Source organism: Lutra lutra, chromosome 5 (genome assembly GCF_902655055.1).
Source record: "Lutra lutra chromosome 5, mLutLut1.2, whole genome shotgun sequence".
Taxonomy (NCBI): domain Eukaryota; kingdom Metazoa; phylum Chordata; class Mammalia; order Carnivora; family Mustelidae; genus Lutra; species Lutra lutra.
In genome coordinates this window covers 104934527-105006615 of record NC_062282.1, presented here as the reverse complement: position 1 = coordinate 105006615, position 72089 = coordinate 104934527, and the positions used below count along the sequence as shown (strand labels likewise).

General features: G+C 39.8%; 1 long non-coding RNA gene across 2 annotated transcripts; it reads left to right on the top strand.

Annotated features, from left to right (window-relative positions):
- Positions 1–36176: 36176 nt before the first annotated feature.
- LOC125100783 (uncharacterized) lies at positions 36177–68460 on the top strand. Of its 2 annotated transcripts, none has more exons than XR_007127651.1 (3): positions 36177–36426; positions 42123–42257; positions 68283–68460. It is a non-coding gene; the product is annotated as an uncharacterized LOC125100783 (long non-coding RNA). The 2 variants fall into 2 exon arrangements; XR_007127652.1 differs by lacking the exon at positions 36177–36426 and adding an exon at positions 36657–36886.
- Positions 68461–72089: the final 3629 nt, after the last annotated feature.

Here is a 72089-nt window from a genome sequence, read left to right as displayed (position 1 = left end):
AAGGCACTGACACCTTATAGCACAATTATTCCTATAAATTCATCAGTGACAGGTCTCCTGGCTTGTATAATACTTGCATATTATTTATGAACAATTGTTTCTCTAAACTCATGTTACTGATACTGTTTTTTTTTTTTTAAGATTCTATTTATTTATTTACTTGACAGAGATCACAAGTAGGCAAAGAGGCAGGCAGAGAGAGAGGAGGAAGCAGGCTCCCTGCTGAGCAGAGAGCCCCAGGCAGGGCTTGATCCCAGAACCCTGGGATCATGACCTGAGTTGAAGGCAGAGGCTTTAACCCACTGAGCCACCCAGGCGCCCCTTCTGATACTGTTTTAAGTTATTAAAATTAATCTTAAAAGAAATCATGTAATTTAGGAATTAATGTTTCATGTATCTCAGAAAGAAACCAGTATTGCTCTGTGGGCTCCAAACTTATATTTTGAAAATTCTAAATGAAATAATATTTGGGTGATGTTTTAAAATGCATGTTCTTTGGATTAGTTAAAAGGGGCTGAGATATTTGGCTGCTATAAAACTTAAAAATGAAGGGTATGTCTCCTCCACCATTATAGTTTTCCTTTTTGCATTGACTCCTCTTTCTTCTTCAAATCCTCAATACTATTTGCTTATAGAAAATATGCATAAGCCTGGCAGGAGATCTTTTGAACAAAAATATAACAGCATTATGCAACTTACCTGTTTCTGAGGAAAATCTTTGTTCTTTGAGGAAATAGTTTTAAAAGGCTTCTTTTTCATTTTATGATCACAATGTTACATAGTAATGTTGGGGATCATAATAATAATGGCTGACATGAGTTGATGGTCCTGTTCGGGAAGCTTTAGGTAAATCACTTCAAGCAGTCCTCAGAAGCAGCCTGTTGTGTCTGTACCGTTGTCACCCTTCTTGACAGCTGAGGACATGAGCCTAAAGGAATCAGTCTCTCACCAGAGATCACACAGTGATAGATGAAACAGAGAATTAAACTCCAGCAGTTTGTCTCCAGAGCCTGCCCTTCAAGCACATCATTATTCTACAAAATGCTCTTACATAAAGAAAAGCTCTGACCTTTATATATTTTAACTTTTAAACTTTGCAGATTAGCTTAACGTATCTCCTCTAGATGCAGTGTTACTCTATAAATCAGTTGTGAAAGACTGGTTGTTCATAGTCACTGTCACATAAATGATTACAATTGGAACTGTAACATTAAAAAATGAATTCCTCGAGATCCAGATAGTTCTCTATCCTCATTTTTAGCTCAAGCAGTCTATGTTTAAAAATTCTAGCTACTGGGGGTGGGGGTCACCTGGGTGACTCAGTGGTTAAGCATCTGCCTTTGGCTCAGGTCATTGTTTCAGGGTTGTGAGATCAAGCCCTGTGTCAGCGTCCCTGCTCAGCCAAGAGTCTGCTTCTCTCTCCTCAATGCTGCTCTCTCACTCCTTTTCTCTCAAATAAATAGTAAAATCTTTAAAAAAAAAGAATTCTAGCTACTGGGGCACTTGGGTGACTCAGTCAGTTAAGTGTCTGCCTTTGGCTCAGGTCATGATCCCGGGATCCTGGGATTGAGCCCCGCATCAAACTCTCTGCTCAGGGGGGAGCTTGCTTCTCCCTCTTTTTCTGCCCCTACTGCCCACCTGTGAATGTGTGCTCTCTCTCATATAAATAAATAAATAAAGTCTTTAAAAAAATCTTGCTATTATATCAGTAAATATGGGCAAAGACATAAGGATGCTGCCAAAGATGGGGGATTTTTTTTTTAAAGGTTTTGTTTATTTTTTTAACAGAGATCACAAGTAGGCAGAGAGGCAGGCAGAGAGGTGGGGGGCGGTGGGAAGCAGGCTCCCTGCCGAGCAGAGAGCCCGATTCGGGGCTCGATCCCAGGACCCTGGGATCATGACCTAAGCTGAAAGCAGAGGCTTTAACCCACTGAGCTACCCAGGTGCCCCAAGAATGGGGGATTTCAACTGTATCAATGAATGAGTTTTAAAATAAGTTATTTTGTCCATACTTAGTTAAATAAAGCATATAGGCTGGTGTATGATAGTCTTTTATTTTTTTTTATTTTTTTTTTAAAGATTTTATTTATTTATTTGACAGAGAGAAATCACAAGTAGGCAGAGAGGCAGGCAGAGAGAGAGGAGGAAGCAGGCTCCCTGCTGAGCAGAAAGCCCGATGTGGGGCTCGAACCCAGGACCTGGGATCATGACCTGAGCCGAAGGCAGTGGCATAACCCACTGAGCCACCCAGGCGCCCCTATGATAGTCTTTTAAATTCTTATCAGAAGAGTTCATTAAGATTTAAAAATATTTATATTGATAAACAATAACACACAGTAATAATATCACATTAATTATTATAGTGGCAACATTTGTAAAAAAATAAAACATTTTATTACTAATATTTTTACCAAGATTACATCCCATATTTTCAAAATTCATAAATTAACCAATTTTTACTGAAGGGCTACCAGGTGTACCAGGCATTGTGCTAGGTTCTCAGGATTCAGAGCAAGAAAGATAGATATGATCTTCTCTTTGGAGTTTATGTTCTAGATATGGATAACCCTGTTCTTGATCATTGGAAAAATATGTTATGAGAGAAGTTGAAGAGCATTAGAAATGAAGAATTGCTCCTGACTTAAAGGTTTGTTTGTTTGTTTTTTAAGATTTTATTTATTTATTTGTCAGAGAGAGGAGGGTGAGAGAACACACAAGCAAGGATAGCAGCAGGCAGAGGAAGAAGCAGGTTCCCCAGTGAGCAAGGAGCCCAATGTGTAATTCAATCCCAGGAGCCTGGGATCATGAACTGAGCTGAAGGCAGACATCTGAACAACTGAGCAACCCAGGCATCCCTAAATAAGTGTTCTCTTGGGCACCTGGGTGGCTCAGTGGGTTAGGCCTCTGCCTTTGGCTCAGGTCATGATCTCAGGGTCTTGGGATCGAGTCCCACATGGGGCTCTCCGCTCAGCGGAGAACCTGCTTCCTCCTCTATCTCTCTCTCTGCCTGCCTCTCTGCCTACTTGTGATCTCTCTCTGTGAAATAAATAAATAAAATCTTAAAAAAAAATAAGTGTTCTCTTTGATATTAAAATCCGCACAGCATTTCCTAGAAATACAGGGTTAAGTTCTTTGATACCTCTTTTTCTAGATGACAACTTCATTTCCTGTCCAAAGATTCCTAACTCCTACTCATTTTTTATAGTTTTCTCCTAAGGATTCTTCTGGTGGATAGTTGAGCCATCTGTTACTTTAGACCTGTTTTTCCTTACTCTGTCTCTTAGCTGAGACTCTCATCAAACCAAACATTTGGATTATATTTCCTTTTTATTATTGACTTGAAACTGACATAATATAAAATTGACCATTTTAAAGTGAGCAATTCAGTGTCATTTAGTACATTTACAATGTTGTACAATCACTACCTCTCTAGTTCCAAAACATATTCATTTCCCCAAAAGATAACCAACATCCATTAAGCAGTTACTTCCCTTTTCTCATCTTTCCAGTCCCTGGTAACCACCAATCTGGTTTCTTTCTCTGTGGATTAACCTATTCTGGATATTTCATGTAATTGTAATCGTAAAATATGTGACTTTTCATGTCTGGCTACTTTTATTTAGCATAATGTTATTTAGGTTATTCCATGATGTAGCACACATTAGTATTTCATTCCTTTTATGGCTGAATAATATTCCATTATATGCATATGCCATAATTTGTTTATCCATTCATCCACTGATGGACCCTTGGGTTGTTTCTACCTTTTGGCTATTATGAATACTGCTTTTATGCACATTCAGGTGTAAGTATTTGTTTGAGATATCTGTTTTCAATTCCTTTGGGACATGTTGTTTTTTGAATAAATTTTTTATTTTTGATACATTGAGATTTAAAGAAAAGCTACAAAGACAATACAGAGAGTTCCCACCATCCCCTTTCCCCAATAGTAACATCTTACATACTGATGGTACATTTGCCAAAACTAAGAAACCAACATTAGTACAACATTATTTTTAAACTCCAGACTGTATTTAGATTTCACTAGCTTTTCTAATAATGTCCCTTTTTCATTCCAGGATCCCTTCCAGGATTCCACATTGTGTTAAGTGATCATGTCTCCTTAGTTTCCTCTGGTGTATAACAGTCTCTCGGTCTTCCCTTGTTTTTCAACCTTGAGAGTTTTGAAGGGTACTGGTTAGCTATTTTGTAGAATGTTCTTCAGTTTGGGTGTGTCTGATTTTTTTTTTTTATCATGATTAGACTAGAGTTTGGAGACAGAATGCCATAGAAGAGAAATTTCTATCACATCACATCACAAAGTATATGCTATCACCATGACTAACACTGGAGATGTTAACCTCAATCACTTGGCTGAGGTGGTGTTTGCCAGGCTTCTCCACTGTAAAGTCCCTCCCCAACACTTTCCATGCTCTATTCTTTGGAAACAAGTCACTAAGTCCAGCCCACACTCCTAGGGAGGAATATCCATATAAATTATTTGGAATTCTTCTGTAAGGAAATTTGTCTCTCCCATTTACTTATTTTTTCAATCATTTATTTATGTCAATATGGGTTCATAGATAATTTATCTTGTAGTTAATATCCTTTTGAGGTCTTGTCACCAATACCTGTAAGAAAAGTGAGAAATGCAGAGTGAGTGCAGTTTAGAGTGCTTTGAAGGCAAGAAGATCTTGGGCTTGATATGGAATATTTCACAGAACAAGATGTAAAATTGTCACAGCATGGGAGGTTTGAAGATGGTATTTGCTGAGTAGGGATAGAATACATTTTGCTGTTAGCTTTTTATTGGAGGCTAAATCTAAACTTTTTAGAGGGCTTGTTTGATCAGGACCTATGTTTTCTGATTACTTGTTCCATGCTCCTGTATTATGCCATCAAATCTTTGCATGTGGTCATATTTGTAGCTATTAATATGCTTGTGAATAAATAAAGTGATTCCACATAAAATATCCCCACTCAACTGACACTGACATTCTAAAAAAAGTACTTGTATTTTCTATAGGTGTCTCTTACCCAGGATTTAGATATGGAGATACGTTGACCAGGTAGTATCACTTAGTCCTGCTATTGATGAAGACATGGAGACCTGTGGCTGTAGAGGCTCTCCCTAGATCATGGATAATCATTGGCAAAGCTACAGGTTGTAGATGGACATACAGCCATGAAAAAAATCCATGAAAGCTTGTCTTGGGTTATGCAATAAGCTAATGGTGGAACTGAGGGAAATAACAATATTGGCTAATTGTCTGCCCTGTATCAAAATTATTTTTAGTGTTTGGTTAATATTTATGTTTCTGATTCCTTTTTCTCTGCTATTTTCATTGAAGAATTATACTACCATTATTATTTTCAAAACTTAAGATGCCTAGTGAAACATGAAGTTACTCACTTCTCACAAATCAGTAACCCCAGGATGCTTGGGTGGCTCAGACAGTTAGCAGTCTGCCTTCAACTTGGGTCATGATCCTGGGGTGCTGGGATGGAGCCCCATGTTGGGCTCTCTGCTCAGTAGGTAGCCTGCTTTCCCTCTCCCTCTGCCACTCTCCCTGCTTGTGCACGTTCTCTCTCTCGCTCGCTCTTTTAAATAAATAAATAAAATCTTATATAAAAAAAGAAATCAATAACCACATAAGAGGAAAACTCATTTTCAGAGTTCTGTTTTCACTTACTAGAGAACATATGCTACTAATGTCTATACAAAGACATTTCACTACATAATTGTTTAGTGTACAGACTCAGTCTCATTATTTAACAGCCCCACTTTGCATATTGAACACCTTATAGGTATAACGAAGTACTGCTTTTCACCTTTTAACATTGTCTTAAAGTACAGTTGAAAATCTGTGGTAAAACATTATTATTTAGCTATTATAAATGCTGCATATGGATAACATTTAGGGTACTTTTATTTCCATCAATATTTCAGGCTAGATGAACTGAAAGCCTTCCTGCCACAAACATTGAGAAATTCTGATTAAATATATTCTAAAAAATCCTTTTGAATAAATATCACAGGAAAGAAAGGGAAAATACCTAAGGACCCAAAACAAAAGAATAAATGGAGTACTGAGTTTCTGAGCCAGCACAGTAGCTGCCCTAAGATCTATTCTGGCACTCCAGTTTCTTTGGTGTTAACACCGCAGAGACAGGAGGAGAAGTCTCCTATATGAGGCCGTAGTTAGAACTGACATCTCTACATAAGTCAAGGACCCTCCAAGAACAAATACACTACAAAAAGAAACTGTCCATCAACAAAGGAAAACTTGCCTATCTCAGCCGTTATTCTAGATGAGAAAAAAAATCTCCCCTGGGATAGATTTGCTCCTTGTGCAGGTTCAGGGCTTAATTTACATTAAGTGCATTAAAGGGACCCCCAGGAATTAACATGAAAGTAGTCTGGACAAACAAAGAAACAGACTTTTAACTACAGCAAAGAAACTGATGGGAGGTTACAAAGGAGAGAGGGATGGGAAGGTTGAGTAAAACAGGTGATGAGGATTAAGGAGTACTGGGTGATAAAAACAAACAAAACAAAACAAACAAAAAACCCCCCAAACTTAAAAAAAAAAAAAAAAGTAGTCTGGAGTTGGTGATATTTGTGGGAAAACTGGCAGAAGCCAAAGTAAAAATCTTTTGAAAGACCATCATTCCACCCTTCAAAACTTCTCAGAGAAAACCTGCTGGAGAGGACCTCATAATTCAAAATTATATATGAAAATCAACAAGTAGTACAATGGTAGGATTAGATGCTCAAGAGTGATAATAAAAAGACCTATTAAAAAGTGTCAAATGAGTTTGTTTAAAATATTAAAGACTTAAAAATAATTGATGAAAGGAATTGAAGATGACAGAAACAAATGGAAAATATTCCATGCTCATGCACTGGGAGAACAAACATTACAAAAATGTCCATAGTATCCAAAACAATCTACAGATTTAGTGTAATCCCTATAAAAAGGCCAATAACATTTTTCACAGAACTAGAACAAATAATCTTACAATTTATATGGAACTACAAAAGACCCTGAAGAGTCAAAGCAGTTCTGAAAAAGAACAAAACTGGAAGTGTCACAATCCCAGATTTCAAGATATACTACAAAGCTTTAGTAATCAAGACAGTATGGTACATGTGCAAAAATAGACACACAGTTCAATAGAACAGAATCAAGAACCCAGAAATAAACCCACAATTACAGGGCCAATTGCTCTTCAACAAGGGGGTGAGATTATGCAGCGGGAAAAAGACAGTGTCTTCAACAAATGGTGTTGGGAAAACTGGACAGCTACATGCAAAAGAATGAAACTGGACCACTGTCTTATACCATACTCAGAAATGAACTCAAAATGGATTAAGGGCCTAAATGTGAGATCTGAAACCATAAAAATCCTAGAAGAAAACACAGGCAGTGATTTCTCTGCCTTTGGCCATAGCCATAGCAACATTTTCCTAGATAGGTCTCCTGAGGCAGGGGAAACAAAAGCAAAAATAAACTGTTGGGACTACATCACATTTAAAAGCTTCTGCACAGCAAAGGAACAATCGACAAAACAAAAAGACAACCTGCCAAACAGGAGAAGATATTTCCAAATGATATATCAGATCAAGAATTAGTATCCAAAATCTGTGAAGAACTTAAACAGCTCAACACACACACACACACACACACACACACACACACACACACACACAAATAATCCAATTAAAAATGGGCAGAAGAGAGGTGCCTGGCTGGTTCAGTCAGTAGAGCATGTGGCTCTTGATCTCAGGATTGTAAGTTCAAGCCCCATGTTGCGTGTAGAGATCACTTAAAAACAAAAAAATCCTAAAAAAAAAAAAAAAAGAAAAGAAAAAAAGAAAGCAAGAAAGAAAGGGCAGAGACATGAATAAACGTTTCTCCAGAGAAGACACCCAGATGACCAACAGACACATGAAAAGATGCTCAAATCCACTCATCCCCAGGGGAATGCAAATCAAAACCACAATGAGATATCACCGCACACCTATCAGAAGGGCTAAAATCAAAAACACAAGAGACAACAAGTGTTGGCGAGAATGTGGGGAAACAGGAACCCTCGTGCACTATTGGTGGGAATACAAACTCCTATAGCCACTGTGGAAAATAGAATGGAGGTTTCTCAAAAAATTCAAAATAGAACTACCATATGGTCCAGTAATTTCACTACTGTGTATTTACACAAAGAATACAAAAACACTAATTCAAAAACATATATGCACCGCTATGATTATTGCAACATTATTTGCAATAATAGCCAATATATGGAAGCAACCCATGTGTCCATCAATTGACGAATGGATAAGAATGGATAGAGAAGAAGTGGTATATATACACACACACAGTGGAATATTACTGAGCCATAGAAAAGGATGAAATCTTGCCATGTGCAACAACATGGATGGATCTAGAGAGTATACTGCTAAGGGAAATAATTCAGTCAGAGAAAGACAAATACCATATGATTTCACTCATATGTGAAACTTAAGGAACAAAGAAAAAAAGATAATCAAACAAACAAAGAAAAAGACTCTTAACTATAGAGAACAAACTGGTGTTTACCAGAGGGGAGGTGGGTTGGAGGATGGGTGAAATAGGTGAAGGGCATTAAGAGTACATTCATCTTGATGAGTACTGAGTAATGTATAGAATTGTTGAATCACTCTACTGTATACCTAAAACTAATGTAACACTGTATGTTAAGTGTACTGGAATTTTTAAAAATATTGATGACATGAAGGATGGAATAGAAATAAGAAAAGAGCAAGACAACATGAAAATAGAAAAGAAAATTTTGAAAAAATCTGAACTTTAGTAATGAAAAATGTAACTTTTGAAATTATGTATTCAATGAACAGGCAATATAGCAGATTAGATAAATTGAAAAGACATGTGAACTGAAAAATATCTGGAATGCAGCATGAAGAGATTAAAAAAAGGTAGATAATATTTTTAAAGACTTAAAGACATGGAGTTTAGAAAAGTAAAAAATGTATTTAGTAGGATTTTCCTAAGGAGACAATAAAGCAACTGGAGAAGAGAAAATATTTGAAAGGATTATGGTAATAATTTTACAGATTTATTTTATTTTTTTTTAAGATTTTATTTATTTATTTGACAGAGAGAGATCACAAGTAGACAGAAAGGCAGGCAGAGAGAGAGAGAGAGAGAGAGGGAAGCAGGCTCCCTGCTGAGCAGAGAGCCCGATGCGGGACTCGATCCCAGGATCCTGAGATCATGACCTGAGCCGAAGGCAGTGGCTTAACCCACTGAGCCACCCAGGTGCCCTAATTTTACAGATTTAATAAAAGATATACAGTTTGAGATTAAAGATGTACACTACATCTCAAACAGGAGGTGTAAAAAAAAATTTGCATCTTAACACATTGTTATAAAACTGCAAATTACCAAAGTCAAAAAGAAAAATCTCCAATGCATTCAGAGGAAAAAAGAGAAATAATCTAAAAAGAAACTACATTTTGACTGTCACTGACTTCTTTACAACAATAAGACCCATGAGACAATGAATAATCTTCCAAGTGCCAAGACAAACCAACTGCTAATCAAGAGCTGTGTATACAATAAATTATCATGGGGGGGGGATGAAAATGTGTTCAAAGGAGTACAGACCTTCAGTGAAAGATGAAATTGAATTCAGAAAGAACTGGGAAGGACAGAACAGGAAACAAATATCTGAGGGAGTCTAAAAAACAACTGACATAAAACAACAACAACAACAGTTATTTATTGACGGTATGAAAATATGATGAATCTAAAATATTGGAAATAAGTATATGGAAGGCAGGAGGGGTTTGTTCAGAGTCAGAATGCTCTAAGTTCCTTGATTGGTTAAGGAGGCAGGGTAGACATTAACTAACTTTAGATTCTGTTAACTGTGCATGTCAGTTTTTTAAGAATAACAACTATTGGGTGGCTGGGTTGGTTAAACATCTTCCTTAGGCTTAGGTCATGATCCCACGGTTGTGGGATTGAGCCCAGGGTAGGACTCCCTGTTCAGTGAGAAGCCTGCTTCTCCCTCTTCCTCTGCCCCCCCACCCATGCTCTCACTCTCTCTAATCAATCAATCAATCAATCAATATCTTTTAAAAATTTAAAAATTAAAAAAAAGTGGACTTTTTTATTTTGTTAGCTATCCCTATTAACTGAAAACCAAAACCTCTCCAGAATGACTACTGAAGCTGATACAACTTCCAAACTAAGAGATGTATAGGAGTAGGGGCAAGAGGGCAGAAAGGTAATAAAGAATATTACTAATATCAGTCTAGTAGAATTTAGGGAAGGAAAGAAAAATGAAAGGGAAGAAAAAAACAGGGTAAAAGAAAAGCACAGAATAATACGGTAAAAATAATTCCAAATATGTAAGTAATAACATTAAATATATGTAATTCAACTAAATTTGCCAAATTATGAACTAAATTTTTTAAAAATTTAGTTATGTTTCCTATAAGAGACAAATGTAATTATTATACATGTAAATTATTACAGGTTGAGTGCTAAAAGAAAAGAAAAATGAAGTTGGTAACTTCATTGTCACTGAACAAAATAGACCTCAAGGCAAAAAGTAAGATTAGGAAGAAGACATGGATGGACAGTGCCTGGAGACAGACATTTGAAGAGCTGTCACATGATATGGAAGAGAAAGTCTACATCTGAAGCATGCTCAGATTATTCTGTAGGGGTCAGAAAGACAGAACCTATAGGTGGAAATTATAGGGTGGCAGGTGCATTAGAAGGGATTTTCTTTTTCTTTATTTAGAAGATTTTAGTTATTTATTTGAGAGAGAAAGAGAGACAGAGACATAGCATGAGTAGAGGGAAGGAGGCAGAGGGAGAGGGAGAAGCAGCAGACCCCCTGCTGAGCAGGGAGCTAGATGCAGGGCATCAACCCAGGACCCTGAGATCATGACTTGAGCCAAAGGCAGATGCTGAACTCACTGAGCCTGGGCACCCCTGTAAGGGATTTTCTATTAGCTCTCTGAAATGAAATGTACTTGCCACTGAAGGTATTTAGGCCAAGGTGGTGGGGAAATTGTGGAGGGGATGCATGGGCTGAGCTAGACTGTTTCAAAAACCTATGTATTGGAATTACCTGGATAGCTCTTTAAAAACACATCTCCCATGACCTCTTCACAGATTTAATGAGCTGGTTTTATACCCTAGGAATGTGCCCTTTTGAAATGCTCCCCAGATGATTCTAATGCAGCAAACTCAGAACTGGTCCATGGAAGAGCATTTAGGAACCACTGGCCAGATGACCTCTGAAGTTCCCGCTGACTGTCGCATTTGATAATTTAATAATGTCTTCGTAGACATTTACCTATGAACAGGAGAGATGACTAGAAAAGTAGAGAGGCAGAATTACTGTTTCCAGAGTACAGAAGAATAACAGAGGCTAGAAATTTCTGTGAAATTAGGTGTAAGTCCATGAACAGTCCATGTGCCTTCTCCACTGTTCCCAGGCTTTTCAGCGTTGATGAAGATGATGAAAATGAATGTATTTTCTATTCAGAAATGGCCCAACAGGCCCAACATGGCTCACTGTTTATATCTCTAGCACCCTCATATTTCGTGTTAAGTAGAGACATTTACAAGTCTAGAACCCACGGCTATACTTTTCATATGCACACGAATTGCCTGGAGATCTTGGTGAAATGCAGATTCTGAAAAAGCTCATCTGGGGTGGAGCCCAAGATAGTACATTTCTAACAAAGACCTCTGTCTTCTCCCCTTACTACAAGGCATTCAGGAACCTTCTCTTTCTTTAGACAAGAAAGAGACGCTCTTCTGGTTTTCCAAAGACCCCATTCTTTAGGGCAAATTATCATTCTGTCTTGTATCTGTGGGAATTAGTAAGGGGAAGAGGTGGCTGAAAGGGACCCTAATGCCCTTAGACTAGACAACAGGGTGTGGGAGTCAGGCAAAGGTTCCCAGTGGAGAATGGTGACCTCGCAAAAGCTTACACTTCTCTTTCCACACCCAGAACCAGATAGCAGTGATGGAATAAAGATGGCTGTGGCCTGTCAGGAGACCAGAATTTTAGTCACAGAGTAGATTTCTGTGTTTTATTTTGTAGGGCTTGTTTTTATTCTCTAACTTTTGGGCCCTTCGTAAGTCACTTACTTCATTTTCCTGAGACTGTTTTGTCTCTGGGATATACTAACTAGAGCTCTCAGGTGCTTTATAATTTGTTTTCTTAACTTAGGTAAAATCCCCATAACACAAAACTTTCGAGTGATCAATTTGGTGGTATTCTGTACTTCAACAATGTTGTGCACCCACCACCTCCATGAAGAACCCAAACATTTTTATCTTCCACAAAGAAAACCCACACCCATTAAACAGCTGCTCCCTATTCCCACCCCACCTTAGCAACTTGCATTAACAAATCTCTTTTTTTGTCTATATGGTTTGACCTGTTCTGGATATTTTATATAATGGAATCATTGCAATAATGTGTCCTTTTACGTGTGGCTTCTTTCACTTAGCGTAATGTTTTCTAGGTCCATCCACGATGGGGTGGGTATCAATACTTCATCCCTTTTGACAGAGGAAGAATATTCCATTGGCTGCATATGTCATGTTTTGTTTATCTCTTCATCCGTTGACGGTCATTAGGATTGTTCCCCGGTGAACAGTGCTGCTATGAACAAGTATCGAGTATTTGAGTAAAAATAACTTATTATTTTTAAATGTACCATCCCATTTGGTTTTCAGATTGGGTTGGAAAGAGTTAAGTATGTTACTGAAAATAAGCTCCAAGTGGATTGCTAAGGGTTCATGGGTAGTAAGGTACCCAGGAACTCAAATCTTCTGAGGGGGAAGTCCAGGGCCCTTCCCAGTATTACCACCGCACGCTCAGCTGTCTTGAGAGTCAAAAAGAAGAAGGGGTGTAAAAGTGATTGGTGGGCTGTAAAGCTCTCTGTGTGTAAGTTGGTGGCGGGACTTGATATTCAATACGCCAACTGATGCTACAGAACCAGTTTCCCACTCAGGAGGTCAGTGCATGCTGTCTCTCGTCTGACCAGGGAGATATTTTAGAATTGCAAAAGGTATAACAGAGTGGTTGGACACCAGCAAAGGAGTTTGACAAGGCTGTCACATCTGTTCAATATTTCTACTGAAATAATCATGGGTATTGCTGTTGATGGTTACCATAGTGGTATTAAGGTTGGCAGAAGGAGATGATGTAATCTCAAGCGTGCTGATGACACCCTGGCTGCTGAGTCTGTGGTTTCTGCCCTAAGAAAGCTGGTGCCTTCGACGAGGGATGATTTAGACACTCATAATGGCAGCTGAAAAGCAGAATATTTAAGCAGCGGTGCAAACTGGGAGTGAGCAAGAAAAGCAAGTGAAGGGTGATGCTACCCGTAGTTTATGATAGGTAGTGAGAGCCATAGCCCTCTGGCTTGTAAAAGAGAACGCCTTGTCAGCATTCATGAGGATGAGGTCCGCAGCATAAAATGTCTGCCGGGAGCGAGTCGGCTTCACATTATCTCACCCCGGGTCCTTTCTTGGTTCTCATTTAGTCCTGGGGTCTGATTAGTATGAAATAGCTGCAAGTGGAGCCTCAATTTACAGACTTTTACCAAAAGAGGAGACGAAGATCAACACAGAAATGCGGCTACTGTCAAGCTGAGTTAAACCCAGAGTGATGACGACAATATCTTCGTGAAGGAGAAGAATGACAGCAGGCTGAGAGAAAGCATCATCTGTTTCCAGAATCCCGGAACATTTCCTTCTGAAATAACTCATTCTGTGTGTCTTGATTTCCTGACAAGTAAATCTTGAAGAACAGAACTGGCATTTATCAGGGCAAGCACTAGTATGGGGGGGTCTCTGGAAGGATTTGTGACAGGGTTTGTAAAAACTGCGTTTTTGAAGAATTCATTGCTGTGTGAGAATCTTCTTTGAAAATCAAAACCAAAACATATGTTTAGACCACATATGTTTTTATGATTATGAAAATAACACATATTCATTGTGAAAACTGACAAATATGGAAAAGAGGAAAAAGTCATGTACATTTTCATACTGGGAAATAGTGAACATTTTGCCATTTCTTCTTCCGATATTTTATCTATGTTTATTTTTCATATAATTAGGATCCTACTTTATGTTTAATTGGTTTCCTGCTTTTCCAAAAATTACTTATCTGCACATATATTTCTAGATCCTTCTCTGGATCCAAGGGTCATACCAGGGGTTGGGTTTCCTATAGAGTAGCTAAGTATTTTCAGGTAGAGCAGAGGAAAATCAAGGCCTAAAATTATCTATCCTTTCTAGACAGAAAATGACTCCGATTTGAGCAGCCCACTCTTGGAGACATGGTTCAAAGCTGCTGATTTTCTCTGAATACTCAGCATGGAGGAGAGCCTGTGCCAAATTTCAGATTTCTTTTCCTTTTTTTTTTTTTTTAAGATTTTATTTATTTATTTGACAGAGGGCACAAACAGGGGGAGCAGCAGAGGCAGAGGGAGAAGCAGGCTCCCCACTGAGCAGGGAGCCTGACATGAGGCTCAATCCCTGGACCCCAGGTCATGACCTGAGCCAAAGGCAGACACTTAACTGACCGAACCACCCGGGTAACCCCAGATTTCAGATTTCTTTGGAAACTTTAATCTGAAATCCTGTTTCTGCTTTGCAAATTTATACGTAAGGTTGCCATAGGAAGACAACAAGGTGAATATTCTTTTTAAAAAAGATTTTATTTATCTATTTGACAGAGAAAGACACAGCAAGGCAGGGAACACAAGCAGGGGGAGTGGGAGAGGGGGAAGCAGGCTTCTTGCTGAGCAGGGAGCCTGATGCAAGGCTCAATCCCAGAACCCTGAGATCATAACCTGAGCCAAAGCCAAACACTTAACGACTGAACTACCCAGGCGCCCAACAAGGTAAATATTCTTATAGTGTGATGGAAAATTAAGGCCCAGGGGCGCCTGGGTGGCTCAGTGGGTTAAGCCTCTGCCTTCGGCTCAGGTCATGATCTCAGGGTCCTGGGATGGAGCCCCGCATCAGGCTCTCTGCTCAGCAGGGAGCCTGCTTCCCCCTCCCACCCACCTCTCTGCCTGTCTCTGCCTAATTGTGATCTCTGTCCATTAAATAAATAAATAAAATCTTAAAAAAAAATGAAAAGAAAATGGGTGGTGGGGCAAAAAACAAACTAGCTTTAGGCTATGGCAGATCTAGAATTTACTCTGGAATGCCCTTTCCCTTTCTTTCTGCTTGTCCAGTCCCCACTAGCTTCCAAGACCAATGTGAACCCCATCTCCTCCTGTAAAGGCTTTTCCAGGCAATCTCCCTTTTACTCAGCTCTGATTTTACTGACATTTTAGACCTCACAATCTGGCCCTTCGATCATGGACTGGCTTAAGGTACTTCACAAACCTTAGCGATTCCCATGTGCCATTAGTAAGCCCTGTGGTAGGCTAGAGATTGCCACACATTCTCCTCCCATCGAGAGTTGGGGTCCATGTTCTCTCCCCAGGAATTGGGTGGGCTCTGTGACTCCAGGACCAAGATGAGGATAGGTCGGTTTCCCAGCCCATGCTTTAAGAAACTGGTAGCCTCAAAAAAAAAAAAAAGAAAGAAAAGAAAGAAAGAAAGAAAGAAAGAAAGAAAGAAAGAAAGAAAGAAAGAAAGAAAGAAAGAAACTGGTAGCCTCTACCGCCTGTCTCTTGGAATCTTTGTTCTGAGGAAAGCCAAACACTGTGTAAGAAATTTGACTTTCCCAGAGACTACCTTGTGTGGAAAGAGAGTGATGCTTTTCAGCCCCCAGGTTCCACCCATTTCAGGGGAAGTGTCAATCATTCCAGTGAAAGCACCATATTGGACATTCTAGCCCCAGGTTATGCCACATGGAGAAGAATGGAAGCCCCAGACATATGGAGGTAGTTGAACTGTCCCACCCATATTCAAACTTTTTTTCTCTTTTGTCCACGATCTGTTTACATTTCTTTTTTCTTTTTAAAATTTTAATTCTAATATAGTTAACATATGGTATTATATTAGTTTCAGGTGTATAATATAATAATTGAACAAAATTCTACACATTATTCAGTGCTCATAATTAAGTGTATTCTTAATGCCCTTCACCTATTTCACCCATCCTCCAACCCACCTCCCCTCTGGTAAACACCAGTTTGTTCTCTATAGTTAAGAGTCTTTTTCTTTGTTTGTTTGATTATCTCTTTTTTTCTTTGTTCCTTAAGTTTCACATATGAGTGAAATCATATGGTATTTGTCTTTCTCTGACTGAATTATTTCCCTTAGCAGTATACTCTCTAGATCCATCCATGTTGTTGCACATGGCAAGATTTCATCCTTTTCTATGGCTCAGTAATATTCCACTGTGTGTGTGTATATATACCACTTCTTCTCTATCCATTCTTATCCATTCGTCAATTGATGGACACATGGGTTGCTTCCATATATTGGCTATTATTGCAAATAATGTTGCAATAATCATAGCGGTGCATATATGTTTTTGAATTAGTGTTTTTGTATTCTTTGTGTAAATACACAGTAGTGAAATTACTGGACCATATGGTAGTTCTATTTTGAATTTTTTTGAGAAACCTCCATTCTATTTTCCACAGTGGCTATAGGAGTTTGTATTCCCACCAATAGTGCACGAGGGTTCCTTTTCTCCCACATTCTCGCCAACACTTGTGGTTTCCTGTGTTTTTGATTTTAGCCCTTCTGATAGGTGTGCGGTGATATCTCATTGTGATTTTGATTTGCATTCCCCTGGGGATGAGTGGATTTGAGCATCTTTTCATGTGTCTGTTGGTCATCTGGGTGTCTTCTCTGGAGAAATGTTTATTCATGTCTTCTGCCTTTTTTTTTTCTTTTTCTTTTTCTTTTTTTTTTCCCAAAGATTTTATTTATTTATTTGACAGAGAGAGATCACAAGTAGGCCGAGAGGCAGGCAGAGAGGGAGAGAGGAGGAAGCAGGCTCCCCGCCAAGCACAGAGCCCGATGTGGGACTCGATCCCAGGGCCCTGAGATCATGACCTGAGCTGAAGGCAGAGGCTTAACCCACTGAGCCACCCAGGCGCCCTCCTTTTTTTTTTTTTTTTTAGGATTTTTTAATCTTTAACTGATCTCTACATGCAACATGGGGCTTGAATTTACAATCCTGAGATTAAGAGCCACATGCTTTACTGACTGAACCAGCCAGGCACCTCTCTTCTGCCCATTTTTATTTTTTATTTTTTTATTTTTTTAAAGATTTTATTTATTTATTTGACAGAGAGAAATCACAAGTAAGCAGAGAGGCAGGCAGAGAGAGAGGAGGAAGCAGGCTCCCTGCTGAGCAGAAAGCCCGATGTGGGGCTCGAACCCAGGACCTGGGATCATGACCTGAGCCTAAGGCAGCGGCTCAACCCACTGAGCCACCCAGGCGCCCCCCATTTTTTTTTTTTTAAAGATTTTATTTATTTATAGACGCAGGCAGAGAGAGAGAGGAGGAAGCAGGCCTCCCGCCGAGCAGAGAGCTTTATGCGGGGCTCGATCCCAGGACCCCAGGATCATGACCAGAGCTGAAGGCGGGGCTTTAACCCATTGAGCCACCCAGGCACCCCTCTTCTGCCCATTTTTAATTGGATTATTTGTGTGTGTGTGTGTGTGTGTGTGTGTGTGTGTGTGTTGAGCTGTTTTAAGTTCTTCACATATTTTGGATACTAATTCTTGAACAGATATATCATTTGGAAATATCTTCTCCTGTTTGGCAGGTTGTCTTTTAGTTTTGTCGACTGTTCCTTTGCTGTGCAGAAGCTTTTAAATGTGATGTAGTCCCAACAGTTTATTTTTGCTTTTGTTTCCCTTGCCTCAGGAGACCTATCTAGGAAAATGTTGCTATGGCTATGCCAAAGGCAGAGAAATCACTGCCTGTGTTCTCTTCTAGGATTTTTATGGTTTCAGGTCTCACATTTAGGCCCTTAATCCATTTTGAGTTCATTTCTGAGTATGGTATAAGACAGTGGTCCAGTTTCATTCTTTTGCATGTAGCTGTCCAGTTTTCCCAACACCATTTGTTGAAGACACTGTCTTTTTCCCGCTGCATAATCTCACCCCCTTGTTGAAGAGCAATTAACCCTATAGTTGTGGGTTTATTTCTGGGTTCTTGATTCTGTTCTATTGACCTGTGTGTCTATTTTTGCACATGTACCATACTGTCTTGATTACTAAAACTTTGTAGTATATCTTGAAATCTGGGATTGTGATACCTCCAGTTTTGTTCTTTTTCAAGATTGCTTTGGCTGTTTGAAGACTTTTGTGGTTCCATACCCCATCTTCAAACATTTAAGCCACCCAGCGTGGAACAGAATGTATCACTCAGTTGAGTCCTGACCCATATAATTATGAGATAGAATAATATTGTCTTTATTCACAGGATTTTGTGGTAATTTATTATTCAGTAATAGATAACCACAACAGATTTCTTGGAGCAAGGGGCTGGAACTTTTATCAGTGATTCCTCCTAAGCTTTGCTATGCATTTCATATCACCTAAGAATCTTGTCAAAACACAAGTTTTGGATCATTAGGTCTGGGGTAGTGGCCTGAGATTCTGCATGTCTAACAAGCTCCCAAGTGAGGACAGTTCTGCTATTCTACCACTCATACTTAGAGTAGAAAAGTGTACTGAGGAGCAAAGTGTACCAGGCAGGGCATATTTGAGGTTCATTTGTACAATTTTAAAAAGGGCTTTAATTTGTGGATTGATCAGTTGAATAGCTTAATAAGTTGAAAACCATCTGCTATAAGTCATTGACTTATTATAGAATTTCTCAGTGTGGTCTCTGGGTCTAAGCATTCATATCACCTGAATTTGTTAAATGCTACAGAGTCAGAATGGGAGGGACAAGAATCACCATATTGAGCAAGATCTCTAGATGATTTGTAAGCACTTTCAAATTTGAGAACTGGTTAACTAGAGAAAGGACTAAATTAAGAGAAGAACTGGGTTTTAGTTCTGACATTGGGCCCTAACTAATGGCAAGCAAAGCACCTCACATTTCTGGGTTTCAGTTTCTGCATCTATAACATGGGGGACAGATTGATGAACTAGAATGTTTTGTGTCTGATATAGTATGTATCCTACAATTCCTATACCAAGCTAACTCCATCTCTCTTGTCCTCTCTGTATACAGAAGCTTGGAAAGCACACACTTAGCCCCAAAGAGTATGACTGTCTACAGTATTATCGTCTTTCTTTCTTTTTTTTTTTTTTTTTTAAGTAGGTTCCACACCCAGCACAGAGCCCAGTGTGGGGCCTGAACTCACAACTGTGAGATCAAGACCCTAGCAAGATCAAGAGCTGGATGCCTAGCAGACTGTGGCACAGGCAACCCCGACAGTATTCTCATCTTTGCCACTGTCTCTCTTGGGTCACAGAGCAATAGGTATGATTAGGAAACACAGAACGCAAGAAGTGTCATTTCATCTTAAAATATTTTTAAAGCAAATACTGGTGTCAAGGCTGATGCCTACTCAGAATAACGCATATCTGTGTTGGATATAGTAATTAAACTTAAATCATTTTTTAAATTATATGTTTTAAATGGCAATTGTGCAGCTTTTAAGGTTTCCTCTTGCCTTGAGCACCATTGGGTAAACGTGTTCATGATTGAATTAGCAGACCTTTGATTTTAAAAAGACTTTTCAGTGATCTTTTATGGTAGATTAAAAAGCAATTTACTAATTTACAGTTCATAGGAATTCTGTGCCCTCTTTGAGTTTTGTAAATTAGTTCTGTGCTAATAAATGTGACTAACTCCAAATGTTTCATTTTGAGACAGCTGGTGTCAGACACAACCCTAAACTCACAATTACATAATCAGTAAAAGTGTATTTTGTGAGCTTCTTCCTTGTGGCCAGCATAAGTTCCTCTTAGGAATTCCTTAATTTGTAGCTGTCTACTTGGAGTCTTTATTTGGGTAAGGGAGTTTTACCCAACAGGGCTGGGAAATATCACCTTAATTGTTTGCTCATCTTTTCTTCTGTCTCTTCTCTTTATTTATAGTGAGTAGTCACAGTTGCAAGTCAATTGGAAGATGGGGTTATTTAACCCAGGGCTCTTCCTCCTGGACATGGCTCTTCCAACAACTAAGACCCTGCTGTGTGTTCCAAAGAGTACATCATCATCATCATCATCATAGTTCAAACAGGTAGAGTGCTACATGCCAGTTGTCAGCTTATTATTTTTTTTGAAAGATTTTATTTATTCATTTGACAGAGAGAAACTGAGAGCTGGAACACAAGCAGGTGTAGTGGGAGAGGGAGAAGCAGGCTTCTCGCTGAGCAGGGAGCTCCCTGCAGGGCTTGACCCCTGGAACCCAGGATCATGACCTGAGCAGAAGGCAGCCGCTTAACGACTGAGCTACCGAGGTGCCCATTAGCTTATTTAATCATCGCAACAATGCTATGAAATCCACACCATTTAAAAAACGATTTTATTTATTTATTTGTCAGGCGGGGGGGAGGGGGGGACAAACAGGTGGAGGGAGCAGACAGAAGGGGAAGCAGGCTTCTTACTGGGCAGGGAGCCAGATGTGGAACTCAGGGTCTCAGGACCCTGGGACTATGACCTGAGCCAAAGGCAAACACTTAACCAACTGAGCCATCCAGTCATCCCTGAAGTTCACAATATTAATAACACTTGGATTTTACAGTTGAAGAAATGGAGACAGAGATTAAATAACTTTCCTAAGGTCCCAGAAGTAGTAAATGGAGGGGCTGAGATTTGAACTCAAGGAGTCTGGCTCCAGACTTCATGCTAATAACCAATATACCCCACTTGTGGAAAATGGACTCTTTCTACACAAACCCTCTCAGTTTTAGTTTGTGACTACTTTTCCAAAAGGAATCACCTATTATTTGAACTGGGGATAGGTATAAGAAATCTGCAGAAAAAGCTTTTACAGCTCGCACACACAGAAGAAATATCCAACAACTTGTGGTTTTCCCCCCTTTTTCCTTTCAAATTCAACTTCCAACTTTATCTCAGCCTTTGACAAGTTAACTCAAATCTGTCTCAAGTGAAACTGAAAGGTTCAAGCCACTGATGGAGAGACAGCTGAGCGTTTTCCTTGGTAAGGTTCCTCGGAATGAGAGTAGCTTGTTTTGAGCTGGTGAAAGGCACTTTGTTCTCTGATAGCCTTTCCTTCTTCCTTCCTTTCTTTCAAAGATTCTCTCTCTCTCTCTCTCTCTCTCACTCTCACTCTCTCTCTCTATTTAGAGGGCATGGACCTGTGAGGAGGGGGAAGGGGCAGAGGGAGGGAAAGAGAGATCCGAAACAAACTTTGTACTGAGTGCAGAGCCTGGTGTGGGGCTCAATCCTGGGACCCTGAGAGCATCACTTGAGCCGAAATCAAGAGTCAAGGGCTCAACGGACTGAGCCACCCAGGCACTCCTTTGCTAGAGGAAGATGACTTATGAAAAAGTGGTGCTCATGAATTGCCTCTCTATGGGGGCAGAGCTGAGGATTGGGCCATGATGAAATTTTTTTCCTGGCTTTCTTGGGATTTTGCCAATGTGGCAGGAATTTGAATCATACTAGGGAAGTAGGAGAAGGGGCTGGCCTGTAATAGTTCAAAGAAAAGGCACTGGAAGGGTAGAGGAATGAAGCCACACAGTACAAATGTGGACACCAGTACTTCATGTGACAAGTGAATCCAGACACTATCCAAGATGTTCATTCAGAACCTTTTGCAAAAATTATGATTCTTTTACATTAGGAAAAAATATAGAGCCAGATGGTCTTACTTAAACATTAATGCTCCCCTGTTCTAGGCCTTCTTGTACTGGGCATGTTTATTAAAAGAGGAATTGTTTGTTCCAAAGGCAGTTGCTTCATAATTGCTGAGTCAGAATTAGTAGAAGTTTCTAGAAATTGAGGTTCAGATTTCATAGCCTGTTGCCATTCCTGAGATTTCTAGTCTACTTTCTTCTCTACGTTTACATTTCTCTCTTATCCTTCTCCTCCACAATATGGCAGATTGGGAGGCAATTCACCTCTGCCTCTTCTATGACAGTTGAGCAGCCCAGTGGATTGGGGTAGGCTGGTGAGGCATTGGACATAAAGCCAGCAACTTTAGGTAATGGAGCAGTTCAGCAGGTAGGAGACCTTCTTCTTAAAGATGTTAGGATCCCATAGCATGAGAGCTCCACCAACATGTCACTTAGACCTCCAGTACCACCCTTACTATCACCATCCTTAGTTCCTAGCCAATCCCAGGTGCCCAAACCCTGTCGGGAGGTTAGAATTTAGGGCTGGGGAGTCAGAGTCTGGCCTTCTTTGAACTGTTCTTAGACTAAAAGATATTGGCCATAATATATCACCAGATGCAGGACTGGGTGGGGGAGTGGGAGGAGAGGGTGCAAGGCAGGGAGATGACTGCCTTAGCACTGATAAAAATAATACACTTTAACATTTGCCAGAATTCAAAAAAGGGAGTCAAAACTTGGATTTGCCTCCTTCATCAGTTTTGAGATTATTATTATATTTCTACCCCAACATCCTTCTATCATTTCCAGAGAGAAAAAAATTGAAATGACTCCTCTTCTTCATGAATGAAACTTCTTTCTTTCCCTGTTTCATTTAAAGGTCAACTGTACTTCTACCCAAACTGTGCATTGCTCAATCCTTTGCCCCTTCTTCCCTTCTTCCCCATTTTGGTATTCTCTCCTCTCTGGCTTCTCCTCCTCCCTGGCCAGTCTGGCCCTGCCCTCCCCTTGACCCTGGAACTCCCCAACCCCCTCTCTTTGTCCCCCTTTCAGTCCTTATTTTCACAGATTAACATATTATAGGTATTAACTGGCAACCACCCTGAAGGGAGATGAAGCAGTGAGAGGGAAAGAAGTATTACTGCCAAGTTTTGACTAATTCCTGCTGCCAAGATTGTGGCATTTGCCACGGCTGTGAAATTGCAATAAACAAGGGGCCGCGCTTATATTTCTAATCTTTCCTCTGTTGGTGCTGAAGACACGAACTGAATGGTGAACACCAGGCCATCACCTTCTAAATGTATTACAGATTCTTTTGAAAGAGAATTGAGGGAAGCTCACATTGGGCTGGGGGTGGGTGCAGGACCGGAAGGGAAGTTCCTAGTAATAGAGCTGAAAAAGAGTAATTTATTTTATTAAAAGAAATTTAACATCCCAGTAATTCAGTAATGAGCTGGCCTGAAAAGTGAGGTATTAATTTTCTAAGAATTAACCTGAAGTATATATCTGCATTTATATATCCCTCACATAAGCATATCCCTCATAACTATAGAAGAGGGTGTTTTTAAAAAACACCCTTTGGGGGCACCTGGGTGGCTCAGTTGGTTAAGCGTGTGCCTTTGGTTCAGGTCATGATTCTAGGGTCCTGGGATTGAATCCCACATCAGGCTCTCTGCTCAGTGGAGAGCCTGCTTTTCCCTCTCCCTCTACCACTCACTCTTGCTTGTTCTCTCTCTCTCTGGTGCTCTCTCTCAAATAAATAAATAAATAAAATCTTTGTTGTTGTTGTTGTTAAGAATTTATTTGAGAGAGAGACTGAGTGAGTGAGAGAGAGAATGGGGGTGGGGATGGGAGAGCCAGAGGGAGAAACAGACTCCCCGCTGAGCAGGGAGACCCATGCAGGACTTGATCCCTGGACCCTGGGATCATGACCTTAGCTGAAGGCAAACGCTTAACTGACTGAGCCACACAGGTGTCCCTGAGGAAATATAATCTTAAAAAAACAAAAACAAACACAAAAATGCCCTTCGTTGTTTTAAGAGAGATGAAGAGTTGGGAATGGAGAAGATGAACGGTTGTCAAGTGAAGATTAGAACAGCCTGAGGCGTCATTCCCTCCTGACCTGGCAACTGCAAGTTCTCTGCTGCCATTCGTAAGTCAACAATATTCATTAAGCAGATATTCTTTTCAGAGTCAGAAGGTACTTGGTACTTGAAGGAAAAGACCATGTCTATATGCAAATATTCTATAGCTTCTAGCCAGGTAGCACGTAATACTTGTAGCATATGTGGGCTCTGGCTCTGTGCTAATGTCTGCACATATTCTCTTATTCTAGCCTCAGGCCAACACTATGAGGAAAACAAGTAATCACTCCACCCTAGAAACAGGGACAAAGGAGCCCCTGGATGGCTCAGTCAGTTAGGAGTCTGCCTTCAGCTCAGGTCATGATCCTAGGGTCCTGAGATTGAGCCACATGTTGGGCTCCTTGGGCAACAGGGAGTCTGCTTCTCCCTCTCCCTCTGCCTGTCATTCTCCCTGCTTATGCTCTCTCCTTCTCCCTCTGTTAAATAAATAAAATCATTTAAAAAAAAAAAATAGAGAGGCACCTGGGTGGCTCAGTGGGTTAAGCCTCTGCCTTCGGCTCAGGTCATGGTCTTGGGGTCCTGGGATCAAGCCCCACATCGGGCTCTCTGCTCAGCTGGGAACCTGCTTTCCTCTCTCTCTCTCTGCCTACTTGTGATCTCTGTCTGTCAAATGAATAAAAAAAAAAAAAAAGAAGAAAGAAACAGGGGCATAGAAGCTTAGAGAGGTTAAGTAAAATGCCAAAGTCACAGAAATATCCAGGTTTCCGGGGCGCCTGGGTGGCTCAGTGGGTTAAAGCCTCTGCTTTCGACTCAGGTCATGATCCTAGGGTCCTGGGATCGAGCCCCGCATCGGGCTCTCTGCTCAGCGGGGAGCCTGCTTCCTCCTCTCTCTGCCTGCTTCTCTGCCTACTTGTGATCTCTGTCAAATAAATAAATAAAATCTTAAAAAAAAAAAAAAGAAATATCCAGGTTTCCAATAAGTGCCTTTAAACTTTTTAATCTTTCATTTTTCTTTAAGTTATTATAAAGGTAGTCCATGCCTGGGTCAGCAGCAAGCCATCTGCAGCCATCATTAAGGGCTGGTGAACAGGTTGGCTCTGCTGTCTTGCTCCTGTGGCTTCCATCTCCAGGTCCACAGTGGAGCCTCATGTTTGCATTTTACTAGCCCTCAAGAAGAAGAGTAGGGGATCTAAGCCAAGTGCATTTTTCTTGAAGAACCAGAAGTTGAGCTCTGGCCATGCTTGGAAGCATTCATATCCCTTTTGCCCAAACTTAGTTTCACACCACACATAGCTTCAGGGGAGACTGGGGAATACAGTTTCTAGCTGAGAAGCTGTGAGCCGAGCTAAAGCAGTGGTGTGTGTTGTGCTGGGAGCTGTCGGGGTGTTCTCAGTTGCTAAAGGAAGGAGAATGTGGGGGGAGAGAGAGGTCAGGCAGTTAGCAGGCAATTAACAGACTATCAGAGTGATAGTCTGAAATTTTGCCCTTAAAATAAAAGAGTTAGAGCTGTTAGATGGTATAAGGAAGGTTTTAGAAGAAGTCTGTAAGGGACTTAGTCAATTTTCAAGCTATATGTAAACATCCATGAAATATTATTCAAGGAGGTCAAGGACCTCTACTTGGGCCTGATTCTAGCACTAACTAGCTCTGTGACCTTGGACACATTGCCAGTAATTAGTTTCTCTCAGCCTATTTTCTCATCAGTGATTTTGTCCTGATATTATCAGCCCCAACTGTTGATAAGGATAAGGATTAAATGTAATATCCATAGACAGATCTTGGCACAGAGTACTTGCTCAAAATTATAGCTCTTTATTACTGTCCAGTCAATATGCTTTCCACACTCTTTGATACACAGGAGGAGAAAGGAGGCAGAAGTAGGGTTTGGCAAGTGGGGCATTTGTGTACAAATGAGAGCCCCCAGAAAGGAACTAGAGTAGCAGAAGAGTCGGGACTTCCAAAAAAGCAAAATATATTTATATCCTAAATTAACAGTAACTATTAGTAAGTTCAATCAGAGCTAGCAAGGTATTATATCTTTTCTTGGTATTCTGCTTTTTTTTTTTTTTTAAGATCTAATTAATTGATTTGAGAGAAAGAAAGCACGTGCACGATCTGGGGGAGGGGTAGAGAGAGAAGCAAACTCTCCGCAGAGTGATGAGCCTGACTGGAGGCTGGTCCCAGGATGCTGAGATCATGACCTGAGCAGAAGTCAGACCCTTAACCAACTGAGCCACCCAGGCACCCACCCCAGTATTCTGTTTTTTATCTGAGAACATCTTTGTTTTGTCTTCATTCCTGAAGAATATTTTTGCTGGATATAGAATTGAGTGTCTTTCAGCACTTTAAATATTTCTTTTGGCCTCTTGTTTCTAACAAGAAGTCAGCCTTAATTCTTATTGCTGTTTCCCAGTGTGTAATGTGTTACTTTTCTCGAGCTGCTTTCAGGGTTTTTTCTTTATCTTTTCTCAGAAGTTTGTCTATGATGTACATAGAATATAATTTTTTTTAATTTATCCATCTTATGGTATGTTAAGTTTCTTGCATCTGAAAATCAGTTTTTCATAGATTTTGGCAATTTTGGTCATTTCTTCAAAAAAATTTTTCTGCCCCGTTCTCTTTCTCCTCAGCTTTTGGGACTCCAGTTTCACATATGCTAAACTTTCTGATATTGTCCCACAGATCCCTGAGGATCTGTTCATGTTTTTCCCTTTTTCCCCTCTCTGTTCTTCAGAATGAATAATTTCTATTGATTGGTCTTCAAATTCACTGACTCTTTCCCCTTTGTCACCTCTATTCTTCTATTAAGTCCAACCAATGAATTTTTATTTTAGATATTTTATCTCTCATTCTTAGGCCATCCATTTGATTCATTTTTTTATAGATTCCATTTCCTTTTTTTTGAGAAAGAGAGAGAGAGAGAGAGAACACACATGTTATGCAAGCTGAGGTGGGGGGTAGGGACAGAGGGAGAGGGAAAGAGAATCCTAAGCAGACTCCACGTTGGGTGATACAGGGCTGATCTCAGGACGCTGAGATCATAACCAGAGCTGAAATCAAGAGTCAGATGCTTAATTGACTGAGCCACCCAGGTGCCTCTTACTGAGATTTCTTTTTTGTTCATTCATTAAAAGCTTTTTTATCTTTATGTCCTTGAGTATAGTTACAATAGTTGTTTTTTTTTTTAACTCTTTGCTAATTTCAAAACGTGGGTCATCTTTGGGTTGATCTTCATTGATTCCATCTTCTCCTGGTCACATTTTCTAAGATATTTATACATTAGGGTGGTATCCTGGACATTGAAAGATATATATAAAGACCCTGGACCCTGTGAGTCTGTTTTGTCCTTCTGAAAGTTATTGGTTTTTGTTTTGTTTTGTTTTGTTTTTGGTGGTGGTGGTGTTTTTAAAGATTTTATTTATTTATTTGACAGAGAGAGACATAGTGAGAGAGGGAATACAAACAGGGGAGTGGGAGAGGGAGAAGCAGGCTTCCAGCTGAGCAAGGAGCCTGGTGCTGTGGGGCTCGATCCCAGGATGCTGGGATCATGACCAGAGCCCAAGGCAGCCGCTTAACAACTGAGTCACGAAGGTGCCCCTGTTGTTTTGTTTTTAATAAAACAGCAGCTAACTTGCTTGGCCAGCATCTGAAGTCTCATTTAAAACTTTCAGTCTCACCTGGGCTGCTTGGATTCTGCCCTATGTGTAAATAGTTCAGTGATCATCTAGAGACCTGGCAAAGTACATACACAAAATTTGGAACTCTCTCTCTGGCTCTCCCTTTTTGGGGCATCTCCCATTTCACTTTTAGACTGCTATGGTAGCTCTGAACTCCTTCCTCTTATTCTTTAAGCCAGTAGGACTTCAGATCTTCTGTCCTTGTGTTAGCTGCTCTGCTCAGCACGGACTAGGGCTTGCCCTTAGGTAAATAGCAATAAAAAATGAAAAAGTCATCCAGTACCTTTCTTTCCTTCAATTGTTGGCTCCATTCCGGTGTCTGCTTTTGGTTGTTCTCTGGTGCCTTTAGGTATTTGTTTATTTATATCTTATACAGTATTTATAGTTGTTATATATGGTTCAAAGAAAACAAGAGGCTTGGTCCAATAAGGGTTTCTCTTCCATTATCAGAAGCTAAAGTTCTTGCTACATTGTCACAGTAAGATACAAATAACTGTGGTGGATTAGAGGTTTAGATACTTTAAAACCCTTCTTATTCTCTGGAATAAAACCCTTTAAAACCCTTCCTTTCTCTGGAGTCTGTGTGGAGTCTCCTTTGACCAATGGAATATGATGGAACCCGCACTGTATTGGTTTGGGTCAACATTTACTTAAGAGAATTTGTATCTTCTGGTTTCTGTTCATGGGCATACTTTTTCCTAGAGCCCTCAGTTGCCATGTGGGAAATATGACTGTCTTGAGGCTTCCATACCATGGGCAAGCCCAAACTAACTAGATGGAGAGGGTATGTGGAGAAACATTCAGTTATGTATCTTGAAGGAAAGGAAGGAGGGAGAAAGAGACAGAGACCCAAACAGCCACCAGCTTTCCAGCTCCTAGTCTCTTCAGTTACCTGGCTGAGTTCTTAGGCATCATAATGAAGAGAAGAGCCATCCTCATTGTTCTGTCTAAATTCCTTGTTCTGAATTCTTTCCTGCAAAATCATATATAATACTAAGAATAAATTATTGTTTTAAGCCACTAAGTTTTAGAGTAGTTTGTTACATAGCAATAGTTAACCAGAATATTAACAAGTTCATATTAGTTTCAATAATGATTAAAGTTTTTTATAGAAAAGATTCAACTTCCTACATTACTTCTAAGGCATTAGTGTTCACAGACAGAGTAAATCTATTTTTTCCCTATTTTTTCCCCGTCAGCTGCTTCTGGAATTATAAGCACAGCATCCCAGGAGAAAATAACTAGGCATTAGGGGTTATACTTTTCAAATCAACTTATTATTGTGGCAAAAGCAATGTGGCAAAAGTGCCATATTGATAGATGAAGAAACTGAGAAGCAGTTTAACCAAGGATAAGTGACTGGACTGGGGTCACCATGGCAGTGTTAAGATTTGAATTGAGTGTTCCCAAATTCACTGATTAGTTCAGAGAACATATTGACTGATTATTGATTGATTCTGACAAGTTAGATCAATAAGTATAGATGAACTCAAAATACCTACTATTATCCAATTGTGAGTCTTAAAAGGAAAATCAAATAAAAGACTTTGGGTCTTCTCTTTTGCACTGATCCTGTTAACATCAATTAGACTGTGTCCTGTCATGATATTCTAATTTTTAGCACAAGGAGAAAATGAATTGATTTCAGGGTTGATATCGCTTAACATTTAAAAGGAAACACTTCTATTGAAAATATGGGCACCTTAACCATACAATAAATGACTTGACATTTGTAAGAGCAAAATAGTCAATATAAGCAGAATTTTCATATTGAAAAATAAATCATTAACCTAGATAATTCTAAGTTCAATTTCAAAAAACTTGAATATGTCATTAATATATTTTTCCTTCTACTTTCTCTTGATTAAGGCAGCCTCTATCACAGAGTAGTTGACTGCTTTCCCTAATATCTCTGACTCCCAGGTAAACTAACAGTCTACCTTCTTCCCTCCCTCCTCACTGTTTTAGTACAAAGAGGTAGGAATCTTTCCCATAATGAGCAGGATCAATTTGGAGACACTGGTTCCATCATGTATCTTGATGTAGCGAGTAAACATCAGACCCTTACAGGAGCATTCTGTGAAAGGCTATGTTCTCTCTTTTAAGATCCTTGACAATAGAAATGAAACCAGGCTGGGAATTAATCTATAGGGTCCACTCCCAAATTACCAATGTTACCATGTTAATTTTTTATGTTTCCCCATTAACAGGTAAAATCTCATTCCCCTCCCCTTAAATATGAGTTGGCATTGCTCCCTCATTTTATTTTTTTTAAAGATTTTATTTATTTATTTGACAGACAGAGATCACAATTAGGCAGAGAGGCAGGCAGAGAGAGAGAGGAGGAAGCAGGCTCCCTGCTGAGCAGAGAGCCTGATGCAGGGCTCGATCCCAGGACCTTGGGATCATGACCTGAGCAGAAGGCAGAGGCTTTAACCCACTGAGCCACCCAGGTGCCCCTGGTCCCTCATTTTAAATGAATAGAACTTAACAGAAGTGACTCTTTGTGACTTCTGAAGTTAGCTTGGAAAAGACAGCACATGTGGTTCACTCTGCTTGGAATGCTCAGCCCACCCTCACCTCCGAGCCAGTTAGATAACTCCTACTGACCAAAGAGCTGGGATATACAAAGTGAGCATGTGTGTGTGTGTGTACACACATGTGTGTGCGCAGATGTGCATGTTTGATATTAGATGCAAAACCACTTGGAGCACTGTATTCTATAGGTCCTAGTGATCTTTTCAAAGACCTGAATTCACCAAATTTTCTATTCAAGAACGTACATCATTGAATAGCCTCTGCTATTTCTTCTCTACTCCGGCCTCATCTTCAGCTTTAGACTCAACTCTTGGAGTGAAGGAGGTGCTAGGGAGGAGTAAGAGATAGGGTCTGTTCAAAACAAACCCAATGTTAATCTCCCAACGGATGAATCACCTTTTAATCATTGACTTGAAAAAAGAATCTCTAGCTCCTGCTCTCCGAAATGAACCTGACTGAAGGACATGAATACTTTCTTTATGTCCCAGAAGCATTGAAAAATAGTGCATATTTAGTTGCCAAAAGAGTCCAAAATTCCCTAGCATGTTTGGAAACTAGAAATTTGGATGGATAAAAGGGGAAATAGAAGAGAACTCAGCATTTTAATGGCCATAAAGACAGTGTAAGAGCCCTCATTTGGGATGCTTAAGAATAGGGATTGAATATAAATCTGGGGAATTATCCATGTTCTTTGTGAGGATTGGCAAGGCCCCATTTGGAATACTATGCACAATTCCAGTCACCTTATTATAAAAGGATATTATAGAAATGGAGAAGGTACAACAGAGGGCACGAGAACCACATGGGGATTTAAGGATCTTAGCTAATCAGAGTGGTATTCTTTGGCAAAGGAGAGATTAAGTGGGAACTCATTAAAGTATAGACAATTCTGAAGGGAATAGAGAGGATAATTGTTTCAAGGCTGTTTGAGTTAGTGTCAAATACAAGAACAAGGGGTTAGTAACTTAAGCTAAGAAAGTGAATTTAGACAGGCATTTTCTGAATTGAGTGTAAACGATATAAAACAAAGGGCTGAGGATGATAAAAATAAGAGACATAGATTTTTTCAGAGGCAGAAACATGTAATTTTTCCAATTTGGTTCATTTGCATTAAATAATGAAGAGTGATTTTTTTTTTCTTTTTCACTTTGAACATTTATATTTTATCAGCAGTGTTAAAAAGTGCTAGAGTGGCAATTTATAATTTTAAGGGATCTACAGGGGAAATTGCTAGGCCCAGAGAAAGAACAGTTTAGAAAGAAAGTTTAGAGCTTCTGGGCTTTTCTCTGCCTCTAAAAGGTCATAGGTTTCTCACCTGAACCTGCCACAATACCATGTTACTGTTCAGTTTTGCACTACTTCCAGTCCTGATGAAATTCTACATTTGTTCGGGCTATCACATGTCCAAAACAATGATTTCCAGTATGATAGATACTGTTTTACTTAAGTAAATATCTGGGGGGAGGGAGTAAATAATTATATAGTACATTAAAAAATATTGCCTATAAGTAGTGGATTGTTTCATCCTGATCTTAAGAGTTGTATGCAGTTCAGATGACATTTAGGAAGCACCAGCTTTGTGCTAGGCATGGCAGAAGATTCAGTGCCTGCATATAAAGTGGCTGAGACATATTTGCTGAATGGACACCATCCCTACCCTCAGTGAACTTGGGTGACATTATGGCAATGGTACCAAAAATGAGGGAATAAACATCATAGTGGGTAACAGAGGAGGAATCATTTGAGCTGTAGGTAACAGGGTAGTGATTAAGAGACAGGCTTTGTGGGGTGCCTCAGTGGCTCAATCTGTTGAGCATCTGACTCTTGATTGCATCTCAGATCATGATCTCAGGGTCCTGAGATGGAGCCCTGTGTTGAGCTCCACCCTGGGAAGGGAGCCGGCTTAGGATTCTCTCCCTCCTTCTGCCCCTCCCCCTGGCTTGTGCTCCTTCTCTCTCTCTTTCTTTGAAAAAGGGGGTGGGGAGAGAGATAGGCATTGGGGTCAATTTGAAACTCTGCTCTACCTCTGGCTGTGTCATTTTGGGCAATTTACTTCTCTGCCCTTCAGTTTCTTCATTTATAAAACGAAGGTGATAGGACTCCCCTCTTGGAGTTTGAGTGAGGATTGTAGAGAATTGATACATGTAAATTACAGATCACTAGAACATAGTGGGCGTTAAAAAATGGCAGCTGCAGTTATGAGGCTAAAGGAACAAATGGGCAAAGAGCACAGTGTAGGAAGCAGATTTATCTAATGTGTTTAGCAGGTTCATGGATGGAAGAGGGGTGTTACCTTAATTCTCTAAACTTCTGTTTCTTCATCTGCAGAAAGGGGATGATAGTACCTATCTCTTAGTGTTGTTTTATGTAACATAAAGTGCTTAAGCATAGTGACTTGGCATCAGTAAGTACTCAATAAGCGTTAACTGCTTTGTTATTCTTCCATCCTGCTTCAGTAAGAAATGGCAAGCAGACCCGGTGTTGAACTAGCTTCGTCCCTTTTTCTGTGTTTTGTCTATCTTTTAAAAGGAAAAGGTGAGTGGTTTAGCCAGCAAAATTACGTTTATTCAAGAATAGCAGAAAAATTGCTATTTGGGACAAGCAAGCTATGGGGAACCATAGGCAAGTCTGGAGAGCAAAGGAGGAGACTGTCCTTTCATAGAGGAAAGGGGAATTGGGTGAGTTGGTTTTGAACAAAAGTTCACCAGAGGAAAATGAGAGTTTGAAGTGATGGTGACTTCTTAATTGGCTGCAGGCGAGGGTAGCTTGCTTTTGCTGGACCAAGAAGAAATCTTCCTTCTTCTTGCTGGACTATGCAAACTGCAGTGAGTGGTACGTGAGTGCAAGAGCCCTGCCTTCGTGGCTTCCCACCTCCAATCTCCAGTCAGGTTTCCTTGACATGCTGTCCAAGTTTTTACAAAATGACTGGGAAAAAAACTAGCTTTTTTGCCCACCACCATCTGCTTCCGTAACTGCTATTCTTCTTATATGTTACTAAACAAACAATGAAGTCTTCCTGCAGAGTTTCAATCTCTCAGTTGTGAGGGACATTAAAATTAAGTAGTGCAGATTTACATGCCACTATATACCCGGTAACAATTCATGGGAGGCAAGTTGTTTGTTTTGTTTTTTGCCTATAGATTGTAATCTCTAGCATGGATATTCTGGCCGGAGAGCATCCTTATTTCATTAAGAGGTAGAAAAATTTTTTAAAAATTAAAAATTAAAAAAATGATAGAAAAATAGTGATATGATTCTATCATTCCTTTTGCATTTGTTAACTATAATTATTCTATGAAGAACTTGGCCTTAACAACTATATGGTTATCTTGAGGTATTATTGGAACAGAAAAGGCAGGAAGAATGTTGATTCTTTTTGGTTTCTAGACTGTGAGTTGTTTTCCAGGCGTCATCCAAAGTTGTCAATTATTTTTAATTTTTTTGCACTTATAGATTTTAATATTTTTGATGTATTCCAATACATTATACTTATTATTCCTTTTGATGCTCAGATTCTTTCACCTTTAAGAAGTGGGAACCCCTTTCAGCTGGCTCCCATGTCTTTTGAGATGAACTTGATTGCCTTCAATTGTTTTCTTGCTTTCTGGTATGACAAGGTATGTCACGCTCACCCTGTACAGTCTTAGAATCAATCACATCTCCAAGGAGCACTGATTCCTTTTAGTAGGAAATTGCATTTAAAAACATAGTCTGGGGGCTTCTGGGTGGCTTATTTGGTTAAGCATTCAACCCTTGATCTCAGCTCAGGTTTTGATCTCTGAGTCATGAGTTCAAGCCCTATTTTGGAGTATAGTTTTAAAAAAAGCAGGGGGCGTCTGGGTGGCTCAGTCAGTTAAGCAGCTGCCTTCAGCTCAGGTCATGATCCCAGTGTCCTGGGATTGAGCCCGTATCAGGCTCTCTGCTCAGCAGGGAGCCTGCTTCCCTTCCTCTCTCTCTGCCTGCCTCTCTGCCTACTTGTGATCTCTTTCTCTGTCAAATAAATAAATAAAATCTTAAAAAAAAAAAAAAGAAAGAAAAGAAAAGAAAGAAGATTAGTAAAATAAAATAAAATAAAAATAATAAAAACACAGTCTGGGGGCGCCTGGGTGGCTCAGTGGGTTAAAGCCTCTGCCTTCAGCTCAGGTCGTGATCCCAGGGTCCTGGGATCGAGCCCCGCATCGGGCTCTCTGCTCAGCAGGGAGCCTGCTTCTTCCTCTCTCTGCCTGCCTCTCTGCCTACTTGTGATCTCTGTCAAATAAATAAATAAAATCTTTAAAAAAAACAACAACACAATCTGGGCACTATGTTGCTCATTGCTACTGGGTTGGCCATTGTTTCTGGCAGATTAGGTTTTATTTATTTGTTTATTTATTTATTTATTTATTATTTTAAAAATATTTTATTTATTTATTTGACAGAGAGATAGCGAGAGAGAGAGCACACAAGCAGGGGGAGCAGCAGGCAGAGGCAGAAGTAGGTGGAGGCAGAAGCAGGCTCTCGGTTGAGCAAGGAGCCCAGTGCAGGGCTCTATGATACCAGGACCCTGGGATCATAACCTGAGCTGAAGGCAGACGCTTAACTATGGAGCCACCCAGGCACCCTGCAGACTAGGTTTTATATACCTTAGGAAAAGCAAAGACCAAGAACTAGAAGCCTTCAGTAACAAGTTACCCTGGTAACTAATTTCATTTGCTCTCCCAGTAAAAATAGTTTCCAAATATCATCAGAATATCTGAACATTAATTTCTTTAAACTAGTGTTAAGAATATCAAACATTGTAAAGAATTAGAAGTTGCTCAAGAGAAGTGAAGAACAAACTAGATTGGGAGGTACAGGGTTGTAACTGTGGTGGGAGGCAGGTGAGGGTCCTAGAAAATAGAGGGCAGGAAAAAAGGACCTAGACTTCTTGTTCAGCTGTGGATATTGTTTTGTTTCGTTTTTAAGATTTATTTATTTACAAAAAAAAATTATTTACTTTTTTTAGAGGGAGAGAGAGCATAAGCACGAGGGCCAGAAGGAGACAGAGAAAGAATCTCAAGCCAATGCCACACTGAGCTTAAACCCTGACACGGCGCTTGAACTCACAACTCAGATCAGGACCTGAACCGAAACCCAGAATCAGATGCTTAAGCTGTGGATATCGTTAATCAGGACCAGTCTTACAAAAGCAGAGATAAGGTGGGTACATGTCTACATACGGCCTTATTTGGCCCCCCAAAACCTCTCTCTTCCTCCTAGGACCTCACCTGGACTCAAATTCTACTATAGAGTATAGAGCAGTGTTTCTCAACACTGATCTGTGACAAAATTTTGACCAATTTATAGCACAATGAAAAAAATAAGGAAAATCATAGATTTGACGCTGCTGTCTTAGAAAGCATCCTTCAAACTTCATTCTGAAAACATGTGCTTCCTGTTTGGGGGAGGTTTTTTTGCTGTTATTAAATGCTCTTTCTCACATGAAGTTATGGCGATGATAGATGGCAATTTTTGATGTTTTCATTAATGTGGCAAATCTTTGTTTCACAAATCTGTCTTTGAAATATGAATGGTCTGTGAAATTTAAAATCGTGTGACCCGTCAGGGCTATTATGTGAAATGGTACTGCCACCAGGGAAAGAAAGGGAAGTACAGTTGTTGGAGAAGATAAAGGAGAATGTCTCCTCAGGTTTGAGGAGTTGGTGTGTGGAGAGTGAGGATGAAAACAGGATGGTGGGGTTGAGAGGGGTGAAGTCTTGGTTGAACAGGAGCCAGCAAAGGGCCCTACACAGAAAAGTAGACCCGGGAGGGGTTCTAACAGAAGACTAGCTGAGGAGGGAAGGTTGGGGACAACTGACCACTTTGGGTTTCTCCCCCTTACCCCCCCTCCCCAGTTCAGTTCAGCTGAAAAGCACTTACTGGGAAACTAAGAGCCTGAGAAACTTAAACACTAGGGATTCAGAACCAATGTGACACAGTTCCTGCCCTTGAGGAAGTCACAGGGCATTGCATGGACATGCTGTGAGAGTCTGATTAAGCCAAGGAATGTTAGAGTGGTAAGGACAGGGCAGGACCTTCTTCCACTCACCCTACATTTCGGTAGCCCATTCTCTACCCTTCTAACTTCCATCCAGCCCACCAGCCCAGAGAGAAAAGAGTTCTATTAATTTGGGCGTGAAATTGGTAAAAAGACAAAGCAAAAAAATTAAAACGGCGTTACTGTCCTCCACGTTGTCTTAGATGGGAGCCGATTAGGCACTGGGATTACATTACCGTGGTTAGTCCCTTCTGGGGCTCACAGACTGCTGGTGGAATGGACACGTGAAAGACAAACACGAGGCTCAGAGAGAGCCGTGCAGAGGTACACAACAGATCCCTGCAGGATGAGGGACAGAGAGATGGTCAGTGGGCTTGGAACACAAAAATTTGTCTAAGAGAAGGCCAGGCTCTCTTCGCCTCCTCACGCCTTTGACCTTGCCACAGGGTCCACCTCAGCAGAGAACCCCATCTCCCTCGAAAATGTTGTCGCCTTCTCCTCACGAACCTACTCACTGGAGGAACCCTTGCCCGGCTTACCGCCCTTCCCGGCATTCTCCGGGAGGCGGGCTGCCCCGGCCCTGCACACGCGCTCTGCAGCACTTCCCTGCTCCCCGCGCCGCCTTGCGGTTGCCCACGCTCACTGGTTGGGAGAAGACATGCTGGTCCCTGTCCGCAGCCCTGGGTTTTTCCAGTGTTTCCCCGTGTCTGGCAGCGGTTAGGGACGGCGGCCCGCCCCCCACCCGGCCACTCCCTTGCGGGAGCAGGACAATTCCAATTCTGAAGTAAGCTTTGGCACCGTGTTCCAGAGGTCCAGAGGGATTTAGCTCTGGTTGATACCCGGAACCTTTCACTGCTGCCTGCCCTTTTCCTGTACCTCTCCCCTCTGCCCCACCACAATGCCCTCTTATCCTCAAGGAAACACTTGTCCATGAATCCTTATTTCAGGGGCTGTTTCTGGGGAACCCAAACAGATGCCTCCCTGGAGCTCGTGTTTGTCTTGCCAAAGCCACTGAACACCTCGGTTTCTAGCTCCAGTGGACACTTTTCAGTTCTTGTTTTACCTGATAAATGGCGGGAGTGGCCACTGATGACCGCCTTCTCCTTCATGAAACGGTCTGGTACCCTGTACTCCTGGTGTGCCTCATAAGTTCTGCCAAGCCCTTGCAGTCTCTTTCATGAACTTCTTTCCCTCTTCCTCCCCCCCGCTCCTCCTCCTCCTCCTTTTTTTTTGGTAAAACCAGCTTTATTGAGCTCTAATTCACGTATCATACAATTCACCCTTAAAATGGACTATTCAGTGGTTTTTAGTATATTCATTGAGTCATTCAACCATTACTGTAATCAATTTTATGGTCTTCTCATCACTCCAAACAGAAACCTGGTATCCATTAACAGTCACTCCTTATTTTTTGTTCCTCTAAGCCCAATGCAAGTACTAATACATCCTCTGTCTCTGTAAATTGGCCTATTCTAGGCATTTCATATAAATAGAATTGTACACAATGTGGTGTTTCATGACTGGCTTTTTCCACTTAGCATAATGTTTTCAAGGTTTATTGGTGTTGTAGATGTGTCAGTACTTTATTACTTTTATGGCTGAGTAGTAATCCATTGCATGGACATACCACATTTTATTTATCTGTTCATCAGTTGATGGACTTTCAGCTGTTTTCACTTTATGGCTGTTTTGAATAATGCTGTTATGAACATTTGCGTATGGGTTTTTGCGTGGACATATGTTTTCATTTCTCTAGGGCATATATCTCACAGTAGAATTACTAGGTCATACAGTAACTATGTTTAACATTTTGAGGGACTACCAGACTATATTCTATAGAGGCTGCATCATTTTGCATTCCTGCCAGCCATGTATGGGAGTTCACATTTCTTCATATCCTCACCAACACTTGTTATTATGTGTCTTTTTTGTTCCAGCCATGCTAGTGTGTATAGTGGTATCTCATTGTAGGTTTGATTTGTATTTCTCTAATGGGTAAGGATGAACATTTTCTATGTGATTTATAGTCATTTAGATATCTTCTTTGGAGAAATGTCCTTTGTCCATTGTCTTGTTTTGTAAACGTTGGTATTGCTCTGGGTTCATTCACTGTTAATCCCTTTTCTCTTCTGCCAATGCACATACATACTAATGCCCACTTCTTATTTTTTCCCTTATTCAGTCATGTTTCAGTTCACTTATTCAGTCATGTTTTCATTCAACAAGCATTTGTTAAGTTCTTAAAATGTACCAGGCACTATGCTTAGTGTTGAAGCCAAACAGCTGTGAATAAACACATTAGATCCTTGCTAAGGAGAAGCTTGCATTCTTATGGGGAATGAATACATTAAGTAAAGAAGCAAATAAGTAAGATAATGGAAGATGGTGGAAAAGCCTTGACATCACTATGATAGAATGGTGAAAAGAGCACTGGTGGTTGGGTGAGGGGGTGGGCAGCACTTAAGACTGGGTGATTGAGGAACGCCTTTCTTAGGAGATGATATCTGAGCTGAGACCTACGTGATAACAAAAAGCAAACCATAAGAAAAATAAAAATGAACACCCCAGGCAGAGGGAAACAAGTAGAGGAATGAACTTTGCGTGTTCAGGAGTAGGGAGAAGGCCACCGTGTCTAGAGCATGGTGAGCTAAGGGGAGAATGGCAGGCAGATCCTTCTTTGCAAAGGACAATCAAGAAAAAGTTTAAAAGATTAGACCTGGGACTCCTGGGATTATCTCCACTATGATTTTGGAGGCAACAGTTAATAAACCACCAGAATGCAGGTGTCCTTCGAAACAGAAATTAAAACTTCTCTTTGCCCCCTCCGTATCCTAACTATAACTCTCTGCATAGAAGTCAAAAAAGATACTATATCTGAGAACAGTTAATAAATTAAAAAACTGGCATGAACCATTACTTTGTTTAAAATAGAAAAATAAAACCCAAACCAGCACTACAGGGTAACAATTTATGGTGTTAGAAATGTCTTCAGAAGTCTTTTTAGGGTTTTGTGTAGAATGTTTATGGAAGGTGTAAAATTCTTATAATGCCAGCATTTTATGAACAGTGCAGTTGGCAACTCCTTTTAGCTTGATACCTGCTTTCAGGAAATGTGGATTTTCCTTCATTTATTCATATTGTTTCCAGTCCATCAAAAATAGACAAGATGTAACAGGACAGTCCATTTGCACCATTCTTTTTGGAAATAATTGCCAGAAGCACTTTATGGTTGTCAGAGCCCCACTGATGTGACTCCTGAGTGGTCCTCTGTGTTAAAAAGCATATACTTCCAGCTCATCTTTGTATTCCTCTCCCATTTCCAGCACAGGGAGTATAATCAGAATGGGAGAAGCAGCCCTTTAAAATTCAGTGCCATGCAAAGGGCAAGAAGAGGGGTGAAAAAGATATATACAGAAGCCCTGGAAGAAAAGGGACGCATGGACTCCCTCTGTTTACGAATGAGCTTTATGAAAGAGTTAGGAAAAGCTCAGGCTTACCAGATATGCAGAACCATATGCATGCATTAATTAAAGGAATGTGAAAGAGGAGGAGGGGATCTGAGAAAATAACAAAGCTGCAGTGTACGCGTGCAATGATTTTTCATTCTGTTTCGCTTCAGCTCTGCCCCTGCAACAGAGGATCTAATCAATCTGCCGGCTATTAAGTTTGTTAATTGATAATGCATACTAATTAGGCTGTGCGCAGTTACTTAAGAGACTTTGCTAAGGTGATTGTAGGCACAAGTCCAAATGGAGTTTAAAGTATTCTGTGTGAGGTTAAAACCCATCAACCAGAATAGATGGATTTTATATTATAACAGAAGGCACAACATACCCATAAGTATTTAATGTATTGCACAGTTATCCATTATTACATATTTTAACTCTACAAAATAATTAAAAATGTAAAAACAGCTACTAAAAACTATAACTAAATCACATTGGTGAGGGTGTGAAGAAGTGTCAATGAGAGAGCGCTATTTTCTCATCAAGGTAAATGTTTAATTTTCTCATTTATATTTGGGAGTAGTTAGGGTTAGCAGGGAGGAGGCTTTGTGAGAAGGCTTACTAAACTGTGTGGACCAGAGTCACTAAACAGCCTCAAATGTCAGATTGTGATGCCCATGTTTCAAAGGTTAACACTCTAGAGACTGCCCAGTTGACCCATAGAAACACATTATCTGGGAGCTGAAGGTTGAAACATGTTTATCAACCATAAAATTAACTGCTGGTCCTATGGTTTGTACCCTTCCTTTGGAATGCTGTTACTTTGAGAATGGACTGACAGGGACCTCCAGCATCCTGCGAATGTCCCTTGAGAAAATGTTCTTAAGGAGGCTGGCTCATTCCTCTCTATGTTTTGGAGAATGAATCAGTTCCAGTTTAGGCCCAAGAGATATGACTAGTTGGGTCCAAAAAGATTTCTCCAGATCAGAGTGACATCTCACTCTGTTCTGGTAAATTTCTTAGAGGTTCAGATGGATCAAGAACAAACTTCTAGCTCAAAAATCAAACCACAAGGCTAACCTAGAGGAGATCAGAATTCCCCATAAGGCCTTGAAATCTCCCTGTTCCTGTGGAAGATTCAGAGACTAACTTCATGGACTTTTCATTCATTCATTCATTCATTCATCCATTCATTCATTCAGCAGTTATCTCATGAGTACGTTGTATGTTCCATGCACTGTGCTGTATACTAGGGATACCAGTGATGGACAAGATAGACAAAGTCCCTTTCTTTCACATAGCTTAGAGGCCAATAGCATCTAGCATATATTGCCCAAGGGAGCTTTCTAAAAATAATTTGTATTCATGTTTTTCTGCTTCCTCAAATTACTGGTTCTTCCAAGATGAAGTCCAAATTACTTCATGGCATATGAAGTACTCCATCCTTATCTCTTGAAACTTCCTCCTTTCAATAAAATACTTTTTTGGGGGAACAACTACGTTCTAGGCCCCATACCAGGTGCTGCATATACTCAGAAAGCCAAACAGTTACAGTCCTCGCCTTCAGGGAGCTCAGTATTGAGCAGACTCAAGGCATATGCAGGGCAAAATCTGTCCACAAGTTTGGGTCCAAATTAGGGCTGATCTAGGCTTCTGGGCAGAACAATAATATGGCAATTGTTTGTTTCCAAAAATTGTGTTACTATCTAACTATTGATATAATGGCTTTAATTTGGGGCAGTGGGCAGAAACAAGAGGCTGAAGTGATATTCATATGAATTCTGGTAGACTGAGCTACAATCTAACATTTTGAAAAAATAGAAGTAGGAGAAAAGCTTCCATGGAAGACTTTAGCAAAGCAGAGGGAGGTTTTTATTTTCATTCCTCAGGCAAATGGAGAGTTCTCACAAACAGAAATTTGAAGCTGGCAGGAGGCAATAGTGTAGATAGTATGTATTTAATTAGCAAATGAATTGTGTTCCTACAGTGTGACCATTGAACCTGGAGCTGATCTATACTGCTTTGTTTTAGCTATTTTGACATGACTGAGTTCAATGACTTTGTGTAGGGTAAACTAATCTCTGAATAGTCAATCGAAAGCATCTAAGAGAAAAAATATCTGGAGGCTTATGAGTCAAGCATTCCAAATTTGGCCATATAGTATAATTCAAGATTGGAGTGAGTAAAGACTTTGAGAGAATAAACCATTTCCAAGAACAATTTCTGGAATCTCGAGTTTATCTGAATATATTGAGCATATATTAACTATAGGATAAGCCATGGCAGTATGGCATAAATGCAATAATAAGTGTTTAATAATCATATAACTACTTCTTGTGAGCATGTGCCAGTGGCCTGAGCATTTATTCTTATTCTACCAAGAGATATAATTGGATAAAAAAATTGAAACATTTAAAAACTATATATGCCGTTATTTTTCTTCCTTGTTAAGAAGGGATGACAGAGTCCTGTATTCTGACTTATTGATACTATCTTATTGATACTATAATTTGAATAATACTGAAAATGAATAATTTTCTAAAGACTGAACATTTAATTTAAATTAAATTCTAGATAAGGGAAACAGGAATGAAAGCCCTCAGTTTTGTGTCATCTATTCACCAAAAATGAAGTCCGATACTTACCAAAGACTGTAGAACCAAATGCCAGAGTCTCTTAAAGCCATCCGAACTTCCACTGGAATAATCAGTAAGTCTCATATGTTCTTATTTTTATTTATATGTATGAACTGAGAAGTAATAGTATTCTTTTCATATACAAATTTTGAGATTTATTAGTTAGGGTGGGTTAATTGCTCTACCAGATAATCCTAAAATCTTAGTGTTATAACATTAGATGAGTTTTACTGTTGTTTGTTTTTCCTCTTTACGTCAATCCAATAGAGCTGGCAGGAAGACTGCTTGACACAGTCTTTCAGGGACCTGGGCTCCTTGCAGTTAGTGGCTCTGTCATTCTGTAAGGCCTTAACAGGATCCTATGAATTTAGCTGACATAAGGAAAGAGAAAAGAGGTTTGTTATAGCTCAGGCCTAAAGGTAGTATACATCACTTCTGCCTACATTCTCTTGGGAAGAACTTATCAGATGGCTGTACCATCTGATACTCCTAGGGAGACTGGAAAATATGGTCTAGCAGGGTGTCCAGGAGGAAAAAAGAACACCTAGCCAGCCTTTACTCGGTAAGACTAACCTAAGCAATATCTCTAAGAGAAACGTTGGTGACCAAAGGTAATAAGCCTTTTTCGTACTTGGCTACGTTGAGCCAGCAACCAAAACTACATTGTTTACTATATATCCTCCAGAGATGTTTTATGAAGCAAAATCTGATCTGCATAGCAAGGGTTGCACAAAATAATGCAAGAAGGATTCCAAAGAAAGTTTCATGTTATTGAAACACAATAGGTTGAGTTAACCTAGTTTCAACAGTGTCTGAGCCCAAAGGGAAGTTGGTGTGTACAGACCTTCCATCTGTCTGCACCCGCTGTAAATGCCCTGACATAAACAGTTCCTGGCCATAACCCACCACTGTCAGTTCTGTCACAGCCCCACTGATATCTCATGTTTCTGAGCATCAACAGCCCACAGTGTAGGGTTTGAGGGTACAGTTACAGCAGGCCTCTTGTGACTGTGAGACTAGAGGATCTAACTGGTCTATAAAAGGGTATAAAATCCTTAACAAGCTTCTGACTAAGAACTCAGATCGGTCACAAATCATGGGGTTATCCATATATAGTTTTACACCAGTTTATGAGGCAAATTTCAACAAACAGTTAAATTAGAATATAATTTTTTTCTTTACTGTAAAATCTACCAGTCAAATTCCTTTAACTGACAAAATTCTCTAGTGTAGTCAGAATATTAACTAATATTCCGAAACTTTAGATGTTATTAGAAAGTTATAAGGCTCTTTAGTAATATCTAATGTATCATATAAAACATACTAATAGGTAGATAGATGGATAAGTAAATAGAAAAATACAAGTTTAACCTGTTATACTATCTTGTTTATTCAGCTATGACTCGACTGTTTCATTTCATTTTATCTTTTGGAGAGAATTTATTATTCATAAGAGTAATTACGGGATCATTCTATTCCTTGCTGTGTTTTCATAATTATTTTCTAGGTAAAAAGTCTTTATATAAGTTGGTGCTCTAAAAATTAAAATTTTATAACTTAAAAACTTGAGATTTTAAGTAGAAGTGCTAAGCAAGTTTTACAAATTTGACAACTTATTTGCTCCCAAACAGAGCTACCTTAAACGAGCTTAAAAAATAAAAACTTTAGGTTGTTTGTTAATTAATGTACAGATAAAAGAAAATTATTGATTTCAGCTTATTTCTACTATGTCAATTAAATGGTTACTTTTTAATTTTAAGAGGGAAGATGAATGAATCTGTCTTTTTTGAAGTATCAAACATTAACTCAAATCATTCAAAAATGGTACTTACTGTCTAGTATCTTGAAAGGAATAAAAAATTACTTTATAATTCAGCATATCTGATTGTAGACTCTAGCAAGGTATCTGAATTAGTCAGGATTACATCTGGCTGCACATGGAAACCTGACATTAAACTAAAAGATACGTTGGTTGGTTGGTTGTTTTGGTTTTTATCATGTAATGTCTCTAAGGATAGGTTATTTCAGGGCTGCTATTGAACCAGGTTCCATCTTTTTTTAAAATTTAATTTTAATTTGTTTAAATTCAATTAATTAACATATAGTGTATTATTAGTTTCAGAGGTAGAATTCAGTGATTCATCCATTGTATATAACACCCAGTGCTCAGTACATCATGTGCCCTCCTTAATGCCGGTTTTCCCCCGGTTTTCCCAACCCTTTATCCTGCAACCCTCAGTTTGTTGCCTACAGTTAAGAGTCTTTTATTGTTTGTCTCCCTCTCAGTTTTCTTCTTATTTTATTTTTCCCTCCCTTCCCCTATGATCCTTCATTTTGTTTCTTAAATTCCACATATGAGTGAAATTATGTGACAATTGTCTTTCTCTGATTTATTTCACTTAACATAATACCCTCTAGTTCCATCCATGTCATTCCAAATAGCAAGATTTCATTCTTTTTTTTTTTAAGATTTTATTTATTTATTTGACAGAGAGAGAGAGATCACAAGTAGGCAGAGAGGCAGGCAGAGAGAGGGGGAAGCAGGCTCACTGCTGAGCAGAGAGCCCGATGCAGGGCTCAATCCCAGGACCCTGAGACCATGACCTGAGCCAAAGGCAGAGGCTTAACCCACTGAGCCACCCAGGCGCCCCAAGATTTCATTCTTTTTGATGGCTGAATAATATTCCTGTGTGTGTGTGTGTGTGTGTGTGTGTGTGTGTGTGTGTGTGTGTGTGAACGCCACATCTTCTTTATCCATTCATCTGGGCTCTTTCCATAGTTTGGCTATTGTGTACATTGCTGCTATACACATTGGGGAACAGGTGCTCCTTCAGGTCACTATGTTTGTATCTTCAGGTAAATAGTTCAGTTGCTGGGTCATAAGGTAGCTCTATTTTTAACTTTTTGAGGAACCTCCATACTATTTTCCAGAGCGGCTGTACCAGCTTGCATTCCCACCAGCACCAGCTTGCATTCCCACCAGCAGTGTAAGAGGATTCCCTTTTCTCCACATCTTCACCAATATTTGTTGTTTCCTAACTTGTTAATCTTCAGGCTCTCTCTATCTTGACTCATCATTCTTAGTATGGGTTTTGCATCTTCCATGGTCAAAATCTAATGTCTCTGCTTCTGGGTATTGTGTCTGCCTTCTAGGAAGGAAAGAGAGAAAAAAATGGCTTAAAAAGTTTGTCTCCCGGGACGCCTGGTGGCTCAGTGGGTTAAGCCTCTGCTTTCAGCCCAGGTCATGATCTCAGGGTCCTGGGATCAGGACCGCATCAGGCTCTCTGCTCAGCGGGGAGCCTGCTTCCCCTCCTCTCTCTGCCTGCTGCTCTGCCTACTTGTGATCTCTCTCCCGCTGTCAAATAAATAAATAAAATCTTAAAAAAAAAAAAAAAGTCTGTCTCCCTTTCAGTAGCTTTCTAAGAAACCTCACTCTCACTTTTATTCCTGTCTCCTTTTTGGATAACTTCAGCTTGTTCTATACAGAATTACTCTTCCTCTTCTCCATCTTGCTGTGTGACCTATGGACTACTTCAATAGATCCTTTGTCCTCTGGCTTCCAGAGGAAGCTGCAGCACCATTTGCTTTGTGAGGCCAATGGGAGGCACTGGGAGAACATGGGAAGGCAGGAGAAGAGTGAGGTTGAATGTTAACTCTTAACTGTTTCCTGCTAGTTCATCAAATGTTGGCTACATTCATCTCCTAAGGCCTTCGACCCTGTCAGTTAGCTGAGAATCAGGAGTGGGATTGGACAGGAGCTGATGAGGTCTGGAATAGGGTTCATTCTACAAACAGCATCTGCAAAGACATCTTGCTCTTGAATCTGAGAGGAGCTGAGATACCTATCGTCGTGTGAAAATAAGCATCAGATTTGCTTACCATCAACTCAACTTTAGGCTTTCACTTTGGGTTATAGTTTGCCAACAGCTCTGAGGGGATCAGATGTCTGCAATTTTGGCCAAATTATACTTCACAGTACAATCAGGCAGTTAAAACTTGAGTTTTTTCCCCACCCTTTAATTATATCTGGACATTCTTCAGGCCTTCCTCTAGCTTTCATTTATTTATATTTAAATGGGACCTCAAGCAAACAGAAGTATTCTACTAGATTATGATACATAGTCTTCCTTGTCCATGTGTGGTCCTATCCTTTATTTATTTATACTTATAATGAACACTTATGAAAGCACCAATCAGTCCCAAAACTAAAACACTGACAGTAGCTTATATCCCCTTCTATCCTGCCAACTTGCTCTCATAAGATAATAACTATCCTAAAATGTGTGTTTACCTTAGATATATGCCATGTGATAAATATTTTTTACATATGTGAATATTTATACACACACACACACACACACACACCCCTAAACAATTTATTATTTTTGGATTGCATAAAGTGTTACAGGCTGTAGGTAACTTCTGGGATTTGATTTTTTTTAAACATAACTTGTATTTCATTAGTAATTTATTCTTATATTGCTGGCCATTTGAGTCTTTTCTGGTTTTTTGCTATTTACAAGTAATGCTATAATGAACTTTTTAACACACATCTTCTGATGCATGTGTATAAGAGTTTCTCTTGGCCATATCCCCAGGAATAGAAATGATGAACCTTGGATTTTTCAAAGTGGTTGTATGTTCCCACTTGTAACATGTAAGAAAACTTCTTGATTCATATCCTTTCAGTACTTGATATTGTCAGGCTTGTTGATTTTTGCAGATTAAATAAGTGAAAAATGGTATATTTTTGTGGCGTTGATTATGTTTCTCTGATTAGTAATGAGGTTAAGCATGCTCTTGGTTATATATTGGCTCTAAGTACTTTCTAGGCTGTGTAATGCCTATCCAGGTCTTTTGCCCATTTAAAAATTGAGTTGTTTTTACTTCTCTTTCTCAGATTTGGTAAGTTAGGCAGTCATAAAATCAGTGAAGGCTTAGAAGATCTGAACGCAGTAACTTTCATTTAATGGGCATATATAGAATTCTCTAACAAGTAATTGGAGAGCACACATGGAACATTTCCAAAAATATATCACTTGCTAGGTCATGTATTTCAACACATTTTAAAGAATAGTTACCACAACATAGTTATAAATTAATAACCAAAAGTATGTTTTAAAAAATCCTGATGTATTTGGAAATCTAAAAATAGTTCTAAGTGACTCGTGAAAAAAATCAAGTTACCTTACCTTCGTCACCAGCATCAATTTACCTTCTGCTCCCTCCAGCATGTAAGCCCTACATAGGAACAGAGCAGGCTGCTAAGGGGCCTGGCCCTTTTGTCCTATTCTTGCTGTCCCATTGTATCTCATATGCCGTTTCACTCAGATTGCTGTACCAGAACATGGAATGCTGCACTAGAATAAGATCACACACCAGCCTAGAACACTGACTCTCAAAGCCATCACAGATACATCATTACAAATGTAATGATGTTCAAATAATTTATCGTATTACACCAAGCAGAAACAGACCTTCAGGAATAACATCTCACCTAAAATGTCTGTGAAAATTTGTAGTGATAATGTCAGTTCCTGTCCCATCTTCTGCTTTGCATGGCACAGTAAGGGGGTAAGATGTTAACTATATGATAGAGAAGTTATTTCCCTTCCCATGCCATCTCAAAGTACACAAGGGTTTACACTGTATAGTTGCTTTGTAAGTTTTCCAGATATGAATACCAGCTATCCCCACTTTTAAGCTTGAAGAAAGCAGCACGAATTCTACCCTTTTTTCACATGGCCACACAGCTCAAATTTCAAGACTTTCTATGGGAGTGGCCCTTTAATCCTACCTCTTATAAAGAGAGTAAATCTATTTTCTCCTGCTACATAAACCTCATGGATTTTGCCCAACTTGCATTTCCTCTAAGGTAGGCACAATAGCACAAGAAAAAAAACCTACCAAAAGGAAAACAGAAGGTGGGAGCCTGAGTCTGTTGGTCGTTGCTACACAAGGAGAACACACGTAGGTCTTCCTCAATACCACTGAGGCTTACACTTCACGCAGGGCTCTTTACTCTCTGAAGGCCCTGGTGGGGACCCTAGCAACTTTGAATTTGTGATTTTATATTCTTTTTCTTGAAGAGAAACTACAAATTGTATAAGCCTACAGCCCAACAAAAGCTGGCTGTGTCTGTGTATATGGACATTATCAAAATACATATAAAACTCAAGTCCATTTCATAATAGACAAACTCCTATTTGGTGCTGGGCCAAGCTCTGGAAGAAAGCCTAGGCCATCCTCAGTCTGAGGCTGGAAGAGACTGGGATAACTTGGTTTTAGAAATCAAAACAAGTAATTTCAACTGGGAAAACATTCTATTATGTTACACTCTTCTTCCATTCTTTCACTTTGACCAGCCTCTGCTGAAGAGTCAGTATGAAAAAATGCACAACATTGAAATAATACAATTACTTTTAAGAACGGATTTTTTTCTCTTGCAGATTTCTTGAAAAGTGCTAAAATAACATTTCATAAAGACTAAATTCTAAGTTATCTACAAAATAGATTAGTGCTGGCTACATTTCATCATTCTGTTTTGTCTTAGAATCAGAGTATGTGGTAGCTCTTCTTTCTAGATCTGTCTCAATCTCAGCTCCAATTCAGTTCTGAACTGTGAGCCAAAAAGCCCAAGAAGGACCTTAATCAGATCACACATCAGCTTAGAATAGTGATTTTAGTGATTTGGACATCTGGCCACTTGGAACTGGATAAAGGCCACCAACTCACTTGACAAAAGCCTCTGAACATCTGTCAGTATGAAATAGCTCTTCTAGCTGACCCTGAATCAGATTTCAATAGCCAACCTCACAACGAAAGGGCATCTCTGCTTCTTCTATTATCCAGATAAGTTGGTGCCATCCGAAATATCCTACCACTATTCTACCAGTGAATCCAATGATGGTTAATTCATTGTCCCTTTCACCTGTACTTTTGCCTTATTTTAAGACATGTACAAAGGTGACGTTAAAAATATTGAGCAATACATGTGGCTCAGGCACTGGAGCAGGGTCCTGGAAAGATTCTGTGCAGAGATCTTGGGAAGAGAGTCCCACGGAAGGGAGGAGGGAGACCTGATGGTGGAAGGAACATGTGGGTTCAAAGAAGCTAATGTTTAACCAAAGGTATGGTGATATTTCAATACTTTAACAACCAGTATGGCAATAACTATGTGAGCCAACTAAACCAGCCTTGGACAGAGAAAAAAAAATTCCACTGCCCCAAAGCATACCACAGATAGGTGGGGGAAGGTTTAAGCTATAGTCTGGCTCAAATAGGGAAGGAGGTTGGGGCAAATTTAAGAGTCTATGAGGCAATGTTGTTGGTGAGAAAGCAATATTTATTAAACTTTTTTTGTGTACCTGTATGACATGCTGTGCTGCACTTAGAGCCAGCCAAGGAATGGCCTTGTTCAGGGACCTGCTGTCTAGAGGACCCTGCAGTTTCACACATACACACACACACTTCATTAGGAACACGTGTACCTCAGAAACTTAGGATCCAGTACTCATTGCTGATATAGGAATCCCAAATCCCTACACATCAGCTTACATGCCTAACACCTTTCAGGATTTGACTTTCAGGCCCCAGGAAGCACTTTTCCATGTGACCTACCTTGTGTCCTCAAAACCACAAGCACCTATTTTTAAATGCTGAGAAGAGCTATGGGTTGTGCCATTGCCAGCTTCAGATATGGACACTGCTTTTGAGCGCAGGGGGATTTAAGTGGCTAAAGCGCTTAGGAAAGATAAAAGACAAATTAATTAACTTGTCAAATCCTTCCTGTCAACATGAATGCAGTAGACTCTGAAACTATGAAGTGGTGTTTCCCAGTAGTGCTAAGCACCCATTTTCTCACTTCTCTTCCATGATCCAGGTTGAGTTCCAATCCTTGGTTCACAAGTTAGTGCTGTATTTGCAGTGGTCACACATGGTGGCTTAGGAACATTTTCGAGTATTAAGTAATTCATATTACTCTCAGATACATATATGTCTTTGTATATAAATATAGATAGAGATATATTTGTCTAGACATATATGTGAAAATGTGGTGTTGCTGTTTACATTGGCAACAAGATGGGACATTGAATGCTATAATTGCAAATAATCTTCATAAAATTCTTAATAAGATTTCATTTAAAATTCTAAGTATTAGAATTTTCAGTATTTAAATAAATGGATTAAAGTTTTTTGTATTTCTTAATTATGATTTTATTTTTTTTTTTTAAGAGTGTATTTATTTATTTGAGAGGGAGCATGAGCAGAAGAGGAGGGAGGGGCAGAGGGAGAAAGAGACTTCCTGCTGAGCAGGGAGCCCGATGTGGGACTTGATCCAGAGACTCCAGGTTCATGACCTGAGCCGAAGGCAGTCGCTTAACTAACTGAACCTAGGCACCCTTAATTATGATTTTAATTCTGCCTTTTATGTTTAATATATAATTTTAAATATTTTAGAGGAGAAATAAATTTTTGAAAAATAATACTAATTTTTTAAAAATTATTTTAAAAATTTTTTTAAAGATTTTATTTATTTATTTGACAGATAGAGATCACAAGTAGGCAGAGAGGCAGGCAGAGAGAGGAAGGGAAGCAGGCTTGCTGCTGAGCAGAGAGCCTGATGCGGGCCTTGATCCCAGGACTCTGGGATCATGACCCAAACTAAAGGCAGAGGTTAACCCACTGAACCACCCAGGTGCCTCGAAAAATAATATTAATTTTTAAATTTGGCTTATATGTTATGAAAATTATTAGAATCTCTGTCCTAAATATAGTTACATTTTATTTTTAAGTCATTTAGTTTATTACTGTCAATAGAACACAACTTAGGGTTTAGCATCTTTAGTAATTTCATTGAAATAAAAGCAGAAAAAACACATTTTATAGAGTGAATCTTAATTTTTTATGAATTATGCGTTTTATGTGTTTTATGAATTTTTATGAATTATGAGTTTATTTTATCACTCATCCAAGTCCAGCAAGAGCTTAAGACTTTTTACATATTTTTCTCTTTTGGTAACATGATAGAATATTTATTTGTCAATAGGAAAGATCATCTTTTATTTCATAGTTTGTTATAACTTTTCAATATGTAAATATATGGTATGTGAGCCTCTACTTGCACTCTTCCCTCAGGCCTTGCAAACTGTAATCATGATCCCACTCAGAAAATTTGGGGAACTGTATTAAGATAGTTTAAAAATCCCTGAAGTGTGATGAAATTTTAAGAAGTCTATCAATAGAGAACATTTGGCTTCTGCTTCCCTGTATTTTTTCAGTGCTTAGGCAGGGACAGGCCTATCAGATGCTACCCCAGCCATGGAGGAGCAAGACAGCAAACATCTAACAGTGTTAGAGCTTCAAGGAACAGTTGCAATGTGAGTCCATAAGGCAGTCAAAGTTTTACACTTAAAAAAAAAAACAGATAATAATTTAGAGAGTCGATTTGAAGTACATCGTAACCAAGCTGTTTCTAAAGATTAATTTAGTATTTTATGTAATATCACATATGTTTTTGAAATCATAGCAAAGACACCTGGAATTATAATATTCTTTCAGTGGCAAATGTCATATTACGTTTTTAGGGCATTACGTCAATTTAGTATTTCACGTATTATTAATAATGCTTCATTACATAAAATTATTACTAAACTGGCAATTAAGTGGATGTGAAGGATCCATATGCTAAACTGCTCATAACATTTCAATTATGAATTTCACATCAGATGTCTTCTAGTGTACATTAACAACATTGACGAACAATTTCTTTGCCAGAACCACCAAAATGAACTCTGCTTTGTAGCATGTAATATTGGCATAAAGTCATTTTGTACATTTTCCTAGATTTAAGGAAATTAGAAATGGAAGCAGCAGATGAAGCAGCAAGTCCTCTCTCCTGGAATAGGAAAGCATTTGTTAATAACGTAATTAGCTCTCTCTTGAGTGTATAAAGCCTTGGGGGTGTCATTTATGCCTCTTGATTGACTAACAGTTGTTTTCTTGTTCTTTGATTTACATTTTCCCCATAAAGAAACAAGAAAACAACAGTGATTCCATTGTTCCTAGCTATATGTTCTGTGCTCATTTTTGTCACTAACTGATTCTGTCTTTTGGTTATTTATAAATCTACTTGGTGTCACAGTGTTATTTCCACTTGGGGCCTCACCTTGAATACAAAACTAATGGATGTTTTAAAGAAGGGGCTGGTACTTATCACTCCAAATTGAGACTGTATTGACCAAGAAAAGTATGGGTGATTTTTTAAAAAAAGATTTTATTTATTTATCTGTCAGAGAGTGAGAGAGAGAAAGAGAATGCGCAAGCAGGGAATGCTGCAGGCAGAGGGAGAAGCAGGCTTCCTACTGAGCAAGGAGCCTGATGTGGAACTCAATCCCAGGACCCTGGATTGACCCAAGCCAAAGGTAGACGCTTAACTGACTGAGCCATTCAGGCATCCCAGTATAGGTGCCTTTAAATATAACAGCAGAGAAGATCATTTGGATTCGAAAGACAGTCATTCATGGATTCAGCCCCTCCCTTTGTTCTCCTGTAACAGTGGATAGTAGAGTCATCAGTCAAAACCTGATTTTACGGCTTTTTCCAAAAACGGGGAGGTGAATGATTCTAGATATTAACACAGTGGAAAGGGATTTGCCATCTGATTTCCTTCACATACCCTACTGGTGTACACTCTCATAAAGCAAATTTACCTCAGTTATCTTCCATCCTCAGCCTGTACTGCATGGTAACCTAATGGGTAAGGTCAGCTGGCTCTTAGACCACTCTTCACTTGGACGTATGGCATCTTATTGATGGTTCCATGATTCAAGGTTGAGACCTCTGGTGCAGTTCATTTGAAAATGATCAGGTTCTAAGCTAAATAAATGTTTTTCCGGGATAACAATGTATTAATTTACAACTAAAGTTTCACTTCCCTTGAATATCAGACTCTGTGGTCTCCTTCGTCAAAGTATGCCTTACTTAGTTTCTAGGAGCTAGAGAAGTTTAACCAGTAACCAGAAGACTGTATTTATTCAATATTTATTGAGCCTCAGTAAAGTGCTAAGCCCTGAAGATGCAACTCTCTGCCCTCAAAAGATTCATAGTCTAGTTAAAGTGGTGCTGTGTTTCCGTACTGTATATTCAAGATGCAGTTAAGATAGGAGGGGTGTGGGCCATTCTGGTCTGATGAAGGTGGGAGCTGAAAATTGCTCTACCTGGGAAGGGATTGGTCAAGAAGATCTGAGCTGAGGTAATGAAGAACAAGTGGGTTTTTACCTAATAAAGATAAAAAGAGTAACAAAGGCAAAAAGAAGAAATAGCATGACACATTCAGAGACATGTAGATAGTTCAGAATGGCCTGAACACAGAGAACAGAGGGTAGAGCAACAGGGAATGAGGCTAGAAATGTGGCTCAGGATGCCCTCATGAAGCACTGTGTGTGCCTCACCAATGAAGAAAAATTATCCTTAAGTGCTAAGGTCTATGAAAGATGCTGTTAGCCCAATTCTCCAACCCTACCTGTATCCACACTCTTTGTTTTGTAATTTTGCAGTTCTTACCAAATGGTAAAAAGTAGGTTTCTTTACTTTAGACTTTGGGTGTGGCCAGGTGACTGGCTTTGGCCAATACAATGAGGTGTAGGTGATGGTGGTGTACCTGCTTCAAGCTAAGATAAGGCCTTGTAGGTTTCTATTTCCCTACTTGTATCTCTGCTATTACCTTGAGAAGGACAAACCCAGGCAAACAAGATGAGAGCCATATGGACCAGAGCCAACTCATCCTAGCCAAGGCCAACCTAGACCAGCTAACCCCTCAAATGACCTCTATAATTCACAGGCCAAATAAACGCTGATTGTTGCATGCATCTGAGAATTTTTTGATTGTTATTCAGCATTATTTTCTAACTGATGTGGACCCACTAAAGGGCCATAAGCAGAGGTGTAACATGTACCAATATTTACTTTAGAATATTTGTTTTGTCTGAATGTGATGGATAGGTTAAAGGGGGGGGGGCAAAAATGAAAGCTGGGAGATCAGTGAGACTATTATAATAATCTCTAGTGAAATACCAGGAGACTGAACTAGGCCTTTTGGCCATAGGCAGGGAGGTGAGAAAAGGAATTAAGATTTTTTCTTAAAAGATTTTAAACTATGAAATATTTCAAACACACAGAAAAATTCACATAGTAATATAATTGATGCTAATGTGACCATAACCTAGCTTAATATAAGTCAATATTCTGCTGCTTTTTGGAAAGAAATGTAGCCTTGTCCCTAATTCCTCCTACTTTCCTTCTTCTGCAGAGATAATCACTGTCTTGAGGTTGGGTATATTATTTCCATGCAGAATTTTTAGTTTTTAGATGCACATATATGTCCATAAACAGTATACACTATTTTATGGATTTAGAATTTTACATCTCATACTATGCATCTTTTTACAGCTTACTTATATTATGTTTTTGAGATATACCTACATTGATATATGAAGGTCTAATACATGGAGGAATTTAGATATAATGAAAAAGTAAAAGTTAACAATGTGAAATGCAAGAGAAAGTAAAAAATCTCAGATAATCACCATATTTCTGGCTAGGGTGATCATGTGAATTACAGACAAGGACGAGGAATACAGTAAAAGGAGCAGGTTTAAAATGAGGAAGGCTGGAAAATAGTGAGCTCAATTTGAGTGGGGGTGGTGTGCTTACTTATGGAGCCTTATTGATGGAATATATTCTCTGGGCAGCTGAATTTGAGGATGGCTTTGGGAGCATGTTGTGATCTAGAGATAGAGGCTTCCCATTTTACCATAGTGATTGATAGCAGTTACAACTACGGGAGTTGGTTTCTCACACAAGAAATGCATGCTGAGTAAGCAGAATTTTGTGCCAGTTACTAACAGTTGAGGGCAGACATAAAACAACAAACAGGACTCTTACATCTTTCTGAGGACTATTCCTTCACACTTTCCTATCAGGGAAACATTTTTTGAGCTTGTATGTACATATTCACATATTCACATTTACTTGTATGTAAATGATACACTGATACTATGAGACTAATATATCATATGCATTATAAAAAATACTCCAAAATAGAAACTTGGGATAAATTATATATCTAATCAATAGAAATAAGTGTTCTAATATTTCTCTCCCACTCCTCAATAGATCATGTTATGTACTCCCTAAATTTTCCCCCTTTACTTTTGAAGTCCCTGATTCATATAGATCACTTGACTTCCTCTTTCATATGGGAAAACATGCTTTGCATTACCATTATTCTGAAAGTGGCATTGATTATCCCTTTTCAAAATATTCAGCACACAGGAAAACACAAAGTTAGAAATATTTAAGAATTTAAAATTACGTGTGCCATGTGAAATGAAAATTAGAAACTTACTTTTTTTTCCCTGACCTTCCCCCTCCCCATCCCTGATAATCCCTAATTCCTGGCAACCACTAGTCTGTTCTTAATCTCTATAATTTTGTCATTTTGAGAATGATACATAAATGGAATCATTTAGTATATGACCTTTTGAGATTAATTTTTTTTCACTCATGGGTCACATGACCCTGAGATCATGACCTGAACTGAAGGCAGAGCCTTAACCCACTGAGCCAGCCAGGTGCCCCCATTTGTCCTATTCTTAATGCTGACTAGGTCCCCTAAGTCTGGGCTTTTGATCCCAGTATATTGTCATGAGAATGCTAATGCTACTTTCTATTTCTTCTTCCAAAAAAATGTAATGCCTAGCACCTTCAAAGATAAATAAAGAGGCATTGTTTTTATTTCTTTTTATCAAATATATTTTTAAACAATTAACTGAAATTCTGGAAATTAAACTTGACATTCTTCAGGAAATAAAGACTTCAAGTGACAGAGATTCATTGCAGTTAAAACAAGAACCCACAGGGGAGCCTGGGTGGCTTAGTTGGTTAAGCGGCTACCTTTTGCCCAGGTCATGATCCCAGGGTCCTGGCACTGAGCCCTGCATCAGGCTCCCTGCTCAGCAAGGAGCCTGCTTCTCCCTCTGCCTGCCACTCCCTCTGCTTGTGCACTCTCTTTTTCTCTGTCTCTCTGACAAATAAATAAATATAATCTTTCAAAACAAAAAAAACAAGAGTTCACAGACATTCTCTTAAATTTGATTTAGAGTGAAAAGTTTCAGTGCTTTTCCTTCTTCCTAGAAATGAAATGCATGCAGATTTCTTCTCAGTCCAATTCACACAAAAGGTTAGGACTGACTTCTCCATCACCTTCGATGGGCTTGACTCATAGTTCTGAGTCACGAATGAATCAGCTGAGCTAGAGCCATAAAGGCCTGTACTTCTGAATGGAGAAAAACCCTTAGAGCCCAGCCCATCATCAGTACAGACAACTTAAGGGCTCATATACAGGAAAGGATGGATGTAGACAGAGAGTTCAGGGAGCTTCTAAAGTTCAGGTTTGCAGGATTCTGGTTGGACTGAGGAGTCCTGACCAGCTTGATCTCTCTTGCCTCTCTCCTGACCTATGTCCAGAGAAGGTCAGCAGTCCAGAGGTGGAGACCTACAGAAGATCAAGGAGCTGATGGTTGGGGTAGATTAGGTTATGGTAACAGATAGACCCAAACATGTAATTGCTCAGCACAAAGGAATTGATTTCTTTTTCACCTAATAGTAAAATAGGGCTGGAAAATAAAGGTTGAATAAGGTAAGGGGGATATGTGACTGTGCTCTGTGTAATCACTTGGATCCAGGCTGGTAACACTCCCATCTTTAAAACCTGACTTTCAGGGGCACCTGGGTGGCTCAGTGGGTTAAAGCCTCTGCCTTCGGCTCAGGTCATGGTCCCAGTGTCCTGGGATCGAGCCCCACATCGGGCTCTCTGCTCTGCATGCTTCCACCTCTCTCTCTATCTGTCTGCCTCTCTGCCTACTTGTGATCTCTGTCTGTCAAATAAACAAATAAATAAAATCTTAAAAAAAAAAAAAAAACAAACCCTGACTTTCAGGTTAGTATGAGCGGGGGAGAGAAAGAGAGAAAGAGAGTGAGTGTGTGTGTGTGTGTGTGTGTGTGTGTGTATGTAGTATTTCCATCTTAGCCAGAAAGGGGGAAAGAACATGGAAGATTATGTAGGAGGTTTTTATCAGCCAAGGCCAGAAGTGGTCCACACCACTTGTGCTCGTGTTCTACTGAAGAGAGACTAATCATGTCATCTTTCTTTCCCCCAACTACAAGGTAGTCTGTAAACAAGGACCTGCTGTTATGTCCAAAGAAGGGGGTCTTTTGGTGTCTAGTCAGCTAGCAGTCTCGGCCACAGAGCCCTTTCCACTCAATTGGTGTTTGGGCTAGCTTCTCATAAAGTGGAAAGGGAACCTGAGGACCTGAGCACAACAAATCTGCAGTGAAGGTGAGGACTTGTTTGCAGAGAGCAGATAGCGTTTCCTTTCCATAAGGACCAAGAGAAACGAGTACTGTCCTAGTAAGCTGATTTCTGTCTGTGGACAGAATGGCCGCTCTCTGGAGAGAAATTTCCCATCCCTGGGAAGCTAAGCAACTTTTCGTCCAGAATAGAGTATCACATGGCAAAAATGAGTTCCAGAGGGACTGTAGAGTGTTCGTTCCCTCTGTGTGTCCGCAAGAGTTGGTGATGGGAAGTCAATTCAGCTGTACAGGAAAATGGAACAGAGTCATGTCTGTTTTTAAAGGAGCCCAAGCATCTAACTCTCTCAAAGTGTAGGGTGTCCTTGAAGTAAGTTCTTGCTGACAGATCGCAGAAGCCCAGCGGGGGAGGGCTCTGATTGCTACAACGTCAGAACAGGAACACTTGCATAGGTGCCCTGCTTTATTACAGACCCACCCCCTGTAAAGGTAAAGAGCTGATGCGGAACCAACATGTGCAAATTCTCTTCCCCTCTGCCCTTGGCCCAAGGACAACTGCACAAAATGGGATTAATTGGGATTATGGGGGCTTTGGCTGCTTGGCTGCTACTCAAGGATGAATGCTTAATTTATGTCTCAGTGATCTTGACTCCTGCCTGATTAAACTGACTCACTCAGGCCATTGTTTGCCAAGGACTTTTCTTTCAAAGGAGTAGCTACAGGTGGTGCTTTTATGTGACAGACTTTTAGCTTTGATACAGTATGTGGCTTTAATGGTTTGCTGCAATACCACCTTTCTCTCAGAAATAACTGAAAGCACAAATAAATTCAATGAGTTCTCCTCTCATCTTTCAGGGCTTTTCTTGTGATAACACAATGTCAACAGGTGTGATTGTTCAAGAATACAGAGAATGGTTGTAGAATTATTACTGGACAAGAGAAAAGAGCATTTATTTGGAAAAGATCCACCAAGCAGAGATGTTAAGATTCAGAGCGCCTCACCTCCCCTTAGCAACCCACTCTGGTGAATCAAAAGGTGCCCCTTGGTGGTTCTCCAGCCTAATTGTGGCGTGGCATTGGCTGAGATGGGGCCATGCTCCCACTTCCCTCTGCTGTTTCTGCTAGGATGTTTAAGGATTGGCTTTTGTGTTAGATGAGAAACTCAGGCTCAGGGTTGTTCCCGCTGGGCCAAACTCTCACTTTTGAAGGAATGGGAATGATGGGCAGTTTCTCTTCTACTGGGATTAAATGAAGACTGTCCACAAACCTGAGCTGATCTGATAGTTTTTTAGCCCGTTTGACTAGTGAAGTTGGTTTATAAATACATAAAGCAGTTTTTTGACTGACTTGATGTTTCCTTATTGACTTGGCCCTTACGGCCAGTCAAGAGCCAAATTGATTTGGGCAAACCCACACTGCGGCATATTCCCAGGCTGTATCCAGAGGCCACATAAGCATCTTCAGAAGAAAATAGCTCTTCGAATGCATAACTAAGTGAAGTTTTCTGTCTAGAAAGGGTGTGTTACGAGAAACTGTAATCTTGACTTTTGTGTGTACTTAAAATAAGGATTGTGGGGGGCGCCTGGATGGCTCAGTGGGTTGGAGCCTCTGCCTTCAGCTCAGGTTGTGATCTCAGGGTCCTGGGATCAGGCCCCACGTCAGGCTCTCTGCTCAGCAGGGAGCCTGCTTCCTCCCTCTTTCTCTGTCTGCCTCTCTGCCTACCTGTGATCTCTGCCTGTCAAATAAATAAATAAAATCTTTGGATGCCTGGGTGGCTCAGTGGGTTAAAGCCTCTGCCTTCGGCTCAGGTCATGATCCCAGGATCCTGGGATCAACCCTGCATTGGGCTCTCTGCTCAGGAGGGAGCCTGCTTACCCCCCCCCCCCCCCCGCCTGCCTCTCTGCCTACTTGTGATCTCTGCCTGTCAAATAAATAAATAAAATCTTTAAAACAAATAAATAAATAATATCTTTTAAAAAAATAAGGATTGTGGTTTTGATACACTAAACTAACATGACAGGGACTTGTACATTAGCCACGTGACATTTAATTTAATTAGTTAATTCTAGAAACTTTTTTTTTTAATTTAAAAAAATTTTTTTATGTACATCTAATGTATTTTTATCCCCAGGGGTATAGGTCTGTGAATCGCCAGGTTTACACACTTCACAGCATTCACCATAACACATACCCTCCCCAATGTCCATAACCCCACTAGAAACTTGTTTTTTAATATCATACATTGAGTATAAGTTATTACAGAGATTATGAGCATCCTCATTCTGTATTTGTATGGTATTATTTGGATTATAGTTGGAAAATGTCAAATGTATTAATATTATTTCTCCTAGTATCATATAAAAAAAGCAGCTACAAAAAAGCAAGCTACATTAAGAAGTCTACCATATTGTATTTTAGAAAATATCCAGTAATGAGTGTTTGGGTTCAAACTCTGCTTTCAACCAGGATTTCATAAGTTTGAAAAAATTTATGGAAAATGCAATTATGAGCATATTATGATGTTAATTAAAAATTACTTTAAACTTTATAACATATTATCTCCTGAAAATACTCTGATGATAAAATTTAGAATTTAATCAACTGGGGAGTGGTGATAGTAAAATTGATTGAGTAATTCAATCTGAATATGAGAGAGAAACAGAGATCCTAGGGAAATAGATAAATGAGAGCATATGAGTTTAGAAAGAAATCAGTCAACTCCATCAAACAACTTAAAAGTTAGAGAGAGGGTAAAGATGTTGCTAGGATTCAGAATTAGCAGAAGTGAGGGATGCCATCTGTCCTGAAGTTTGATGAAGCCCTTCAGAGAAGATTCACCAAAGTAAGAAAAGATTGCTCTCAGCACTATGCAAATATCTCAGGAACTTTGGCTGGGAAATGACCTCATCACTTGCCTCCCCTAGGGGATTGCCATGGTACACCTTCCCCTGCTGCACAGATCCTTCTGGAAGCTGCACAGTTCGCAGATTTCTCCTACTGCTGTGCTTGGAGACACAGTCATGCCTCAGGATGTTAGAGCTGGCAGAGACCCACAGAATTTTCCAGTTTAGCTCCATCTTTTCTAGATAAGAAGGCTGGCCCAGAAAGAGGAATAAGCTTGCCTAGAGTCAAACAGAAAATTATTCCCTTTGCCCTTACTTGATTTGCTGAAAACTTGCTCACCCTGTAGACATCCTTTCCAAATTTAGGAAGTAGAATTATCCAGCTCTTTTGCCACCACATAGGAATTTTATGTAGCATAATCATTCTAAAATTTCATATTACTACTCCTGTCTTTAAGTAGCTTCTCTTGATTAAAGTCATCCTCTAACTCTGCATTCCCTGACAGAACCAAACACCTTAATTATATATATTGCTTGAAATTGTTATATAGTTATATCATGAAAGCCTACCTGGTTCTACCATCTACTGAACCAGCTGTCTATGGACAGGGATCAGGTACTCGTATTTCTTTGAATCTCTCACCCATTAGGAACCAATATTAATAAATAAAAGTGCCATCGATAGTTCTAGATACCTCAACACATAACCATTCTCTAAGAAGTCCCTGCACCCCTATTTGTTGAAAGTCAGGGGTTGTAGCAGAAGGCCTTGTAAAGTATTTTTTAAGAGGGTTTGATAGATTATCAGAAACCCCTTCTACAAAATTGGTTTTGAGCTCATAATGAAGCTGTGAATTTACCTTACAGTGTCAGTAAAAGAGATATATCCTTAGAAGATAATAAAAGGTAATACAACTTTTGGTTTAATTAATAAATATTCCATTCCAAGATACTTTGCATAAAAGTAAATTTTGAAGAAATTAATAGATTTTCTTAGGTGAGACGTTTTTGTTTATTTTGCTTTATTTTATGAAATTGTGCTAAAAACTTGAATCAATTTTAAGACTTTGTATTCAGGTCTGGCTGAATTATAGTCCTTTCCAGCCTCCAAATCCCAGCAGAGCAGGGTTCAGCAGTACATCTGACAGCAACCCTGCCTGTATCCTCACTTCAGCAGTTAAATATTCACTAAATGAAATCATGAAAATACCCACTTCTGGCCCAAACTCTCTCTCTTTTTTTTAAAAGATTTTATTTGTTTATTTGACAGACAGAGATCACAAGTAGGCAAAGAGAGAGGGGAGGAAGCAGGCTCCCCACTGAGCAGGGAGCCCAATGTGGGCTTCGATCCCAGGACCCTGAGATCATGACTAGAGCCAAAGGCAGATGCTTTAAGCCACTGAGCCACCCAGGTGCCCCTGGCCCAAACTCTTATGGCCAGAGCACGGAGTTACCTAAATTTTTATTAAAGTCCTGAAGAACCACATTAGGGACATGTGAGGAGACGTGTGCATTGTTTCCAGACCTATTAAGAACATAAGATATTGGGTGGTAAGAGTTGGGAGAATCTTATCTCCAATCTGACCTCATACCTATTCTAAGCACAACCTCTTTGGTCTTTTAATTGATTATGTAAGTTCAGTTTTCTCCATGTGTTACCAGTAATTTCTCAGATGTCATTCCTCAACTATGGCCCAGATCCATTACAGAGGCAGTGTTGGAATTAATCAAGATGAGCCTATGTTCTGGAGGCAAGTTCACACTATGACCTTGGACAATGTGTGGCAATATTACTACCTTACAGAATTATCATGAGGATAAAACTAACCAGTATATCAAAGCATTTAGGACAATGCCTGGCATAGGAAGCCTTCAACAAATATTAGAGAAAATAAACATCATTATTTTGACATTTGAGAAGTGTTGTATGAATGGTTGGATATGTTGATTCCAGTCATTAGAAGCAAGGCAGCCTAAAAAATAAGATTAGATTTCTGTTATGTTAGTACTTAGACATTAATTTTGCAAGCTGAAAAACAGAATGGACCTTGAACATTAACCTAATATGCCAAGAAATAAAAACACTAGTCAAAATGGCAGAAACAGCATAAACCATAGATAATATCTTTGTGTAATTTTTTAAAAATTGGTTATAACAAAATTGCTTCTTTTCATTATACATATATGTAACTGCTGGTTTCATATAAACTGTATCAACTTTAATGTCTTTTTAGTATTGGTAAAATATGTAACAATCTTCAACATGAATGTGATTTCTGAGTTTGTGTCTTAAATCAGCATGGGAAAAAAAGCAATTCTTTTCTTTTTCTTCCAAATCTTCACCTAAATTCTAGTTAGTTAACATAGTGTACTATTGGTTTCAGGAGTAAAATTTAGTGATTCATCACTTACATAGAATACTCACTGCTCATCACAAGTGCCCTCCTGAATGCCCATCACCCTTTTAGCCCATCCCCTACCTCCCCCCCCTTAATCAACCCTCAGATTGTTCTCTATAGTTAAGAGTCTCTTATGGGTTTGCCTCCTCCTCTCTCCTCTTTTTTCCCCCTTCCCACACATTCATCTGTTTTGTTTTCTAAATTCTGCATATGAGTGAAATCATGGTATAATTCTTTTTTAATTTTTAATTTTATTCTTTTGCCTAGTTTTGACAAGATACTTGGCTATAGACAAGTGGAGAATGTTCTGGCTGGTTATGCAACTCAAAAATCTAATGAGTCGATGGAGACAGAGTTTGAGTCTTCACAGTGTGAGGTTCTATTGACTTTTCCTCAGCTTTGTCCTTTATCCTCATCTATATTTTGGTTTGTAACAAGCCCTCAGAAGGCAGGCCACTCATTAGAAAAACACAGTAGATAATTACATTCAGTTGTTACTTTTTCTGTGCCACCATTGTCTAGCTTACACTATGCACTGTGGCAAGTGCTGTATAGAGCAAATGAAAGATAAGGCCTCAGTGCAGGAAAAGGTTATGTTATAAAGAGAGAGCATTTTGAAATGGCCTTATGATCAGGCAAAAGAACTATGCCAGGTGTAGCTGAACAAGGAAGAAAGCTGCTCTAACAACCACAGGCCCATCTGGGAGGGATGCTCCAGGAGGGAGGCCAGGAGAGGAGCAGAGAGAACACATACTGCAAAAGTGACTCCTTATCAATACTTTGAAAGATAATATGTTGAATAATGGGTTTTTAGGCTATGATGAATGTTAGAATAGGCAGTGTGAAGGTGGGCAGTTGAACTTCCAGAGAAGGAAGTCAAGGGTTGGCTCCTGCTTTTAAAATTCAAATCCCTCCTCCCCCAGCCACCAGTTTCAGATAGCACCTCCAAGCTCACCACCGTGTGGAAATTAGAAAATGCTCATACCTTTGGACAGCAGACTTAAAGGCTGAAAGAGGTGGGATCTCTTTCTGGCCTACTAGTAAGTCTGGAAAAGTTGAGAGAGATGTGTAAGGTAATATGTGCAATAACCAGTGATAGCTGGTGATTGTGTGTGTGTGTGTGTGTGTGTGTGTGTGTGTGTGTGTGTGTGTGTGTGTGTGTTTAATATTCTTCTAAAAACAATGACCCAGTATGCTAATCATAATAAAAAAGACATTTCATGTGTAAAAGACTAACAAGGTGTGAATAGGAGACTGAAGAGTCATTGCTAACTAGTTGTTTCACAAAGTAAACTGGTGCTTCAGTGAAGTGTAATATTTATTCCCAGAAATCAGGAACTTCTTTGTTCATATGTCTTATATTTCAAGAAAGGTTTTGATCCTATAGCAGAGGCAGCAGCATTAAGTGGCATGAAGTTAGCCTGTGACATTCCCCACCTCTAGGGGTCAAAGAGCCTAACATTGTAGATGAATTTCAAAGGGGGCTCGATAATTCTGTGGCAAATATTAACGTTTGCTGTCATGCATGTTAAAAAACTGGTAATCAAATCTCATGCCTCAGAGAGTGAACGAATCATGCCTGGAGCAAGCCTTCCCCCTCCCCCCCTTCCACTCCCCCCATGCTTACAGGAAACATGACCAATTTGGTGGGGAGGGAAAACACTTTTGTCTTGTGATACCTCATTGTGATCACATAGTCTTCTGTGGCTCAAGATCTCAGTGGGGAGTGGGAGGTCAAAGTGATGGTAGTCAGGTTTCTCAGCTCTTGGATAGTGGCTGCCACCCCAGAATTTTCTCTGGACTGACAGGACCTTGAGATCTGCAAGGAAAGACAAGATTTGACAACTGGCCTCCTGAGTCTGGGCAAGTCTTAGGCTTCAGCTAGGAGAGACAGTCCTCTGAAGAGTAAGAGCTCCTGCCCTCCCCGTCATCTAGAGTTCAGCTTCACTGCCGTCTCAGGACTGGCCATCTCCATTTTCTGTCTTCTCCCTATCTTCCCCATTCTGCCTTTTTTAAATCTTTCTCTCCTTTCTTACTCCACAGTGGGAAGGAGCCTGTGTTTCTCTCTGCTGCTAGGCGAATGCCATTTAGAAGCTACACAGGACCCCAGTGCAAGGGGTCACTGGAGAAATCACTTCTTCTAGGCCTCAGGCAGGAGACTTAGAAAGTGGGGCTGAAAGTGTAGAGTGCGGTGCCTGGTGGCCTTGGGACATCAGCACTCTCCCTACTCCAGCATCTTTCTTCTTGCACTCTCTGCTTGATCATTACCTTCAGCATACAGATATGTTCCAACATTTCTCAAACAAAACCAAACTAGTTAGAGATCCCTATAGCCGCAGCATGCTCCTTAAGCTATTCTCTTTCTGTTCTCACTCAGAGCCAAGCTTTTCACAGGAGGCATTCAGAGTGCTGTTTCTTCTCCTCATGCCCCATTCTTGGCTCTGTGGCTCTCTTCTTGCTTCATCCTCCATCCTCCACTCTTGTCAGTGTCATAAACAAGTTCTTTGTAGTCCTAATTGTAGAACCTAGTTGGTCCTAGTTGGTGAACATTTCAGGCTTCATCCTACCTTACTTCTTAGAGTGCAGCAGACCATTCCCTCCTTCCTGGGTCTCAATTTGTCTTTATTTCTGTCATATTTCATTCTTCCAGTGTTCTCCCCAATTCCTTTACCAGTTTAGAAGTCTGGGCCCAACCCTGGGTCTCCTCTTAACATTTCATATACTCTCTCCCTAAGTGATACCACCAGCATGCTGATTTAATACCACCTGTGTGCCAAGGACTCCTAAATATGTTAACTCCAAACTCATACATCCAATGACTTCTTTTTCTTGGATGCCTCAGAGACATCTCAGGCAAAATGGCCAGAGACATCTGGCAAAATGGCCAGATCTGGACTCTTCTTATCTCCATTCCCTATCTGCTGCCTTTCCAGATCTTAGTAAATCAACCCAGATTCCCAGAAACATGAGAGTCATCTTTCTCTCCATCTTGGTGTATATCAAATTCATCACCATGTCCCATCAATTCTGTCCCTAAGTTATTGCAGTTTCATTCATGTCCCTCCATTTCACTTCCCCCTGAAGTGCAAGCCACCCTTACATTCACCTGGACCACTGCAATGCTTCCCAGCTGTTTTCCTCACTTCTACTTTTTCCCCTTTCGATTGAATCCATTCTTAAATGGAACACAGTCTTCTATCTAAAATCAGAGGCATCCTTGAGAACATAAGTGCCTATCATAAGATTTTGCTGCTTATACTCTTTCAGTTGCAGCTTGCTCTGCCTGTAAGAATTTGGTCCTGGCCCATCCACCATCTCCTTTATGAGTCTTCCTAGTTCCCTCCCTCTTCTTGGGCCCCTTAACCTCATTTCCCTTCCGAGTTCTTCCCTGTCTCAGGCTCCCACAATGTTGATACCTCTGCCTGGAATTCTCTTTTACTCACTTCTTGCCTAACTGATTTTTGTCACTTTTTCTCAGGTCTCAGTGTAATTATCAGCTCTTCATAGAGGCTTTCTTTCCTCTACTTCTTTATCTAAATTTTCCCCAATTATGCTCTTTCTTAGGTACTTGTTCTTTTCCTTCATTTATTACAATTTATAATTATAAATATTTTGTGTATTTAATTGTTGACAGTCTTATCTCCGCATAAGTTCCATGAGGTCAAGGATTATGCCTGTTCATCTATATAACCAGGATTGTAGGTCCGTGCCTGCCACCTACTAGGTGCTCAGTCTGTATCTGTTAAAGAATGCAAACTAGTCAATCCAAAATTGTATAAAGAACTTATCAAACTCAACACCCAGAAAAACAAAAAGTCCAGTCCAGAAATGGGCAGAAGACATGAAGAGACATTTCTGCAAAGAAGACATACAAATGGCCAACAGACACATGAAAAAATGTTCACGATCACTCAGCATTAAGGAAATACAAATCAGAACCAAAAGAGAAACCACCTCACACCAGTCAGAATGGCTAACATTAACAAGTTAGGAAACAACAGACGTTGGTGAGGATGTGGAGAAAGGGGAACCCTCCTACACTGTTAGTGGGAATGCAAACTGGTGCAGCCACTCTGGAAGACAGTATGGAGGTTCCTCAACTAATTAAAAATAGATTTACCATATGACCCAACAATTGTACTATTAAAATATTTATCCAATGGATACAAATGTAGTGATCCAAAGGGTACCTACACCCCAGGCAGCAGTGTCCACAACAACCAAACTATGGTCCATTGATAGATGAATAAAGATGTGGGGTGTGTGTGTGTGTGTGTGTGTAGTATAGTGGACTATTACTTGACCATCAAAAAGAATGAAATCTTGCCCTTTGCAATGACATGGATGGAACGATGCAGATGGAACTAGAGGGTATTATGCGAAGTGAAGTAAGTCAGTCAGAGAATGATTTCACTCATATTTGGAATTTAAGAAATAAAGCAGATGAATATAGGGGAAGGGAAGGAAAAATAAGGCAAAAACAGAGAGGGAGACAAACCATAGAGACTCTTAACTCTTAACTCTAGGGAACAAACTGAGGGTTGATGGAGGGGAAATGGGTGGGAGGGATGGGGTAACGGTTGATGGGCATTAAGAAGGGCACTTAATGGGATGCTCTTTCTACTCCTGTCCAAGGTAAATGTAAGGCTTTATAACTGGAAGGTGCTATACCAATGTAAGGTATCATTACTATTTTATGAAAATGGAGGTAAGTCACAGATGAACAGCCATCTTTGTACTTGGTACACTGTGCCAGAAACATAAGGTGTTATCAAGGAACATTTCACCAAAAAAGTAAAACTCAATGTGATCTTTTCACTCTTTCTCAAAGACTTTTATCATTAGATTTCTTTGACTAATATCTTTTTCCATAAACTCAAGCAGTGATTCTATATATTTTAAATGTAATTTACACACCACCTTTTTTTTTTAGGGTTGAAACTATAATATAAAATGAGTAACGTATGTGGAGCCCATTTTTAACTGTTGTTATAGCAGTTAAAACCAAAATGCCTTTGTCAAAGTGATTTAATAAAGTACATTTTGTCACATGGAATCCTTGACACATTTATCAAGCTTGTGTGGCCTGTCTCAAAACTCTTAAGAACTGACTGTAGCTAGCTTCCCTATTGTGGGCACAAATAAGTCCATTTCTACAATACCCTGTAGAATCTTCCTGAACTGTATACTCTAGTTGGAGATGACCCCCCGACCTGCTCCCAAGTGCAAGAGCTTTAGATCAAGGAAAAGTAATAGATTTGTTCTGGTACAGAATCAGAGAGGTGACCGTCTATACCAAACCCTCATTTACACAGAAGGATGTGGAGGGCCAGTGGGGTTAAGAACATGGACAAAGTCATAGATCTTATCAAGTGGCAGAGCTAGTACTAGGATGAAGGACCTGTGATTCAGCCCAGTGCTCCTTATTGGTACTGTTGTAGACATTACCAAAGTTCACTAAAATTTCTGATTCTCTTTTTTCAGGCATATGGGAAGATTGGCCTGAATTTAGGTACTGCAGTATGACTTGTTTGTCCAACAAAATGTAAATGAATTTTTGTCACTTCTAGTCAATAGCATTTAAGAACCACGTTGTAACTTTCCACGCGCTCTGCCCTTGCTGTAGTGAATCCTGAAGCACTGTATTGAGACACTGACTTAATAAAATGATAGAGCCTCTGTCAGTTTGAGTCTCTGGGATACAGAGCCTCCCAGCTAGTCTTCTTCAGATATGCAGTATAAGTATGACCAACCTATTCTGACTATTACTGGTATACCAGGACAGGATGGACCAAGGTTCAGCATAGTGTTTGTGATCATGGCAAAGCTACATCTCTCATTAAAGAACAAACTAGGACCTCTTTTTTGTTCACAGAGGATAGCAGCACAGTGGACTTAAGGTCAGAGAGATCTGGATTCCCATCACACCTATCTCAGGGCAGGTAGTGTAGCCCTGGTCATATCACTGAATCCTCCCGAGCTTCAGATTCTTTATCTGTAAAGTAGGGATGACAGTTTGAGCCTTGTTGGATTGTTGTGAATATCACTTGTCTGAGGTAGATCATAGTACAGCTCAAAAATGTTTGTTGGGAAAAAGAATGTTTGTTGTGTGATTCCATGTGTAGAACCTGTCCATGGACAAAAACAAAGAAAAACCCTAAAACTCCTGTCCAGTCTTTTCTCAACCCCTTGCGCATCTTTAAAGTAATTGTGTTACATAGAATCTCATGGGGCCTGAGGGCCTGAACAGTTAGGTTTCTTTAAGTCCAGGAACTCTTGGGGCGCCTGGGTGGCTCAGTGGGTTAAAGCCTCTGCCTTCAGCTCAGATCATGATCCCAGGGTCTTGGGATTGAGACCTGCATTAGGCTCTCTGCTCAGCAGGGAGCCTGCCTCCCCCGCCCCCCGTCTCTCTGCCTGCCTTTCTGCCTACTTGTGATCTCTCTCTCTCTGTCAAATAAATAAATAAATAATCTTTTTTAAAAATCCAGGAACTCTTAACAGATTAAAGAAAGTATTAGAGTAGACTTTCTCTGCTTTCTCAATTCCTACTGGATACACACAACTGTTAAAATAAAAAATAAGGTGCTGAAAAGGAGGAGGGTGGCAGGGATTAAACAGAACTGGCACATTAAAGTATGTTTCCTGGTTAGGAAAATGGAAGTAACTGGAAGATTCTATGAACCAGGCTCTTAAAAAGTGTTTCATTTGGAGTGTAATCAGCAAGGTTTGGGGGTAGACTTCTTTTTTCCAGAACATGGTAATTGATGAACTGAACTATAAAACTGAATTATCTAGCAAGAATTCCTTGATTCAAGGAGAGTCTGTATCTAGCTTTTCGTATGGTGAACCCTTGAAATAGAATCACTATTTATGGGAATTATTCCCATCATGTTTAGGAGAGCCTATTAACCTCATTAAAAATACAGAAGTAAGGGACGCCTGGGTGGCTCAGTTGGTTAAGCAGCTGCCTTCGGCTCAGGTCATGATCCCAGCGTCCTGGGATCGAGTCCCACATCGGGCTCCTTGCTCATCGGAGAGCCTGCTTCTCCCTCTGCCTCTGCCTGCCATTCTGTCTGCCTGTGCTTGCTCTCTCTCCCTCTCTCTCTCTGACAAATAAATAAATAAAATCTTTAAAAAAAAATATAGAAGTAAGTTTTCCTGTGGTATCTGAGTGCTCATTCATGCCAAGCTTTCGAATGGGTATTTTTTTTTCATGAGATTCTTAACCATATAAATTCATTTCTTACTGACTACATAGCTGTATAATTAAAGCTAATATGGGCCACTTAAATATTTTATTTAATTTAATGGCTTTGAAGTAGAATTTTTAAGGTCAAAAGAAATCTGAACATCTGGAATCTAGTCAAAGTCTTGGTGGAATACATATGTAAATATAAATATCTCATCTTGCTTAAAGAAAAAAAACAAGCAAGGTTTGTGGGAGAGATCAGGATTCTGAGAATTCAGTTCAGTTCCACTTCAGTTTTAAGCAGAAGAAAATGCCTCTGACAATGTCTAATCTTTTTTTTAAAGATTTTACTTTTTAAGTAATCTCTGCATCCAACATGGGACTTGAACATACAACATCAAGATCAAGAGTTGCATGCTCTACCACTGAGCCAGCCAGCCCCTCACAAATTTCAATCTTAACCTAATTAGACAGTTAGATGGATTTATGGGGAAAATTGTTTAATTATTTTTAAAAAGTCACATAGGTTTTTCTAAAGAAAACAGCTCCCCAAATTATTGTCTAGCTCTCTCCCACTCCAACTTTCCTTACCTTCTTACCCCCTTCCTTTCTTCTAACTTTATATACTAAATAACAGGTAACAATAGGGCAGTTTTCAAGAAAAAAAAAAATCATTTCCAGAACCTCAGGATTCAAGATGTAAATTCCTGCACTGTTAATTTAAGTGTTTGGTTCCTTGTTCTCTTTGTATCCAGCTTCAGTAAAGATTTGACAGAATTACATGGCTAGTGTTTCAGGAGTATCTTAAGAAGTAGGGCAGAAGTCTTTTTCTCATGAACCCTTCAAGCCTTCATTCTGGGCCTCCAATACTAGACACAAGAAAAGAAAATCTTTACATTTTACAAGAAAGAAAATTTTTAGTTCATACTAGGAATCATTTAAATGGTCTCCTAACTTGGAAAGTCAGTGGCTTTTATACATGTCAGAACACGTGAAGGCAGAAGCAAAAATCTAGCTAGGAGAAATCTTGGGCCTGTTCAACCCATTTTAGACCTAATTCTTGGTAGGAGCCTCCTGCCATGTTCCCAGCACATCACACAGCAACACCATTGAACAGAACATCTTTACTGTTCTGTGTTGCCAGAGAGAAGAGCATACACCAACATTGCAGAAGTCCCAACCAAGCAAGATGTGTGGGTGCCAAGAGACTAAGGCAAAGGGGCTTGTAGATGTAGCAGAAGGCACTGTGCCGGTCCTGCTCCCAGGAAGAGCATAAAACTTGCATCAGAGATATGATCACTTTGGAGAGCAGCTCCAAGGAATGCTGTTATGAAACCCTGGGCAGATCCATGGATGTGGCTATGACAACATCAAGATGTATATTAAAATGTACTTTTTGTAAATAAGAGTCAATTTTGGTGTATTCACTGGAGGATCTGATACCAAACCCAAACTATCCCATTATCCCACCCAGTGCCCTGCAAATCTTAGTCCAATAAAGTTAAGCTGCCTTATTTGCCATCATGGAAACAAATCCAGGACTGGCCAAAATGTTATTTCCCTCACGCCCCTCTAAAATATCAACAAAATCAAGTTGATTGTCTTTGTTTGAATGGTTTAGAAATACTTTCACTTTCAGACACTGTCCACTAAGTCCTTTTATAGAGCAGATTAAGTTGGACTTGGTTGATCAAGCAAAATTGCTGATCCACCTCTAGCACTCAATTAGCCAGGGGTTATAGCTCCAAAAATACACAGACATATGGATCAGACATGGGGACTTAAACCTGAATTGGGAGTCAAAAAGGATTTAAAGCCAACTGTATCTTTTCCCCAAATGTCTAAGGAAGGGCACATAGCCCAAAGGGGAAAGTCCCTAGAAGTATCAGTTATTTGGCCAGGCCCTCCTTGCGAGGTTGTGACTCAGTTTTCTGGAGGAAGAGGAAAAAAGACATGATGCTTTTTACTAAAGGAAACACCCAGAATCATGGTGGGGGGAGCAGTCTCAGAGTGTGTAGTTTGGTTTCCTGATGGATCTTCCTTATTTAAGTTGAATTTGGCTGATCAAGCATATTGCTGAACATCCCCCTTCCCCCATGACA